Source organism: Balaenoptera ricei, chromosome 9, assembly GCF_028023285.1.
Source record: "Balaenoptera ricei isolate mBalRic1 chromosome 9, mBalRic1.hap2, whole genome shotgun sequence".
Taxonomy (NCBI): domain Eukaryota; kingdom Metazoa; phylum Chordata; class Mammalia; order Artiodactyla; family Balaenopteridae; genus Balaenoptera; species Balaenoptera ricei.
The window spans coordinates 13,869,624-13,935,634 of NC_082647.1; the positions used below are offsets into that span (position 1 = coordinate 13,869,624).

General features: G+C 43.6%; 1 protein-coding gene across 2 annotated transcripts; it reads left to right on the forward strand.

Moving 5' to 3' along the window:
* The first annotated feature begins 30,117 nt into the window (after window positions 1-30,117).
* MKRN1 (makorin ring finger protein 1) lies at window positions 30,118-59,884 on the forward strand. 2 transcript variants are annotated; one of them, XM_059933225.1, is made up of 8 exons: window positions 30,118-30,495; window positions 37,985-38,113; window positions 52,049-52,278; window positions 53,070-53,296; window positions 56,043-56,257; window positions 57,012-57,122; window positions 57,680-57,818; window positions 58,175-59,884. In XM_059933225.1, the coding sequence occupies exons 1-8, from the start codon at window positions 30,320-30,322 to the stop codon at window positions 58,385-58,387; spliced, it is 1,440 nt and encodes a 479-aa protein (XP_059789208.1). In that variant the 5' UTR covers window positions 30,118-30,319; the 3' UTR covers window positions 58,388-59,884. The 2 variants fall into 2 exon arrangements, with proteins under 2 accessions (XP_059789208.1, XP_059789209.1); XM_059933226.1 differs by lacking the exon at window positions 30,118-30,495 and adding an exon at window positions 30,712-30,799.
* The last annotated feature ends 6,127 nt before the right edge of the window (window positions 59,885-66,011 follow it).

The following is a 66,011-nucleotide window of genomic DNA, read 5'->3' on the forward strand; positions in this document are numbered from 1 at the left end:
TCGTTTTTGGGGAGAGAGGATCCATAGTTTACATCAGATTCTCAAAGGGGTCCAAGGCCCCCCAAAAGGGTAAGAATGAGACTATGCATAACAATTAACCTGGGTAGATATGTGTGGTTGGGGGTTGGGGGAAGACTGAAAGAGAATCTCTGAGTGTTTGGACTCAGGAATTTGTAACTAACAAGCTCCTCAGATTAGTTAACTCTATTAATACCAATATTCTGCCCAGAGATGATCACTTTTAATATTTTATAATCTACCTTCTTTTCTAACTTATTTCATATTATATTGTTTACACCTCCAAGTGAATAAATATACATCTTTTCAACACCTCTAATGGTCACATAATATTCTATTTTATAGATACACTAAAAGTTATTTTACCAATCCTCTCATGCATGCAATGTATTTCCAATTTTTAATATCATAAGGAGCATTGAGAAAAGCATCTTTGTAAAAGTATCTTAGTACAGGGACTTCCCTGGCAGTCCAATGGTTAGGACTCTGTGCTTCCACCGCAGGGGGCATGGGTTCAATCCCTGGTCGTGGAACTAAGATCCTACAAGCCATGCAGCGTAGCCAAAAAAAAAAGTATCTTAGTCCATTTGCCCTATTTTCATTTTCATTTTTGCTTGAAGTAAAATATACATACAGAAAAGTGCACAGATTATGAAATATACACAGCCTGACAAACTTTCACAAATGATCACATCTGTGTAACCAGCACCCATATCAAGAAGCAGAACATCATCGGACACGGTTCAACTTCCCAACATCCCTCCCATCCTACTCTAAGTTGAAACTAAATCAACTAACAAATTGTCTACATTTTGCAAAGTGGTAAATTGGGCTGGGGAGGATCAGAGACAAAAGAAAAAAGTAGGTTTGTGATCCCTGCTCACAGTCGAGGGTAGATCTGGGTGGATAATGCTATTTGGGTTCAGAAACAGAGCATGGCCATAAAGCATGGGTGTGTTAGACCAGATCACAACCACTCAACCTTTGTGTCTTGCCTCACACCATCTGTCCAAGAACCAAGTCCTCTAATTGCAGTAAAACTCATACATTTTCCATAAAGAGTATGTGTTTAGAAGCGTTCCATTACTGTGTTTCAATTCATGGTCAATTACCTGGTCATGAAAAGCAGTTGGAGCAGGCTTGTTGGGTGGATTTTATTGCTATGGAATATCGGAGACACTGGTGGGCAAGGGAAGGGCTGAGTGGGAGCAGGTGCAGCTGGCATGTCTTGGGAAGAGGCCGGAGATAGCAAATCTGAGCGAGAAGGCAGCTGTCACCGCTGCTGAGACGAGGGAGAATGAATTCTTAGAAATTATCACACAAACCTCTTCTCACTCAGACCAAGAATAACAATAAGATCTGCCATTTATTGAGCACTTCTTTTTGCCCATTACTATGCTGAGTTCATCACATGTGTTATTTGATCACTAGAATGTAAGCCCCATGAGGGCAGGGACTATGTCCATCACGTTCACTGCTGAATTCCCAGAGCCTAAAACCAGCGCCTGGCACAGAGTTGTCTCTCAGTAAATGTTTGCTGACCAAAGAAACAATTCCCACAACAGTACTAAAAGCGGTACTCGGATGCTAACGCACACATATGGAATCTAAAAAAACGGTACTGATGAACCTAGTGGCAGGGCAGGAATAAAGATGCAGACGTAGAGAATGGACTTGAGGACACGGGGAGGGGAAGGGTAAGCTGGGACGAAGTAAGAGAGTGGCATGGACATATATACGCTACCAAATGTAAAATACATAGTGGGAAGCAGCCTGTAAAATAGATAGTGGGAAGCAGCTGCATAGCACAGGGAGATCAGCTCGGTGCTTTGTGACCACCTAGAGGGGTGGGATAGGGAGCGTGGGAGGGAGATGCAAGAGGGAGGGGATATGGGGATATATGTATATGTATAGCTGACTCATTTTGTTGTACAGCAGAAACTAACACATTGTAAAGCAATTATACGCCAATAAAGATATAAAAAATAAATAAAAATAAAATATATGGATAAAAAATTTAAAAATATAAAAAGTAAAACTGGTGCTATACTGTCTCTATCGCAGGCAGCAAGCTCAGTAGAGATGGATGCATACCCCACAAAGCCAAAGGAGTACTTCATCAAGGGGAGGCAACCTGCTACTGACCGTAACAGCCATTCCTGGCATCTCAGATAGCTTGTTTTCAGCACAAGCACCAAGCTCCTAGGAGACCACATTAATAATCAGAAGGTTGCTTGGTGAGTAGGAAGTCAGAGCAAAGGGTGTTGGAGAGTCTGGAGGGACGTCTCCCCAGGAGGGGAGGGGAGCCCAACAGACTTTCCCATCTCACAGAGGGTCTGTTTCCCTGGGCAGTGCTCCATCTGCCCTGCCCTGCTGACTCCTTGATCCTTGGCACTTCCCCTGCCCCCGCCCCCTGCCCTCCATTTCTTTTTTTTTTTTTTTTTTTCCTCTTTATTTTATTGGGGGGAAATTCACATAACATAAAAGTCCATTCATCCATCGATGGACACTGGGGTTGTTTCCACCTTTTGGCTATTGTGAATAGTGCTGCAACAAATATGTGTATGCATGTATTTAAGTACCTGTTTTCAATTCCTTTGGGTATATACGTAGGAGTGGATGGCTGAGTCATATGGTAATTACTACATTTACATTTTTGAGGAGCCATCAAACTGTTTTCCACAGAGGCTGCACCATTTTATACTCCTGCCCACAATGTATGAGGGGTGCCCCCTTTCCTATGCTCCCTTCCTTTCTTCAGAGAGATTCCAGCTTTCTTAGGTATATCCATCACCTTCCAGCCGTACCTCTCAAAGAAGCCCCATGTTTCTCAGGGGTGATTGGCATCACCTGCACCAAATCTGCCTGGGATACTAGTTTAAAATAAGATGCCTGGGATCCACCTTGACTTATCTGGGGCTAAGGCCCTAGAAGCCTTGATTGGTTGGGAGTTCCCCAGATATCTGCAAATATGTACAGGTCTCTGTCTTAGGTGATTCACTTCTTCAGGTGACCCATCTCCTCCCTTTTATGCAAATTCTCCCTTGAGTTTCACTGACAGAGAGTAATCTTAGCGCCAAGTTTTGGAAGTAAGACTTTTGCACGCATGGCCTGAATTCAGCATTACATAAGAGCTTCTAAAGTGCTTTAGAGAATAAAAACATTGATGAAAGCTTGCAAGAGCCCACAGACTTGGTGAATTCAGGTTTGTTTGTTTTTTAAAAAAAGGTCCCATTACTCTAGTTATGTTGCCTAGGCTTAAAAGCCAACCCAAGGCAGTACAGATTAGGCTCCCAAAAATCCTGTGGAGAGATCGCTGTAGGAGTGAACTCAGAGGAGGGCAAGGTGGGCCGGAGCTAGAGGCTCGGCTCAGACTTCAGGGGGGCTTGGTGTGAGCTGAGTTCAGAGCCTGACTTGGGTGTTTGGGAGGGGCTGAAACAGGTAGAGGAGGAAGAGGAGATTCCTGGCTGAGCAAAGGTTAGTAAGAAAAGCAGAAGGCAGGTGAGAGGGGCCACTTAACTGCTGGCACCTGTGAAGGCCAATTAACTTCACTCCCTGGCTTGTCCAGTGACCACACCTCGCCCCTACCCAGCTCCTGCATGGGGTTCAGCTGCCAGCCTGCAACTGCCTTCGGGCTACAATAAACAGAGGCCTGGAGCCAGTTTCCCTGACAATGGGCCAAGGAGCCGTCTCACCTTTGATCAGCGCTGGGCTCCCTACCTGCGCCTCTTACTCTCCTCTGCCTACAACCGTCACCCCTCCCCATCCCAACCCTAATCCTAAGAGCCCACGGTGAAGTCCTGCTACTGAACCTCACCACAGGCTGTCCTCCTTACACAGAGCTCATCCCTTATCCCCCCAGGCAGAATGCGGCCTGAGTTGTTTTTCTGGCAGATTCATGTGGACCCACCCTTAACTCTCGCCAGGCCCCTGGACAGGTGTGAAAGGGCTTATCCAACGGCACTGTGGGTGGCAGCCGGACCTGACAAGCTGGGAGGCGGCAGGCCAAGAGGCCAGCAGAGCGGCAGGGCCTGGCTGGCGGGCAACTAGCCTAGCAGACCGGAGCCGCGCTGCCTTCCGCTAGGGTCCCGGGGCCGAGGCCGCTTTTCTCCCTTCCCCGCCCTGGTTTATCCCTGGCCTGGTTGATCTGGGAAGCTCTGGGCAGAAACTGAGGTGGCACAGCAGCCCTGCCAAGGCCAAGCCAGGGTCAGCCGTGCTAGGGTGATTCACAGGGTGAGGGGGTCAGTGCCTTCCCAGCGGCATGGGGTCCACTGGCTCCACGTCCTTGGTTCCCACCAGCCAGACGACCCCTCGAGGCTAGTCAAGCCCTGCTCTGTGCGGAGATGGGGCTGTGGAAGCAGAGAGATGCCGAAAGCTGCCCCCTATCTCGAGATGGGGGCATTTGCCCTCTAGGGGACATGTAGGGCCAGGGCCCTGCTACACCAGGGGGACAGTCACACTGTCCTGCACTTTCCAGCCACGTCAAAATATTGCTCTTTAAAAAACAAAAAACAGGTGATGGGTGCACAACAATGTGAATGTACTTAGAGCCACTGAACTGTAAACTTAAAAATGGTTAAATTGGCAAATTTTATGTCATGTGCCTAATGCCACAAAAAACAAACAAACAAAAAACCATAGGAGTAATGTTGCAATGCATTTATATTCTGTGCAATTATATCAACCTTGGGCATATATCATTCACACATGTATTTCTACAGGATAAATGCCAACTTCTTGCTCTATGCCATTGTTTTCTTCCATTCCACAGGTATTTATCCTAAGAGCACTTCCTACTAAGTCTACTTGGTAAAGTTATATATATTCCTCTTAATACTTTGGGCTCTTACTGTTGCAGGAGTGGTCCAGGAAACTGTGAAGGAGCTCTTTAATGCCTTCCTCAGAGGTTTGGGGATGACAAATGGAGCCTTAGGACAAAGCAGTGTGCGTTGTGGTTGGCCTGACAGAATTTTGCTAAAACTTGGTCTTCCCTCTCTCCTCTCCTTTCTCTAAGTCAGCCCCTCCTCCTTCCTTTCTCAGCCCCAGAGCTCAATCTTCCCTCCGGCCCCTGAGATAAGCTCCCAAAGAGAAAGGCTGTGGTGATAACCGTTTAGGGAGTCACCCCTGCAAGGCATTTCCGGTTCAACTGCTGACTCTTGAGCTGTAGCCCCAAAAGTGTGGATTGCAGCGCTAAGACCGGAGCTTAGGGGAGGTATCATTTGGGTAGGGCCTGTCCTGAATGTTACCCCTGGACTTGCCCTGTCTCCCACCCCTGTCTCCACTGTGCCTGCCCAGCCAAGCAGCTTCCCTAGCACCCAAGCCCGCCCACGTCTGAGGCAACACAACTTGCCTGGGCGCCCCCTACAGACACTGATGACCTTCAGGGGAGCACTGAAACCTTCTCACTTTCAGCCAGGTGTGGGAAAGGATCTGAGCCCTCCTGAAACCCTGCTCCTCCACTGCGACACCGCCCAAGCTGCTGCCCGCAGCAGCTGAGAAGAGGTGAGATCTTTCTGAAGTGATTAGAACATTCTGGAATTAGTGGTGATGGTTACACGACAACTTTCTGACTATACTAAAAACCACCGGATTGCACACTTTAAAAGGGTGAACTTTTGTAGTATGTGAATTATATTTCAATTAAAATAAAAGACAAGAGACTTCCCTGGTGATCCAGTGGCTAAGACTCCGTGCTCCCAATGCAGGGGACCCAGGTTCCATCCCTGGTCAGGGGACTAGATCCCACATGCCACCACTAAGAGTTCACATGCCACAACTAAGGATCCCGCATGCCACAACTAAGACCTGGCACAGCCAAATAAATAAATAAATATTTTTTAAAAATAAAATAAAAGACGAGGCGGGAGGGGACTTCCCTGGTGGCGCAGTGGTTAAGAATCCGCCTGCCAGTGCAGGGGACACGGGTTTGAGCCCTGGTCCAGGAAGATCCCACATGCCACGGAGCAACTAAGCCCGTGCGCCACAACTACTGAGCCTGCGCTCTAGAGCCCGCAAGCCTAGAGCCCGTGCTCCTCAACAAGAGAAGCCACCGCAGTGAGAAGCCCACGCACCACAACGAAGACCCAATGCAGCCAAAAATAAATAAATAAATAAATGTTCCTTTAAAAAACCAAAAAAGACAAGGGGGACTTCCCTGACCGTCCAGTGGTTAGGACTCCATATTTCCAATGCAGGGGCTGTGGGTTTGATCCCTGGTCGGGGAACTAACATCCCACATGCTGCATGGTCAAAAATAAAAATAAAAGACGGGCACAAGACCAGCCATTGGGGGACAAGGGGAGCAAGCTTGGTGTATGGGACAAGCTGAGCCTGTAGCTGCCCCAGGTCATGGGACCCAACAGGCTGCAGAGAGTAGAAGCAGCATCCACACCCCAGCATCAGGAGAGAGAAAACCCCCGTCTTGGTTTATGGCTCTGGGCGTGCGGGGGCCACTGTCACAGCAACCCCTGTGACCAATAATCTAACTACCACAGAGGTGCGCTTACAGTTTCCTCATAATTGTTAAAGACTCTGCTCATTAAAGAAGTGTATTTTGGGGATTCCCTAGCGGTCCAGTGGGGGTGACCCGGTTCAATCCCCTCGTCAGGGAACTAAGATCCTGCAAGCTGCCAAGCTGCCAATCTGGGCTACGCGGCCAAAAAAAAAAAAAAAGAAGCATATTTTCACCGCAACAGCTGTTGTCATCATCTCAACTGACCCTTCACTCCGTGCTTTACTGCGTGTTCTGTACACACAACTCCCAGCAGTATCTCCCTGGCTGTTCCTCCTCCCGGAGACTCATCAACTGGCTATAGGCAGACTTCAAATATTTCACTGATCTTAGCCTTGCGTCCAGCCCTGAAATAAAACGTGAAACAGCTCGAACATTCTGTCCCGGCCCACACCCGCCACTTCCACAGGCCCCTCGCCATCCCCACACAGGGATTTTTTTTTTTTAATAATTAATTTATTTTTATTATTTATTTATTTATTTTTGGCTGTGTTGGGTCTTCATTGCTGCGCACGGGCTTTCTCTAGTTGCGGCAAGTGGGGGCTACTCTTCGTTGCGGTGCGTGGGCTTCTCATTGTGGTGGCTTCTCTTTTTTTTTTTTTTTTTTTTAATTCTTATTTTTTTGGCTGTGTTGGGTCTTCGTTGCTGCGCACGAGCTTCCTCTAGTTGCGGCGAGCGGGAGCTACTCTTTGTTGCGGTGCGCGGGATTCTCATTGCAGTGGCTTCTCTTGTTGGGGAGCACGGGCTCTAGGTGCGCGGGCTTCAGTAGTTGTGGCACGTGGGCTTCAGTAGTTGTGGCTTGCAGGCTCTAGAGCACAGGCTCAGTAGGTGTGGCTCATAGGCTTATTTGCTCCACAGCATGTGGGATCTTCCTGGACTAGGGCTCAAACCCTTGTCCCCTGCATTGGCAGGCGGATTCTTAACCACTGTGCCTGTGGTGGCTTCTCTTGTTGTGGAGCACAGGCTCTAGGTGCACGGGCTTCAGTAGTTGTGGCACACGGGCTCAGTAGTTGTGGCTCGCAGGCTCAGTAGTTGTGGCTCGTGGGCTCTGGAGTGCAGGCTCTGGAGCTGTGGCACACGGGCTTAGTTGCTCCGCGGCATGTGGGATCTTCCCGGACCAGGGCTCGAACCCATGTCCCCTGCATTGGCAGGCAGATTCTTAACCACTGGACCACCAGGGAAGTCCCCCAACACAGGGATTTTATTGCCAGTCTCACAGCAGTGGACAGTGGACAGTGCCCTCTACAAAGGAGACCAGGGATTCTTCTGAAAGAGGAATGAGAAAGCTGTAGTGTTTTTGGCAGTTTTTCCCGGTTCAGACACATGCTAACTCATCTGTGGCTGAGGAAGGGCATTTTTTAAAAAATTTATTTTATTGAAATATAGTTGATTTACAGTGTTGTGTTAATTTCTACTGTACAGCAAAGTGATTCAGTTATACATATATATACATTCTTTTTCATATTCTTTTCCATTATGATTTATCACAGGATATTGAATACAGTTCCCTGTGCTATACAGTAGGAACTTGTGTTTATCCTTTCTATATATAATAGCTTGCACCTGCTAATCTCAAACTCCCAATCCATTCCTCCCCTCCCACCCTCCCCCTTGGCAACCACAAGTCTGTTCTCTATGTCTATGAGTCTGTTTCTGTTTTTTTAGATAGGTTCATTTGTGTCATATTTTAGATTCCACATATAAGTGATATTGTATGGTATTTGTCTTTCTTTTTCTGACTTACTTCACTTACTTAGTATGATAATCTCTAAATTCATCCATGTTGCTGCAAATGGCATTATTTCATTCTTTTTTATGGCTGAGTAATAGTCCATTATGTATATACCACATCTTCTTTATCCATTCATCTGTCAATGGACATGTAGTAGTTGTGGCTGAGCCCACGTGCCACATGTCTTGGCTATTGTAAATAGTGCTGCTGTGAACACTGGGGTGCATGTATCTTTTTGAATTGTAGTTTTGTCTGGATATATGCCCCAGGAGTGGGATTGCAGGATCATATGGCAACTCTATTTTTAGTTTTTTGAAGAACCTCCATACTGTTTTCCATAGTGGCTGCACCAATTTACATGGGAAAGGGCATGTTGGGTGCTTTTGCATTGTATTGGAAAAGGAAGATCAGGGCCCAAGACAGGAGAGAGAGGCTCCTACTGCCCTTGAAGATCTACAGGGCCGGGGGTAGGTAGGACAGCGTGCTTGAGGAGGGGGCATGTACTTGGTCTTTTTCTTTCTTTCTTTCTTTCTTTCTTTCTTTCTTTCTTTCCTTCTTTCTTTCTTTCTTTTTTTCTTTTTTTCTTTCTTTCTTTTTCTTTTCTTTCCCTTTTTTTTAGTGCTGAAAGAGCAGTGATTTGTTCTGAAGCAGCTTCAAAGTATCCCTGAATTACACTGTCCTCTGGTACTGGAAAAAGTGGTTTTCCATACGAAAGAAAGAAGAGGGACTTCCCTGGTGGTCCAGTGGTAAAGAATCTGCCTTCCAATGTAGGGGACTCAGGTTCAATCCCTGGTCGGGGAACTAAGATCCCACATGCCACGGGACAACTAAGCCCGTGTGCCACAACTCCTGAGCCCGTGCACCTCAGCTAGAGAGCCCTCGTGCCACAAACTACAGAGCCCACGTGTTCTGGAGCTCACACGCCACAACTAGAGAAAAGCCCGCGCGCCGCAAGTAAGACCTGATGCAGCCAAAAAAAAAAAAGAGAGAGAAAAAGAAGAAAATTGGGCCCCCACCTCAGGCCATGCATACAAATTAATTCCAGATATCCAGCAAAGTATGTCAGCTGTCAAAAGTGTGGATTCTGGGCATGGTGTGGGTTCAAATCCTGGCTCCCCTCTCACCAACTGAGGGGCTTGGAGCAAGTTATTTAATGTCTCTGTCTCAGTTTCCTCATCTGTAAAGTGGAAAGAATATTTTATGAGGCTTACTTTTTTTTTTTTTTTTTTTTGGCCACGCAGCATGTGGGATCTTAGTTCCCTGACCAGGGATCAAACCCATACCCCCTGCATTGGAAGCACAGAGTCAACCACTGGACCGCCAGGGAAGTACCTATGAGGTTTAAATTAGTTAATATGTTGTGAACTTGGTAACTAACTAACTGCTGGTAAAACAAATCAATGTGTAAAAAGCTAAATCCAACACTTTTATTTCTTATTTATTTTTTATTTTTTTAAAGTTTTGGTCGCACCGTGCAGCTTGTGGGATCTTAGTTCCCAGACTAGGGCTCGAACCTGGGCCCTCAGCAATGAGAGCATGGAGTCCCAAGCACTGAACCGCCAGGGAATTCCCATAAATCCAACACTTTTAGAAGACAATATGGGGGACTTCCCCTGCGGTCCAGTGGTGAAGACTCCGCCTTCCAATGCAGGGGGAGCAGGTTCTATCCCTGGTCAGAGAACTAAGATCCCACGTGCTGCACGGTGCAGCCAAAAAAAAAAAAGACAATATGGGAAAATGCCTATCTGACCTCAAGGTGAGGAAGAAGTTTTTTGACAAGACAAAAAGTGCAAATTATAAAGCAAAAGACTGTAATATAGTAAAAATAAGAACATCATAGTGGGAGAAGGATGGATAAATCATGGTGTATTCATACAATGGAACACTACTTACCAAGGAGGAGGCATGGACTGTTGACCCAGACAATGACTTGAATGAACCTCACAGTGTGTGGAGTAAAAGAAGCCAGAAAGAGAATAATACACACGGCATCATTCTCTTCATATGAAAATCCGAAAAAAGGCAAAACTCATCTGTGATAATAAAATTCAGAAAGTGATTGTGGTGCTGGGATGAGAGAATTGACTAAAAGGGAGAAAGAACGGACAATCCGGAGTGGTGGGAATCTTCTATATCTTGATTTGGGTGGTGATCACATGGGTGTACACAATTGTCAAAATTCACTGAACAACAATTAAGTTCTGTGCATGTTATTTTTTTATAAATTTATTTTAATTTATTCTGTGTATGTTTTTTTTAATATAAATTTATTTATTTTTGGCTGTGTTGGGTCTTCATTACTGCACGCGGGCTTTCTCTAGTTGCGGAGAGTGGGGGCTACTCTTCTTTGCAGTGTGCGTGCTTCTCATTGTGGTGGCTTCTCTTGTTGCAGAGCACGGGCTCTAGGTGCATGGGCTTCAGTAGTTGTGGCACACAGGCTCAGCAGTTGTGGCTCACGGGCTCTAGAGCACAGGCTCAGTAGTCGTGGCACACGGGCTTAGTTGCTCCACAGTATGTGGGATCTTCCCAGATCAGGCTTGAACCTGTGTCCCCTGCATTGGCAGGCAGATTCTTAACCACTGTGCCACCAGGGAAGTCCCTGTGCATGTTATTGTCGGTAAATTTATTTCAGTTTTTTAAATGTAATTTAAAAAAAGAAACACGGTGGAAAAATCTTTACTCCATCAAGGGATACCATTTTGTAGAGTAAAAAGATAAGCCACACCTGGGGGAAGATATTTGTAACATATAGAACCAACAAAGGATTAGGACCTAAATATATGTAAATAGCCCCTAGGCTATAAGGGGCCTTATAGCAATAAGAAAAGACAATAAGAAAAGACAAACAATCCAACAGATAAATAGGCAAAAGAAATGTATAGTGGGACTTTCCTGGTGGCACAGTGGTTAAGAATCCGCCTGCCAATGCAGGGGACAAGGGTTCGATACCTGGTACGGGAAGATCCCACATGCCGTGGAGCAACTAAGCCCGTGCGCCACAACTACTGAACCTGCGCTCTAGAGTCCGTGAGCCACAACTACTGAGCCCACGGGCTGCGATTACTGAAGCCTGGGCACTCTAGGACCTGCATGCTGCAACTACTGAAGCTCGCGCACCTAGAACCCGTGCTCCACACCAAGAGAAGCCACCGCGGTGAGAAGCCCACGCACTGCAACGAAGAGTAGCCCCCGCTCGCCACAACTAGAGAAAGCCCGAGCACAGCAACGAAGACCCAACGCAACCAAATAAACAAAAAGAAAAGATCAATTATACTTAAAAAAAAAAGAAATGTATAGTAATTTCATAGAAGAGGAAGTACAAATGATCTATAAACAGACGAAAGTATTTTCAAATACAATATTGATCAGAAAAATGCACATTGAAACCACTATGTGTTACCATTTCAAACCTCCCACATGATCAAAAATTAAAGTCAGACAATTTTTTAAATTGAAATATAACTCACTTCACATATCATAACATTTACCCTTTCCAAGTGCAGAGTTTGGTGGTTTTTAGCACAGTCACAAAGTTGTGCAACTATAACCACTGTTTAACTCCAGAACACTTTCATCACTTGAGAAAGATTACATCTTTTTTTTTTTTTTTAAACATCGGCTATGTTTTATTTATTTATTTTTGGCTGTGTTGGGTCTTCATTTCTGTGCAAGGGCTTTCTCCAGTTGCGGCAAGCGGGGGCCACTCTTCATCGCGGTGCGCGGGCCTCTCACTATTACGGCCTCTCCCGTTGCAGAGCACAGGCTCCAGACGCGCAGGCTCCGTAATTGTGGCTCACGGGCCCAGTTGCTCTGCAGCATGTGGGATCCTCCCAGACCAGGGCTTGAACCGGCGTCCCCCGCATTGGCACGCGGACTCTCAACCACTGCGCCACCAGGGAAGCCCCCGATTACATCTTTTTAAAACTGCTGTGGGCAGGGGCTTTGGCCTCGGCCTGGAGTAGGAAGAGCAGGGGCTTGGGAGCATTCGGTTCCTGCTGGGTATACAGTTTAAAATGTAGAAATCTGGAGCGACAGGATATGACAGAAGTAAATAGTATAGCCACTGGAAAACTGACATTACCAAGTAAAGCAATTGATTACCAATGACCCAGTAATTCCACTCCTAAGCATACACCCAACAAAATGCTTGCCTATGTGCATCAAAAGACATGTACAGGAATATTCAGAGCAGCATCATTTGTAATAGCCAAAAACTGGAGGTAATTAAATATTCATCAACAGTAAAATGTGTAAATCAGGTGTGGGATAACCGTACAATGGAACACTATGCAACAGTGAAAAATCTATAAACTACATCATATGCACCAATATAGGTTAATCTCACAAACATAAGCTAAAGCAGCAAGAACAGAGGATATGAGTAAGATTCCACTTAAATAGAATTTTAGAACAGGCAAACCTAATAACGTACTGTTTAGGAATCTGTGTGCAGCTAAAAACAAATGTAAAGAAAACCAAAGGAAAGATTAAAACAGAATTTAGGACAATGGTTTACTCAGGATCAGGATGTGTTATCGAAGAGGCACATGGCGGGGAAGGGGGGAGGGATAAATTGGGAGATTGGGATTGACATATACACACTACTATATATAAAATAGATAGCTAATAAGAACCTACTGTATAGCACAGGGAACTCTACTCAATACTCTGTAATGACCTATATGGGAAAAGAATCTAAACAAGAGTGGGTATATGTATATGTATAACTGATTCACTTTGCTGTACAGCAGAAACTAACACAACAGCGTAAATCAACTATACTCCAATAAAAATTAATTAAACAAAAAAAAAAAAAAAGGAAGAGGCACACAGGGCAGGACTTCTAGGATATGATAATATTTTACTTCCTGATATGGGGGATAGGTGCCTGGGTGTGTTTTGTCGGAGGAAAACTTCCTCTAAGCTCTTAGGGTCTGTGAATTAGACTAACAAAAGACAGATTGTCAGGATAAAATGTACACAATTTTTATCAATATTTATGTGCATGGGAGTTCACAAAAAATAAGTGAAAATCAAAGAAATGGTCGGACTCAGGGGCTCATATACCATTTTAGCAAAGGAAACGTGGTTTGGGTTTCAAGGGACGATAAACTGTGGAGAAGGGACTAGGAAATATATGGGGGAAACTAGTGACAGATAAGGGTTATGTTAGTAAGAGTTGGTCGTGCAGCCTCATCCCAATACTGACGCTTCCATCTCTGTAATAAGAGTTGCATTCCTCTTTCTGGTACCTTCACAAGGGAAATATATGTCCTGCTTTTAGGAGGAAAAGGGGCAGAAGGACAGAGAACCCTTCCTGCATCTGTTGATTCTCAATTGCCTTCAGCTCAAAATAATCTTTATTCCAGAATGGCACATTTTGGGGCAGCATAGACTGTTCTTCTTCAGTTCAAACTATGCACGTTGTTTTTACACACTCTTCTGTTTGCATGCATGTGCGTGCATGCATGCACACACACACACACACACACACACACACACACCAGAAAAGAAAAGCCATCGCCCCCTGAGGGTTGGGGGTTTTTTGTTTTTTTTATTTATTTGGTTGCACCAACTCTTAGTTGCGACTGGCAGTCTCCTTAGTTGCGGCATGCGTGTGGGATCTAGTTCCCTGGCCAGGGATTGAACCTGGGCCCCCTGCATCGGGAGGGTGGAGCCTTAACCACTGCGCCACCAGGGAAGTCCCACTCCCTGAGTGTTTCGTGTAGGCCCAGCAGATGGACATCTCACTGGCAAACTGATAATGTCCTAGCTTCACCTGGGGGAGAGGAAGAGATAAATTTCAGCCACCGCTCCAGATTCTTACCTGTCCCCTGGGAAGGCCCTGGCACCAAAAGGACAGTGAGGTTTGGGAGAGAGGGAGGCATGGGGCATCCTCACCCAGCTCTGCCTCCGGCTGACTGTGGAACTCGGGGCACATCTCCTCACCTCCAGCCCTTCCATTTCCCCATCTGTGAAGTAGGTGAAGAGGTCCCTTCTTAATTATTTTTTATTTTTTGGCCGCGCCATGTGGCATGTGGGATGATCTTAGTTCCTCAACCAGAGATCAAACCTGGGCCCCCTGCATTGGAAGCGCAGAGTCTTAACCACTGGACCACCAGGGAGGTCCCTGAAGAGGTCCCTTCTGACCCCAGACTTGACTATCTGCTGGAGCACCTGTGGCCACAACCAGGAAGTGTGGTCTATAAGCCCGGTCAGGGCGGGATCCCAGGGCCTTCAGCTGATGGGGCCACTGGGCAGATGCAAGAGGGAGGGAGGAGCTGGAGGCCTTGGCAGGACAGGTGGGGTGTGAGGAGGGGAGGAAACACACTGAGCTAGAGCCCAGTGTATCCCACGCAGCTAACAGCTGAGCTGATCTTAAAGTCAGGGCATGCCTCAGCCAGTCTTAGCAGCTATTTATAGCTCATACACCTCCTTATTTGGTAGCTGCCTGCAGTGCCCGGTGCTGGATCCCCTTTCCAGTGATGTCTGCCTTCCTGATGAGCACACCGGGCTCCTGGTGCAGCTCTGACTCACGCAGGGCTTCACACAGAACAGGCACTCGACTGTGTGTGTGTTGTCTGTTCTAAATACTCCTAAACCCATTCATATTTTTGAAACTTCTAATTGTGTTAAATTACACATAATATAAAATCGGCCACCTTAAGCATTCCTGAGTGTAGAGTTCGCAGTGGTGAGCACGTTCATGTTGTTGTGCGGCCAGAATGACATCCTTCATCTCCACAAACTTTTCACCATCGCCAACTGAAAATTGGTACCCATTCTCGCAGTTCCCCGCTTCTCCCCTCCCCTGGCCCCGACAACCTCTCTTCTACTTTCTGTCTCTATGAATTTGACTAGTTTAGGTACCTCATATAAGCAGAATCATGCAGTATTTGTCCTTTTGTGACTGGCTCATTTCACTTAGCATAATGTCCTCAAGGTTCATCCATGTTGGAGATGTGTCAGAATTTCATTCTGTTTTAAGGCTGAATCATATTCATTCCATCGTATTAGTTCCCAGACCAGGGATCGAACCCATGCCCCCTGCAGTGGACATGCGGAGCCTTAACCACTGGACCACCAGGGAATGTAAAACACGTTTTGTTTTATCCATTCATCTGTCGATGGACACTTGGATCACACCACACATTTTTACGTTTCAAATGCAGTGTTGGAACCAGAATCCCCATTGCCAGAGTATAATCAAATGGAATTGGCCAGCTTTCTATTTATTTTTTATTTTTAAATTTTATTTATTTATTTATTTTTGGATGCATTGGGTCTTCATTGCTGCTCGCGGGCTTTCTCTAGCAGCAGCAAGCAGGGGCTGCTCTTCATTGCGGTGTTCAGGCTTCTCACTGCAGTGGCTTCTCTTGCTGTGGAGCAAGGGCTCTAGGTGCGCGGGCTTCAGTAGTTCTGGCACGCAGGCTCAGGACTCACGGCTCGCGGGCTCTAGAGCGCAGGCTCAGTAGTTGTGGCGCACAGGCTTAGTTGATCCTTAGTTGTGGGATCTTCCCGGACCAGGGCTCAAACCCATGTCCCCTGCATTGGCAGGTGGATTCTTAACCACTGCACCAACAGGGAAGTCTCAGCTGTCTATTTAAAGCCTGAAGCCTTTCATTGATTTAGGGCAGGATCTGATGACCAAGAAAGATTTTATGACAAATGGTATTTTCTTGGGGGGTCCTGGACTCACAGGATGATTGTCCCTGAAACCCTTACTGGACTGAGAATTCCAAAGAGGAGATATAGGCTGTGGTCAGAGAATGGGCTATAAGAGCAGTGGCTGGAGGTAGAGCAGTTAGGGGGGCTGAAAAGGCCTGGGTATAAACAGTAGAGAAGGTATCTGGGATTTTTTTTTTAAGTTGGAGATATATATATATATATACACACACACATATATATTTATTTATTGAAGTCTAGTTGATTTACAATGTTGTGTTAGTTTCAGGTGTACAGCAAAGTGATTCAGTTATACATACATGTATATCTAGTTTTTCTTCAGATTCTTTTCCCTTATAGGTTATCACAAAATAATGAATACAGTTCCCTGTGCTATATAGTAGGTCCTTGTTGGTTATCTATTTTATATATAGTAGGGATTTTTTTTTTTTAAGGTAAGAAATGGCCCCTGAGGGTGAGTGCATGGAAAACTGGAGTCAGGGTGGTCCCCGTGGATTTGATTTGATTTGCTTTGTTTATTTATTTATTTGGCCATGATGCGTGGCATGTGGGATCTTAGTTCCCCGACCAGGGATCGAACCCACGCTCGGAGTCTTAACCACTGGACCACCAGGGAAGTCTCCCCGTGGATTTTAAAGACACCCGGCCTCCTGGTCTGACCTGGGGTGGAGAAACTGCAGGGCAGGTGCCAGAGTCCTTGAGGAATGGTCAGGACCTATTTCCTTGACTCAGTTAACAGGGTTAATTTGTTTTTCGGAACAGCTTGTGTGGAGAAACCTTGCCTGGGACTCGGAATCATCCCAGTTAGAAGGGTAGGTAACCACGGTGAAGCTGGCAGCTCAGGACTCAGAGCTACCTTTCTTCTGCTGCTAGATTGTGATCTGACCACCTGCACCGGCGCCAGGCTTCTGCCCAAGACCTTCCCAGGGCTCCCCACTGCCTGCAGGCCAAGTCCAACCCCTCCCAGTCCTCCCCACCTCCCCCAGAGCTGGCTGCAGCCTGCCCTTTCCTGCAGAGGATTTTATGCTTCCACAGTGAGTGTATAACTGCTTCCAGCTTCCCTCCTCCACCATCCGGTCCCTGAGCTCCACGCCTGTGCGTCTGCAGTCTGCAGCAAGGGCACACGGCTGGCTCAGCTCATGTGGCACCTTCCCTGCTACCCTCAGCCTCAATCAGTCTGGCATAATGGCTGCTTCTCTGACCTCTGACAGCACCTTGCAGATGCCTCTACCACTGCATATTCCCAGTAAAATGTTCTGCTTTGGGGTCTGCTTCCCCTCTTAGCTTCTAAATTCCTTGAGGACAGGTGCTGCTACTTTTCACCTTTGTTTCCCCCATTCATTCACTCATTAGACATATATTTATTGAACTGCAATGATGCACCAGACACTGCTCTAGTTTGAATGAATGCATGTCCTGGGATTGGGCCTTTTTGACATTCATTCATTCATTCATTCTACACATACTGAGTGTGATAGATACTGGAGGTACAACAGTGAACAAATATAAATACAGTCCCCGCTCTCAAGAGATTTTGGGGGGAAGACCGACATTCAAATAATCGTACACAAACAAACGTAATGTTTCCATCATGACAGGTGTTATGAAGGATGGGGAACTGGAGTGTGAGAGTGGATCAGAGGGGTTGGACTTGGTCAGGAGCCGAGAGAACACTTCCCCAAGAAAGTGATACTTGAGCTGAGGTCTGAAGGTTGGGGAGAGGAGGGAACAGCATTCCAGAGAGGAGGGAACAGCATTCCAGAGAGGAGGGAACAGCATTCCAGAGAAGGGAACAGCATGTGCAAAGCCTTACATTGGTTAGAAATGCTTTTGGCTTCAAGAAACAAAATCTGACTGCCAGTGGCTAAAACAATTGGGTGTTTGTTTTTTGTTTTTTCTCATACGACAAAAAATATGGAGGTGGTGGCTGCTGGCACTGGGCCAGTTCTTGCCCTCTGTCTTTGAGGCTCCTTCTGTTCTCTGCTCTACCATCTTCTGAACGTTACTTCTTGTGCTCAGGCTTGTCCTCTTATCAGCCCAGCTCCAGACGTCAGGATGCTTTTCAAAGGCAGGAGGTAGGGAGGACCAAGCAGAAGCCTGACTTACCCAGAAAACCCAGGACATCTTTCCCAGAGGCCTCCCTACAGCCTTCCCCTCATAGCTCCTTGGTCTATGATCATATGACCATCCCTTGGTGCAAGGGATGCTGGGAAAGCTAGTATTTCACTTCTGTGGTGGGAACGGGCAAGGCAAAGAAGGTTGGGAATAGCTTGGTACCGATACATAGTGGGAGGGAGCAAGGCAAGTTCTAGAAACTTAGTAAAGGGAGCTTTGTAGAGACATTAAAGCTGGATGGGTACGTAGGGGCATTCGTTTGCCAGGGCTGCCATAACAGAGTACCACAGACTAGGCAGCTTAAGCAATGGAAATGTATTGTGTGACAGCTGGGGAGGCTGGAAATCCCAGGGCTGCTTTCTTCTGAGGCCTCTCTCCTTGACTTGCAGATGAACTGTATCTTCACATCGTCTTTCCTCTTTGCTTATCTGTGTCCTAAGTGCCTCTTCTTATAAGGACACCAGTCACATTAGATTAGGGGCAACCCCAATGACCTTATATAACCTCAGTTACCTCTTTAAAGGCTCTGTCTCCAAATACAGTCACATTCTGAGGTGCTGGGAATTGGGGCTTCAACACAGGAATTTGGGGGAGAGGGGGCCACAGTTCAGTCCATAACAGGGCCAAAATTTGTAAGGCTCTGTAGATCATACCAAGGATTTAATTCTCATTCTAAAAGTAACCAGAGGGACTTCCCTGGTGGTGCAGTGGATAGGACTCCGTGCTTCCAATGCAGGGGCCCCCGGTTCGATCCCGCATGAACGCCGCAACTAAGAGTTCACGTGCCACACTGGGGAGCCCACAGGCCGCGACTAAGGAGCCCGCCCGCCGCAGCTAAGGCCTAGTGCAACCAGGTAAGTAACTAAATATATATATATATATAAATGATGTTTAAAAAATAAATTAAGGGCTTCCCTGGTGGCGCAGTGGTTGAGAATCTGCCTGCCAATGCAGGGGACACGGGTTCGAGCCCTGGTCTGGGAAGATCCCACATGCCGCGGAGCAGCTGGGCCCGTGAGCCACAATTACTGAGCCTGCGCGTCTGGAGCCTGTGCTCCGCAACAAGAGAGGCCGTGACAGTGAGAGGCCCGCGCACCGCGATGAAGAGTGGCCCCCACTTGCCGCAACCAGAGAAAGCCCTCGCACAGAAACGAAGACCCAACACAGCCAAAAATAAATAAATAAATAAATAAATTAATTAAAAAAAAAAAAGACAAGGATTTAAAAAAAAAAATTAAAAAATAATAAAAGTAACCAGAAACTATGAAAAAGTTTTAAGCAAGAGAATGACACAGCATCTTCAGATTTAGATCACTGGCTACAATGCAGAGGATGGAATGGGAAGAGCCAGAGTAGATGCCCACAGACCAATTACCAGGCCACTGAAATAGCCCAGCAAGAAATGATGATATCTTAGCTTAGAGTAGTGGCAGTGGAGATGCAAGAGGGCAAATTTGAGGTAGATTTCAGAAGTGAAAAGGCCAGGACTTGGGCACAGGGGGGCTTTGGGAAGAGGGAGAGGAAGGCATCCGTAGCCTCTGGGCCTGGCTGGTGGTCCTGCATGCGAATCAGTGCTCAAGAAGCTGGGCCGCTGCTGTGAGAGGCAGCAAGGAGCTGCAGGCACCGAGCTGAGGTGGGGTCAGCGAGGTGAAGGCTTCCCTGTGGGTTGGGGGGCTGGTGGTCTTGTACTGCTCTTCAAGGGTGAGTCCTAGGAGCTCAGATCCCCGTCCTATGAGGACATACAAAGCGAGTATTCTCTGCGCAGCTCTCTGATCAAAGGGCATTAGTTTCATCTGTCAATTACATGTGCATTTTTATATTTTGGAAGATAGGCACAAGATGCTATGAGATATATATTTGATAATGTGGGGACCCACTCAGGACCCCAGAGTTGATATCAAGATGATTTTAAGCTGAAGACATTTAAGATTCAACAGATGCAGAAAAAAAGCTTTTCTGAGTTTTCTTTACCTAACTAAAATCAGCAACTGCTAGGAAATGAGGATACCATAAATCCCCTGACTGGCCCTCAAGAAGGCAGAAATACCATGCATACCTGTGTAGACAATCATTATCACAAACCTTCTTATCTCTCACCTGTTCTAAAAACCCACTGGGCTTCCCTAAAGAAACCTATTGGGTTTTTCCCATAGAAGCCTTCTCTCTCCCTCCCTTTTCCCTACTAAGTTAGGTGTATAAGCCTTTAATTTTAACCATTTAAGAAGCCAGCTACTTCTTTCACTGGCTATTCTTATGCATATGAAACAAACTTTTTTCTCCTGTTAATCTGTCTTTATCAGTTTAATTTGCATGTCCTAGATACTGAACCTAAGAGAGTAGAGAACGTTTTTTTTTCTCCCATATAATTACCAAATCCAGAATGCATTGCTGTAATCCTTCAGATCAAAGCTCCCTGCTAAGTGCGAAGCCAGAAGGATAAACAGACAGAAAGCTAGAAGACACTCTGTACCTGTGATTATTTGAGAATGAAAAAGGGGTCTGTGTTGTCCCTACCCTCCACTCACAACATCCCTTTGTCTCCTCCCTTCAGGTAGCCACACCTGGATGTGCGCTGCTTCGGTGCAGTTTCACTAGGTTTGATAACTTCTGCTTGGCTGGTAGACTCACACCCAAAGCATGCTGTGAACTGGCGTTAGGAGGAATGTGCTCCTTGGGACCCTGTCTCTCGCTCTCTCTTCCCATTTCTCCCCAGCCAGCCTGCCCCATCTCTGGCCACACTCAGCCTGGCTCAATGGGCTCCAGCCACACTGGCATTGGCAGTTCTTGGATTATACCAAGCATGACCCTGTCTCAGCGCTTCTGTACTCGCTGTTCCCTCTGTCCTGCACACTATTCCCTTAGATTTTCAACTGGCTTATTCTTGCCAATCCTTTAGGTGTCTGTTCAAATATCATCTTAGAAAAGCCTTTCCTGGACTTCGCTGGTGGCGCAGTGGTTAAGAATCCGCCTGCCAATGGAGGAGACATGGATTCGAGCCCTGGTCGGGGAAGATCCCACACGCCGCGGAGCAACTAAGCCCATGGGCCACAACTACTGAGCCTGCGCCCCTAGAGCCCATGCTCTGCAACAAAAGAAACCACCGCAATGAGAAGCCCGCATAACGCAACGAAGTGTAGCCCCCCGCTCGCCACAACTAGAGAAAGCCCGCGCAGCAGCGAAGGCCCAACGCAGCCAAAAATAAATAAATAAATTTATTAAAAAAAAAAAAAGAGAAAAGAAAAGCCTTCCCTGATGACCCTATCTAAATGAATGAATAAGTGAATACATTCACTGATGCCATCATCCTAAGACTGTGGCCCATTTAGACTGTACCCGGAAGAGGCTTTTTCTTAAAAAGACAAACAGACAAAAAAAATTCTGTTTTTTAACCAAATAAGGCTAAGGAATTCTTTTTTTTTTAATTGATTTACAATATCGTGTGAGTTTCAGGTGTACAGCACAGCTATTTACATATATATATACACACACATATATATATATTCTCTTTCAGATTCTTTTCCTTTATAGATTATTATGTAATATTGAGTATAGTTCCCTGTGCTATACAGTAGGCCCTTGTTGGTTATCTATTTTATACATAGTAGTGTGTATCTGTTAATCCCAGCCTAGGGAATTCTTAAATTCATTCTCAGCACCCATTTCTTAGTCTGGACTCAAGAAGTCTTTTGAAATAGATAATTCCTATGGAGATTAGGCTGCCCTCTCCAGCCTCTCTTTTCTAGAAAGCTTGGTTTCACTAGGGCAGAAGAGGGAGTAGCATTTACTCTAATGGCTAAAACACATACACATACACACACACACACCCTAGAAAGTAAAGGTTAAAGCAGATAAGATTTTTCTAATTTCTTGGTACTTTAAATGCTTACTTTTCTCAAATCTAGTTGATCTTTTTCCCACCCACCCCTAGGGCTGTCCCCAGGCCTTTTTGTACTTTTGGAGATTACAGCTCACACTCCTAGCAAGGGCAAGAATGGAAACTGGAAACAATATTAGCATTTTTTGCTCCCTGCTTAAAAGAAAGCCCTCAAACTGCAAAAGCTATCTGGCCTGCACAAAGGCTTGGGGGTGTGGGAGTTCGCGAAGGGCTGAGACACCAGGCCATTTAAAGAGGAGGCACTGAGTTTGCTACAAGTTTTCCTAATTTTTTTCCTAAGACCTTAGCTCCTGTCGTTTAGAGTGGGGGAGGGGAGCTTCTCGCTGGGGTAAGCCAGCACAAACCTAAATTTGCATTCATTCCTACATCTGTCCATTGGTTTATCTATTCATTTGTTTACTCAACAAAGATTTTGGGCCAGGCACTGAGCTAAAGCTGAGAACAAAGGGCTCCAAGCATTCTGTGCAGATTGTGGGAGGGGTAGGGCAAAATGTTTAATGTTAAAAATAAAAATAACAGGATTTTAAAAATTAGACAATCAGATTCTAAATTTCATATGTAAAAGATAAAGTGAGAACTTTTCTGGAAACAAAAAGTAAGATGGCTCTAGCAGATATTATATACCTTCAATAATATACAGCACTGGGATTTAAATAAAGAGAACAGAAAGTTCACAAACAGACTTGAGTATAAGAATTTAATATGGAACTTCCCTGGTGCATAAGCCAAAAAAAATTACAAATTGGACTCCATCAAAGTTAAAAACTTATGCTTTTCAAAAGATACTGTCAAGAGAATAGAAAGACGGGCTTCCCTGGTGGCGCAGTGGTTAAAAATCCTCCTGCCAATGCAGGGGACATGGGTTCGATCCCTGGTCCGGGAAGATCCCACATGCTGCGGAGCAACTAAGCCCGTGAGCCACAACTACTGAAGCCCGCGCGCCCAGAGCCAGTGCTCCGCAACAAGAGAAACCAGCGCAATGAGAAGCCCGCGCACCGCTCTCTGTAACTGAAGAAAGCCCGTGCGCAGCAATGAAGACCCAATGCAACCAAAAATAAATAAATTTCTTAAGAAAAATAAGAAGAAATGAACACTATTAAAATTTTTAAAAAAAGAATTTAATATGCCATAAAGATGGCATCTCAAGTCAGTGGAGAAAAGATGAACTATTCAATAAATGGTGTTGAGACAACTGGGTAACTATCTGGGAAAAATCAAAGCTCACACCTCACACCTTGTGCCCGGACAAATTACAAAAGGATCATAAATTTAAATGTAGTAAATCAAACCATAAAATTACTAGGAAAAAAACCACACGGGTGAATACTTGAATAACCTTGGGGTTGGGAAGACTTTTATAACTATGATACAAAACCCAGAAAACATAGACTGCATTTAAAAAAAGAAATCCACATGGCAAAAATCACAAGGAAAATCAGAACACCAACAACAAACTGAGAAACATATTTGCAGTCCATGAGAAACAAAATGCTAATTTCCCTAATTCCACTTACAAATGATCTACGAGAAAAATGGGCAAAGGTTATGAATAGACAGAAAAGGAAATAAAGTATCTCTTAAACTTATGAGGATTAAGAGGAATGGCAAATAATTGTAAATGACTCTACTTCCATTTAAAAAGAGAGAGAGAGACAGAGAGGAATTCCTGGTGGTCCAGTGCTTAGTGAAACGGGGGTGGGGTTATGGGATCCTGGGCACGGAAGCCTTTTTTTGTCCCCCGTTTCTTGTAGGCAAGACTCCAGCCTCCGTGACCTTTCCTGAGTTCCAGAGGGCGGATTCGAACAGTTGCTAATCAAGGGAGGAGCTGCCGAGAAACCACCTGAGGCAAGATTAAAGGGACCAGAGAAGCTCATCAAGATTAGGAGAGCCTGAGGCCCTGCCCACACCCTCATCTTGTCAGTCACCCCACCGTTGAAGTATTGTTAGAAAACTCCTCCTCAAATCCTCTTGGGTTGGGACACACATTTTTTTGAGGCAGGAGCCTTGTGTGTTCCCATTTGCCTGGCAAAGCAATACTGTCCTTTTTCTACTTCACCTAAAACTCCGTCTCCCATATTCGACCCGGCACCGGTGCGATGGAGGATTCTGGCTAAAGCAATTTAACAGGATTCTTGCTAAAACTGGATGATGCAGAGATGAACACGGAAGTCCAAAAATTGAGGCCTCATTGTAAAGTTCAGGGGAGCCTGAGTAGAGTTTAGTCAAAGAATCTTTGTCATGCCCCCCACCCCCCCACCTTTTTTTTTGGCTGCACTGCGCGACTTGTGGGATCTTAGTTCCCTGATCAGGGATCGAACTCCGGCCCTGGGCAGTGAGAGGCTGGAGTCCTAACCCCTGGAACACCAGGGAAGTCCCTGTCAGGCCCTTTTCTACTTTTAAAAATGTTTAGTCACATGACTGTATTATTATAAAAAAAATTTATACAAAGCAAAAATTAACACAGTGTCTAATACAAAATAATTCATAAATTGTCGGAGACGATACTTAGCCCGAAGAAGGCAGGGAACCACTGACCTATGTGAAAATACGAAGTGTTTTTACAGGGACCAAATCATTATTTGAAGCCCCTTTGGAAAGAAAATAACAGGAAGATTAATACTGGTGCTTATTGTGTGGACTAGAATTCACACACTAAGGTTTTCAAGGTTGTTCCACAGATTGCAAAGTAGATCTGCTCACAGCAATATAATCCGCAGCGGCTTGGCACGATGCTAGCCTTATCTCTTATACTTTCTTTAATTTTGTAGCACTCAGCACAGACCGACGAGTGGGATTGCGTCTTGTCTGTAGTCTTCCCTTTTACATCAAAAGCTTCCCCTAGGGGAGAGCCTGACTTCCAGTACCGGCTGGGGAAGAAACACTAGCCCCACAGCTACAATTCCTCAAGCTTCAAGCTCTGCTCTGTCACTCATGGGTTGTGTGAACCTGCACACCATCTCTGCCTGTCTCTTCAACTTCATCTGCTCAGATTTATAGGGGCAAAATAATCTGTGCTTGCTCAACTTCAAAAGCCCGTTGTGAGACTAGAACTAGACAAGGAGTGACAGGCCTTTGAAAAGCATCAAGTATGGTTCTGATGTAGGGTTGCCAGATAAAATATAGGATGCCTAGTTATATTTGAAGTTCAGACAGACAACGAATGTTTTAAGTATAAGTGTATCCCATGCAATATTTGGGATATACTTACACTAAAACTCGATTTGTTATTTATCTGAAGTTCAAATTTAACTGGGCATGCTGTATTTTCATATGCTAAATCTGGCAACCCTGTTTTAATATCATATAACAACATCAATGGAAACAATAATAAATACTTACCTAGCAGTTACTACACCTAGGGACTGTTCCTTGAGCCTTATATATATTAACTCATTTAATACTTATAAGGAAGGTGTACCACTGGTCTTATTTCACCAGTGAGGAGACGTAGGCAGGAACTTGCCCAATGTCACCTGGCTACTACGTTCAGGCACTAAAGTCTGCTCATGATTCCTATGTAACCTGGCTGTTTGGGTAGCACGGGTCCAGCAAAATCAAAATCACTAATAAATATTTTGTGAGGGAAGAGATAAATGGATTGCCCTGTGCTGAACTTTTCTCCCAGAGAAAGAGATGACTCTTCATTTATTTTGTTTCCCTATAATACAAAACATCATTATTCCTATTGGTATGGATAGTGAGACAAGGCATAGTAATTTTTCTAACAACAGAGAATTCTTTCATCCATTGCCCAAATATTATTGAGCACCTACTATATGCCGGACACTGTACTAGGGACTTGGGATACATCTGAACAAAATAGGTAAAGATCCATGCCCTCAGAGAACTTATATTCTAGCTAGGAGAGACAGACAATTAAAAAATAAATAACAAGAAATTCTATAGTAAATTAGAAGGTAAATACTATGCAATAAAGAAAAATAGAGCAGGGACTTCCCTGGTGATCCAGTGGTTAAGACTCCAGCTTCCACCGCAGGGACATGGGTTCGATCCCTGGTCGGGGAACTAAGATCCTGCATGCCAAAAAAAAAAGAAAGAAAGAAAGAAAAAGAAAAATGGAGCAAAGTAAGGGGATTAGGAGTGTAGGAGGGTGGGGTGAGGTGGTGAGGAAACATGTTGCAATATTTTAAAAGGCAGTCAGAGGAGAAATTGAGATTTGAGAATTTCCTTTCTTTAAATTGTTTTAATTTTTTAAAAATTTATTTATTTAATTTATTTATTTTTGGCTGCGTTGAGTCTTCGTTGCTGCGCGTGGGCTTTCTCTAGTTGCGGTGAGCTGGGGCTACTCTTCGTTGTGGTGCATGGGCTTCTCATTGCGGTGGCTTCTCTTTGTTGTGGAGCATGGGCTCTAGGCACGCGGGCTCAGTAGTTGTGACTTGCAGGCTCAGTAGTTGTGGTGCACGGGCTTAGTTGCTCCGCAGCATGTGGGAATCTTCCCGGACCAGGGCTCGAACCCATGTCCCCTGCACTGGCAGGCAGATTCTTAACCGCTGCGCCACCAGGGAAGCCCTTAATTAACTTGTATTGGAGTATAGTTGATTTGCAATGTTGTGCTAGTTTCTGCTGTACAGCAAAGTGAATCAGTTATACACATGCATATGATAAATGGAATATTGCCTGCCATTATCAGTAAACAAAGGATGTCACAGTCATCAGCAATTGCAGCTGCACCTAGGCTGCGCTGGTAAGCCCTGAGGGGACTCAGGAAGGAAAAGCATACCTGCCATCTAGCAGCCATCAGACTGCAGCCACTCCCTGTGGTGAGCCCTGAGGAAACTCAGGACGTGAAAACACAGGATACTGGCCCCAGACAGCTGAAGTGCATATCAAAGGAATGATTTCAGTGAGCCCAACTCTTGCATCTTCCCGTACAGAGAAAAATGTTAAATTCCTTAACTAGAGCTATCTGGTTTTCTTTTATTAACATTAATCTTTTGTTCCTACTACCTGCCCTTTGTTACAAAACTCCTATATGTCCTAGCTCCCCTCTCCTCTCCTCGGAGCAATTTTCTCAGGGTTACTTGAGACGCTGACTCCCGGGCTTGAAGTCCTAAAAACTCCAGCTGAATAAAACATAACTCTCAACTTTTAGGTTGTGAATAGTTTTTTAGTTGACACATATATCTACTCTTTTTAGGAGTCTTTTCTCATATAGGTCATTACAGAGTATTGAGTAGAGTTCCCTGTGCTGTACAGTAGGTCCTTATTAGTTACCTATTTTATATATAGTAGTGTGTATATGTCAATCCCAGTCTCCCAATTTATCACCCCCAGCCCCGAGATTTGAGAATTTCTGGTTGAGTTTTGGCAAAGGCTTGGAGGAGGTAGCCAAGGAAGTGCCTAGATGATGAGGTTGTAAGAGTGTGACTTGCCTGTTTGGGTCAGCATGAAACCAAGTACAAATCCTTTCCCGGCCCCTAGTTTCTTGTTTATAAGCTTCATTCAGCCTCCTTGATATTCCAAAGGGTGGATTCAAACAGTTGCTAATCAGGGAAGGGAGGGAATACAGAAACAAAGAAGGAGCAGTCAAGAAACAATAGTGAAGCCTCGGGGCAGGGTCCTGGTTCTTCCTGAAGGAATGTACATAACAATATCTTTGAGTTCTTCTGCAGGAACTAAGGTCCCCACCCAGGTGGAGGATGGTAACTTCGGGCTGAACGCCAGATTCCTGGAGCACCATCCAGTTACCTCACCACCAACCGGTCAGAGGAAAGTCACACACCTTGCAGCCCTCACCCCAAATTTTGCCTATAAAAACTTCTCCTTGAAAACCATCGAGGAGTTGGTGTTTTTTTAGCATGAGCCACCCGTTCCCCTTGCTTGGCCCTGCAATAAACCTTTCTCTGCACCAAACTCTGATGTTCAGGTCTGTTTGGCCTCACTGTGCCTCGGGCACACAAACTTGCATTTGGTAACAAGCTTGAGGTCAGAGTTCCTGGAGAAGGGAAAAAGGGGCAGAAGAGAGATGAGGTCTGTAGATGGGGCCTAGTAAAGCCTTACCCTGATTGAAACCCTCCTTGGAGGACTTGGAGCAGAGAAAGTCACTTTGGCTGCAGGGTTGAACAGGAAGATCTAAAATTCAGAGCTCAGCTTGGCTGGGCACAGGGGGTCTCGGGGACAGCTCTGGGTCCCATCCTCAATCCATCTTAAAGTTGAGGCCCAGGGCCTTTCCAGGTGTATCTCTGAGACTCAGATCTTTTACCATCTCATATGACTGCACTGAGGGCCCTGAGCTGAGCATCACTGCTTCCAGGTGAGGGCAGCAGTGAGGAGACAAAAAGAATCCATACTTTACAAGAGGATTTTTCTAAAATAGAAGAATTGTTTTAAATGACCGTTTTTCTTAACATAAAAAAGTTTCAGTACTTCCTTCCCTACTCCCACGTTTTAAAAACACAATTTATCACTTGACTGTGTTAAAAAGGAGACAGAAGGCCCCAAATGGAGTCACTTGTGCTAAACCCACATCACCAAACCAAGACTTAATACCTAACCTAATTGTTGTCTCAACCCCCCAGGAATGTAACCTTTAACCAGTCAACCTAGAATTACCCGGTCAGCACTAGGTGAGGTGATCTGACCAGTAGGCCCCTTCTGTTCCTTTTGGGAGAACAATGCTTTCTTTGCTAATAAGTTCCTTTTTCTGCCCCCTTTCAGCCTTTAAAAAACTTTCCTTTTCTACAGCTCAGTGCAACTCCTTTCTAGATGCCCAATTCATGAATTGTTCAATAAAGCCAATTAGATCATAAAATTGACTTGGTTGAAATTTTGTTATTTAACAACAACAGATAAACCCTAACAGAAAAAGACTACCAGGAACACACCTGTGGTCCAACAAAGATTTATTAACTTGCCGCAGCAGGGGAGGCCACCCAGGAGTGGAATGTGGGCATCTTGGAAAGGGGAATAGGGAGGGGCTTCTCACAGGGTTGAAGCTCTTTTTGGGTAACAACACAGCAGAAGACCAGCTCTGGTTTGGGGTGCTGTCGTGAGGTGGGGCAGTTTAGAAACTGGGTGTCTCATAAATCTTCTTTGGGAGGTCAGAGGGAGAAATGAAGTGGGGCTGGGGAAGTCATAGCAAAAAGCTGTAATTACTCAAAAGGGGATTGTTAGTCATTTCGCAGCCATGGTGTGGCCTTGGGTGAAACATTGTTTTCTGTTGGCTTTGCCACTGTCCTTGTTTGTGTCTGTTGGGTACATTGTGGTCTGATTATCAGTGGGGTGGATTTTCACTTTCTCAAGGTAGAGAGACTATAGAAAAGCAAATTTAAGGGCTCATGAAAAACTGCTCAGGATTTAATATGCAGCATCTGTGTGGACCATGGGCTTTAATCAGAAAGTAGGATTAAATACTTTTTAATGTTCCTAGTTTTAGAAATAAATCTTAGAAACAACTCTTAGAAACTGGGATATTTCAGACAGCTTTTGTTATTCAATATCTATTAAGTTAAAACTGTAGTGTGAATCACAGTGGACTCTCATTTAATTTTCATAATCGTCTCTGGGGTAGGGACAATTATTATTTTTAAATTATTATTATTTATTATTTTACAGATGGAAAGCAGGAGCACTAAGAGGTAAGTTAACTTACTCAAAAACACATTGCTAGGAATGGGAGAGGCCTGGAGGTAACAAGAGACAAGCTGACTGCAGAGCATTTGCTTAGCCACAATGCTGTTCTCTTGGGTTGAGAGATCCCACCTCTGATGGGAAGAATAAGAGAACATTTATTAAGTGTTTCGTCTGGCCAGGCACTAAGCTCAGTGATTGCCACACATATATAATCCTCACCACAACCCTATGTGGTAGGGCCTACTCTCACCCCCATTTGAGAGATCAGGAGACTGAGGCTAAATAGAATGGGTAACCAGCTCAAGTTCGTACAGCTAGTAATTGGTAGAGCCAGGAAAGTCTGGATTCAAACCCAGGACCCCAATCGCACTCCGCCTCTCCACTGCATCAGCCTATGCTGGGACGCATTCCTCTAAGTCAGTGCCCTTGAAATGAGGACTTTGGTTCCCAGGATGTGGAGCCTGGGGGCAGTAGGGGGGGGGGGCCCTCACCTGGGGTAGCCCGCCCTCGCCCCGCCCCTCCCAGGCGGAGCTGCCTCGCCCACCAATCAGAGGGCGCTGGGGGCGGGCTGGGGGCGCTCGGGCTCCGGCCCGCGGTTCGAGCGGCGAGAGCGCTCAGAGACGCGACGCGGGGCAGAGGGGAGCGAGCGGGCGCCTTAGTGTCCTTACGCACCCCACCCCTCGCCTCGCCGCCTTCTCCTCCCGGCAGCCGGACCGGAATTATGTGATCCCGGAAGTTCCGGCGCCATTGCTGTGTGGGATAAACAGTAATGGCGGAGGCTGCAGCTCCCGGAACAACAGCCACAACATCAGGAGCAGGAGCGGCAGCGGCAGCGGTGGCAGCGGCCTCCCCCACCCCTACCCCCACAGTCACCTCCCCGTCCCTGGGGGCGGGGGGCGGGGGAGGCGGCAGCGGCGGCGGCTGGACTAAACAGGTCACCTGCAGGTGAGACGCAGCGCGGCCGGCGCCGGGCGCGGGGAGGGGACCGAGACCCCGGAGGAAGGGGCGGGCGACCGGCCGGAGGTGGGAGGGGAGCCGGCGTTTCGCAGCCGCCGCCGACGGTGCTGCTGCTGCTGCCGCCGCCGCCGCCGGCGTTGCTGTCCCCGCGGCGGCCGCGGCCTCCCCGCCCGCGCTGCGTCAACCCCCGCCGGCCGCTGAGGCTCGGGCGCGCGCGGCCTCGTTGCGGAGCCGCCGCACCGCCCGCCGTCTCCCCGCACCCGGCGGAGCGGCGCAGCGCGCACGGGGAGAGGTAGGATGACTCCTCCCTCCTTTTTATTGTCGCCGGATCCACCAGCCCCTGCCTCCAGCTCGCCGGTTCGAGAAGGCGGTTGGCGGTGTCGCCTGGAGCCCGCCGCCTCCACGCGGCCCTGCCTGGCCGGGGAGCGCCGCCGCGGGCCCCGGCGAGGGGGCTTGGCTGCCGGGCCCCGCCGCCGTGTCATCCGTTTGTAAAGTCTTCTCGTGTCTCTCGGCCCCCGCCCTGCCCCACCCGGAGCAGGAGCTTTGGTTATTTCTTCTTTGTATGTTTATCGAGGTTGGCGGTTCTGAGCTTTGTCTTAGAACCGAGTGCCGGACCGGGGTCGTCTCCTCCGCCCTAAATTTGACGAGCTGCCGTTCCCGTTTCCCGGCAAAAGGTTTCTCTTTTGAAATCCACGCATCTTACTTAAGGGAGTCGAGGAGCTCGTCGCTCCCAAAGGAGAGAAATTTTGTTTTGGTTTGGGATGTCGGATGAAAATATTTGGAAAAAAAATAAGTGATTAGTGGAGGACGGTTATACTGACGTGTGCACGCCTGTAAAAAATTATCGAGCTGCACGTTTAAGATTAGGGCATTTAATTGGATGTTGTACTTGGATTTTTAAAAAGTGATCAGTAAGCGCCTAGAAGCTTTTGTTTTTCAATCGGTTGAAAAAATCAGTTGAAACGCCGGTTTTCACTTAGGTGGGGTAATTTATATGTAAATGTTTGAAAATCTTAATGTACAGAATTCACTGCCTTGGTATTAACAGCGAGAGTGAAGCGTTCTCAGTGCTTAACATGATACGTTTAAGGCATGAATGATAAGTTTAATTAAGTTTATTTTCAATAACGGGATGTAGAAAGCATAAAAGCCGTTTTAGGTGGCTTCTTCTATCAGTCATCTGTAGAGCCTTAGAATACTTGTGCAGTATCCCAAAGAATGAGAATTTTAAAATTCCTATTCATGGAACCAATTATTTGAGCCTGTTACTTCTCTTTTCTCTACAATGTTACAGTTGATTTATATGTGCTAGTTGACTCTTAAAAATAAAGGGACTAGTGTAACCTTTACATTCCTGAATTTTCTAGCCATTCATCTTGCAGTTCCAATCTATCTATACACTGAGACTAATCTTCCTTTAATATGTGGGTTCTTTAAGAACTCTATTCAGTGCCTTGATTTTACACACTGACTCTGATCTCAATATAGTTTAGCCTTGAATACCCATCACTAACTTGACATTACTATATATTACTTGTCTCATTATTTTCCTGTTGTGTCTGTATCTGAGCTCAACTCATTTCTGTCCAGAATGCGTGGTCACATCTACACTTTACTTTCTCCTCTGTTAGGCACTTTTCCCTGATCTGCTTCCCCTTTTCTATTTCCTCACCAGTGTCATCAGAATTCAGAACAGCTCGCCAGACTAATCATTCCTTTTTGCCTACCTTTAGGCTCTTTGAGTTTCTGAAATATCCCAGATCGATTCTGGACCAGTGGGAGTTCCTTGCCCATGAACAAATAGATTTATATATTTAAGAAATTTACATAGCTGAGTAATATTTCTAAGAAGCATTATGTATCAGATACAGGCTTAGATGTGCTAATTGTTTTTGTTTTTCATATAAAGCTGTCTGTAGCTTTTGCTTGAGACAGTTATCCAAAAAAGCACAGGCTAGTTGATAAGTCTTGGGTTTTAATATTTGATATTGTTTTCAGTTGTTCTAAGTACTAACATGATCGCCTGTTAAAAAAAAAAAATCTTTCTTCCTTGAATAGGGGAATACCAAATACGATATCTTCATTTATTTATTGTAAGCTTTGAGCTTTCTGAGAGCAGGGGCCCTGTTTTATCATTGTATCTGTAGGGCTTTACTCAGTGCCTGGTATACTCAGTAAATGCTTAAATTGATCTTGATAAATCCACACCTAAAATTACCCACTTTGATATGTGCTTGTAAGATTCCTCTGCTTTCGTTAAGAAGAAGATGACCCTTTTAAATCAGCAAAGACAAAGGACTTAATAGAACATGTGTATATCTTTCTGGGACTATCTCATTCAGTTATTCAGTAAATAAACATTAGTGCTTACAACGAGAGACGTAGAGCTAGAAGTTGAAGGAAATGCAGCAATGCACTGTATTATAAATATTTTCATTGTGTTTGATAGCAAAATCTCCTTTGAAGAGAATTCAAGATAGTGTTCTAGTTTGTGCCTCTTCCCCCCTTTATATCTAGGAATTTGACTAAGGCTGTTTTCTTCACCAAGGGTATAATCCTCTTAGCTGTTTGGATGTTGGAAATTTGTTTCTGGTTGCTCAGAATCATCTGTATTTTCTTGTTGGTTAGTATTGTCTAAATATTTCTCTTGAAATTCTATGTCATTGTGTTTATCTTCGCGGCTTTTAAGAAAAACCTAGGTATACTTTTCCCAAGGAACTGTGTTATGCTGCCCCCACCAGGCCATTTTGATATCTTTTATTAGAATTTAGTGCTGTGAACTAGAAATGCTGTTGCTTTTTCTAGTTTTCTTGAGTGTTGGGGGTTAAAACAACAAAGTTGTAACTTGCAAGTTGTAATTTTGAATTTAGACACTGTTTTATCGGAGTGCTTCTGCAATGGTAGACGAGTGTATTGAAATAATACACAAAAACCAAGTGTTTTTTCATTTTGATTTTTCAAAAACTTTAAGTGTAGCTTAAAAATGAAGGGAATTTTTCCAGAAAGTCTTTATCCAAGTGCTGTGATATCCATAGTAAAATTTATTGCTTGCAGACTTCAGTGTTTTTTGAAGGGATGGCGTTGAAAAAGTTATTCAGCCCAGGGAAAAGAGAAATTAATTTGCTACTGGCACTATGATTCCGCATGACACCTAGCTGTCTTCTACAGTTTTTACTGAACAAATATCTAAGTATTATGTGTACAGGTACTATAGAAGATAAAAAGCAGAATAAACTGTGGTTCTTAAACACCAGGAATTTACAATCTAGTTTGAGAAATAGGGTACATGTACTTACCAAGAATTAAGTAACAGAGTAAGCAATGTCACAGCAGATTAAGTGATTAAGTGCCAAATTAATTAATATTCTGTAATTTCTGTAAATCCCCAGACAGGTTGTTATGATGCCTAGAAGTACTTTAAGGGTATTGTGTAGCTCTCTTACGCCCTCACAAGCTACTGTTGGGGTTTCTTATATATATCTTGGTAACCATGCTTACGTTTCCAAGAGGTACAACAGTCGGGGATTCTAGTCAATTGTATTTGTCTTTATTACTGGACAATATCTGATTGGAGTCATAGAATCTTCAAGGTGGAAGGAACCATAGTCATATGGCCCAGCCTTTAACTGAAGGCAAGCTCAGCCTGGACACTGGCATTAAGGTGAATTTGGATGATGGCTTTTTGGTGGTGGCATTTAAAAAAGAAAAAAAAATGGGGAGAAATTCTTGGGAGAGGTGCCTTTTTTCCTCTTTAGGTTATAACTTACACTATCATGTCGTAATCTCTTAGACTTAGACATGGGTTGGCAAGAAGGGATTTCACTGTGAGGACTGTTTATAATTATACCAACAGTGTTAATATCACTGAGAGACAAAAGGCAAGTAAAACAAACCAGAAGCCCAGACCATATGTAACCCAGACCATATGTACCAAACAACCATGTAAAATAATGCTTAGTATTTGGCAGTAACTAATTAGGGCTTGTATTCTAGTGTTTCTGTTGATTCTGCAGTATCAGGTGATTTTTGTGTCTGTTTGAATTCCTTTGGTGATGCTAGTTCTGGACCTCAGGAACTTATTTCATTGCTGGGTAGTTCTAGTTCTCAGTCCTTACGCTGAGCCAGGTTTATGATGTAGCTTCCCACATGTATTGACTTTGCCAGGAATAGTGCTGGAAAAGGCTATTCCTTTATCTTCTGGCCAAACTACTCCAGTTACTTAAAATCTTCTTATGGCATGACATCTAGGTCTCTTGCTTTTCTTACCGGATTTGTTAGTGTGTACCTCTTTACAGTGTGTGGTCGGAAACAAATGTAGTCAAGGCAGAGAAGAGATGTGGAAGGGGAGATGAGGAAATGAACTCGAGTGCCAGCAAAGACACTACGCAGCTGCTACTGCATGCATGGTTTGTTTGTTTGTTTGTTTGTTTTTAAGTTCTTAAATCTGAAAGAGTGGTGAAACTAAGACTAGCTTTACTGAGGGTCACAAAGCTGGAATTTAAACAGTCTTTCTAATCCTGAAACTGTGTGCTTTTTATTACTACTTGGATCCAAACAGTTGACTACTGATGCAGCCTGATTGTATTAACTGTTCTGGTAGCTGCATCCACTGCTGGCTCTTGAAACTTGGACTCAACTGAAGTCCCTAGACATAAATGTAATCAGCTGGCCCAGACACATCACCTGGAAGAAGGCAGTTTAATGTAGTGCTTTAAAATTTAAATTTAATTCTGACATGTCCTTGTTTAAAATCTCTCAGTGGCTTCTTACTGCTTTAAGATAACTTGACTTAAAAGGCCCTGCAGAATCTGTTCCCTAGCTCTCCAGCCTGTCCTCCCCTCTGTTCTCTCCATTCTTGGTCACTGCTGTATTATGCTCTTGGTCAAAAGGTGCTAACAGGCCATGCTACACTGTCTTAGGCCAGTGACTCTGAGTTTTACTCTTTCATTTTGGATTCTCGGGAACAGTTTTTACTATCGTGGATGTCAAAAAGTAATAGTGGTGTGAGGTGTTGCAAAAGTGTTAAGGAAGAGCATCCTGCTGAACATTTAAATGCAGGTGTTAGGGAGCTGAACTCCTTGGAGCAACTGGTTTGAGATCTCTAGGGGTAGGTGTTTTATCAAGCCTTAAAACTGTATCAGTATGTGCATCTCTGACTTCAAGCTGACCCCAGAGAATATTGAAGGTATAGACAGCTTTGTCTTGTGTTGAGAATTGTGAAAGTTCCCACTGGGGATGGGACAGTAAGCAACTGTATTCGAACAGTGAGACTGTTTCAAATGAATAACCAATTACCAACTGTGGATACTTTTATAGATACTTTGAAGCATGATTATACTAGTGGTGATTACAATGAAATTATTGATTTGTTGGGTTGTTGGCTTTTTTTAAGTGTTAATCTCTTCATTTATGCAGTCAAAAAGTACCTATTGGCACAAGTGGTTTAACTCAAATTTGTCTTATGTGGTGCTCAGACAGCTTCAGAGCTTGCAGAAAGTTGCCCTGTAGTTGAGCAAAAGTTCAGACCTAGTTAGATTAAGTTAAACCTGATAACAGTTGAAGTTAGGTTAATTATAGTTAGAATTTGACTTCCTACTACTATATTCTTATGTTTTGTTACGGACTGAAACCCTAGGGCAGTTTAGGATCTTCTTGATGATTATAGCTGTTCCACCAAGATGTTACATTTTTTCTTTCTATGTCACATAGAAGGTATAAATGCCAGTAATTTTTTTTTTAAATTTTTATTATTTATTATTTATTTTTGGCTGTGTTGGGTCTTCGTTTCTGTGCGAGGGCTTTCTCTAGTTGCGGAGAGCAGGGGCCACTCTTTATCTATCGCGGTGCGCGGGCCTTTCACTGTCGCGGCCTCTCTTGTTGTGGAGCACAGGCTCCAGACGCGCAGGCTCAGTAGCTGTCGCTCACGGGCTTAGTTGCTCCGCGGCATGTGGGATCCTCCCAGACCAGGGCTCGAACCCGTGTCCCCTGCATTGGCAGGCAGATTCTCAACCACTGCGCCACCAGGGAAGCCCCCAGTAATTTTTTAAAAATTAATTAATTAATTTTTGGCTGCGTTGGGTCCTCCTTGCTGTTCGAGGGCTCTCGGGCCACTCCCCGTTGCAGTGTGCCGTCCTCTCATTGTGGTGGCTTCTCTTGTTGCGGAGCACGGGCTCCAGGAGCATGGGCTTCAGTAGTTGTGGCACGCAGGCTCAGCAGCTGTGGCTTGCAGGGCTCCAGAGCGCAGGCTCAGCAGTTGTGGCGCACGGGCCTAGTTGCTTCGTGGCATGTGGGATCCTCCGGGACCAGGGCTCGAACCCGTGTCCCCCACATTGGCAGGCGGATTCCCAACCACTGTGCCACCAGGGAAGTCCTGTGCCAGTAATTTGAATAGAACCTTTCACATTTCAATTTGGGGCAGCCGCCTTCAGGGCTCCTTTAGGTAAATATGAGTCTCTTTTCTATATATCCTTCAATCCAGTGGACAAGTGGAGTGCACTTACTGCTATTCTACCTTTCACCTCTAGATAATTGACACACCCAGGAGATAGGCACTTTTTCCTTACTCTGGATCAGCTGTACATAGATGCATATTTGGGGCAGTTATGGTCTGCCAACATGAAATCTTCTTAACTCTGCTCAAGAGAAAGAGACCAAAGTCAGTGATGGGAGGGAGGATGCAAGGGGGTGGTGGTGGTTCTACCCACTTTACAAGATCAGGATTATCTACAAAAAATAAAGACCTTTATCACTTCCCTGATTCACCTAGTTACTTACAGATTGCTGCTTGGCCCCCCGCCCTATTTCCAGTTTAGTTGGTCTGAGGTGAGGTCTCAAAAGTTGCACTTGTAGCAAATTCCCAGATCCTCTTAGAAACTGAGTCATTCTCTGATACTTGGTTTTTGGAAACTGCTAGTTAGGTACACATGTTCTTCAGAACAAGAGTCTGCTAAATGAAGGACAGAAAGTGATTTCACTTTGCCTCTACCTTTGCAACAACTTTTACTTGTATTTTCACATGTGGCTTTTAAAGAATTAAAATGGTTTCTCCAAGAATTGAAACATATACAGTAGTCTGACCCGTTCAGGTTTACGTTGTTTCTTGCTTATCTTTGATTTTTTTTCAGATATGGCTGCCGTTATGGCTGAAGTTAGTGGAAAACAAGAAGCTACCTCTGTAGGACTGTAAAATGAGAGCAGTAGTCAGACTTAACCCGCAGAGACTAGATTAATGATGACCTCAAAGTTTAAATTGGTGTCTGTATCTATAGGCAACCTTCCTGTGGTACCATCATGGATAATTTTATGGTCATATGGTCTAGTTCTACTTTCTTTGTGTTCATGACTCATACTTGTGTAAATAGACTATAACAGTAGAATATAGTATTAGTATATAGTGCTCCTGTGTTATTAGAATATATTGGTCATGAATTCTTTGAGTACTGACTTGTAAACCAACTTGTGGTTCTTTGTCTCACAGGTATTTCATGCATGGGGTTTGTAAGGAAGGAGATAACTGTCGATACTCACATGACCTCTCTGACAGTCCATATGGTGTAGTGTGCAAGTATTTTCAGCGAGGGTACTGTATTTACGGAGACCGCTGCAGGTAAGAATTTGTTTCCAATTCAGTTTTGTTCAGGGGTGGATGGAGAGGTTGGCAGAAAAAAATGAGAGTAAAATACGTAATTCCAACAACTTTGTAAATAATAGATTTAAAATAGTCCTTTTTTTTTTTTTTTTGGCCACGCCTCGCAGCTTGCAGGATCTTAGTTCCCCGACCAGGGATTGAACCCCGGGCCATGGCAGTGAAAGCACCAAGTCCTAACCACTGGATCGCCAGGGAATTCCCTAAAGTAGTACTTTAAAAAGTGCTCATTAGAAATGTTAGCACACTGACAGATCTTTCTCTTGGACGGAATGTATTACATTTAAAAAATGAGTTTATAATACAGTCCTAAGTTTAAATAGTGCCTGAGGAGCAACTTCCAGCAAACCTATGGATAGGGTATGGTGAAGGCGTGTTTGTTAATGGCATTTCCTCCTTTTTTTAAAAAATTATTTATTTATTTATTTTTGGCTGTGTTGGCTCTTCGTTGCTGTGCGAGGGCTTTCTCTAGTTGCGGCGAGCGGGGGCCACTCTTCATCGCTGTGCGCGGGCCTCTCACTGTCACGGTCTCTCTTGTTGCAGAGCACAGGCTCCAGATGCGCAGGCTCGGTAGCTGTGGCTCACGGGCCTAGTTGCTCCGTGGCACGTGGGATCCTCCCAGACCAGGGCTCAAACCTGTGTCCCCTGCATTGGCAGGCAGATTCTCAACCACTGTGCCACCAGGGAAGCCCAATGGCATTTCCTCTTAAAGACCAAGAATAAGGTTAATATTTGACCAGTTGAGACTAGTTCCAGTTGTTCTCTATTAGTATGAATTATGGGGAGAAAATGGGATCATAGGCATTTGGAACAGTGTATTAGGTTACTAGTTAAGAGGGCTTGTCATTCCAACTAAACTTTCATAAACCACTTGAGCTCGCAAGACTAAATTTTAAGCCAAGATTTACAGAAAATGCTTCAGAACAGTCTCTAGTATCTATCTCAGAACTGTGGAAAACCAAGAGGGATTAGTTATTAAGTAACCTCTATCATTATTCATTGAATTGGTACCATAATCCTGTTAAATTGCAATTCAGCAGTAGTAGGTTCTGTGGGTTCTGCTAGCAATTGGGTAGAGCTTTTCTTCTCTTTTTCTTTTTGGCCGTACTGCGCAGCACATGGGATCTTAGTTCCCTGACCAGGGAACCAAACCCGCACCCCCTGCAGTGGAAGCGCCAAGTCCTAACCACTGGACCACCAGGGAAGTCCCAGTTAGAGCTTTTCTTTATCTTCTCAGTTTAGAAAATATCTAAGTGTATTATCTATTGATGTTAAACAAGTTACCCTGAAAATCAGCAGTTTGAAAACAGCGAACATTTATCATCTCATATTCTGGAGTCTGGAATCTTGGAGTGGCTTAGCTGGGTGGGTGGTTCTAGCTTAGAGACTCTCAAGAGATTGCGGCCAAGATTTCAGCCAGGTCTGCCATCATCTGAAGTCTCAGTGGGGGCCTGAGGACCACTTTGAAGGTGGCTCACTCACACATCTGTTGGTGGGAGGCCTTAGTTCCTCGCCTTGTGGACATTTCCCTAGGGCTGCTTTAGTGTCCTCACACTAACTTGTCCCCAGAGTAAGTGATTCAAGAGAGACAGCAAGGACGAAACCACAATACCTTTTTATGACCTAGTCTCAGAAGTCACACACTGTCACTTCCACTATATTCTGTTTATGACAAGCGAGTCACTAAGTCCAGCCCACTTTCAAGGGGAAAGAAATTGGCCTCCACCTGTTGAGGGGGGGGGGGACTGTCAAAGAATTTCAGGCATATTTTATTTTATATTTTTTAAGGTTTTTTTAAAAAATTTATTTAAAATTTTTTTTTTTGACTGTGTTGGGTCTTCATTGCTGTGTGGGCTTTCTCTAGTTGCAGTGAGCGGGGACTACTCTTTGTTGCGGTGCGCGGGCTTCTCATTGCGGTGGCTTCTCTTGTGGAGCACGGGCTCTAGGCACGTGGGCTTAAGTAGTTGTGGCATGAAGGCTCAGTAGTTGTGGCACACGGGCTTAGTTGCTCTGCGGCATGTGGGATCTTCCCGGACCAGGGCTCTAACCTGTGTCCCCTGCATTGTCAGGCGTATTCTTAACCACTGCGCCACCAGGGAAGTCCCAGGCATATTTTAAATGATCACACTAGGTAAGATATTTTGACAGTGTCATAGCCAATTTTAGCATCCTATTATCAGAAAAGAATTGTGTCAACTATTGGGTTCAAAAGCTTAGAGTTGAAAAGACTAAGAAATTATTGACGGGTGGAATATTGATGTTAGGTTATCTCACATCTGTTTTACTTAGGAAATCTAGTAAGGGTAGAGAAGAAGGAAGATTCTTTCCATGTAACTGTAGGAAGGATCCCAGAAATGGAACCCCTGGTATCTGAGTTTAGTGGTCATTTTGCCCTCTGCTGATTATTTTCATTGCAATATTGCTAGAAGGAAAAAACTGATACAATGACACTCAAAAAAAAAAAGCCAAAAACTAAAAAACCCAGATATGTCTTTTGTAGTCAGTCACAATATTAAAAAGGGCAATAGGTGTTAGAAATCCATCCTACTGTGAATGAGCGATTCTTTGTAGTAGGATGGTCTCTGCAAGATTTTTAAAAAAAAATCTTTATTGGAGTATAATTGCTTCACAATACTGTGTTAGTTTCTGTTGCACAACAAAGAGAATCAGCCATATGTATACACATGTCCCCATATCCCCTCCGTCTTGAGCCTCCCTCCCACCCTCCCTATCCCACCCCTCTAGGTCATCACAGAGCACCAAGCAGATCTCCCTGTGCTATGCTGCTGCTTCCCACCAGCCAGCTGTTTTACATTTGGTAGTGTATATATGTTGATGCTACTCTCACTTCGCCCCAACTTTGCCCTCCCACGCCATCCATGTCCTCAAGTCCATTTTCTATGTCTACCTCTTTATTTCTGCCCTGCAACTAGGTTCATCAGTACCTTTTTTTTTTTTTTTTTTTTTTTTTTAGATTCCATATATATGCGTTAGCATACGGTATTTGTGTTTCTTTTTCTGACTTACTTCACTCTGTATGACACACTCTAGGTCGATCCACCTCACTACAAATAACTCAATTTTGTTTCTTTTTATGGCTGAGTAATATTCCATTGTATATATGTGCCACATCTTCTTTATCCATTTTCTGTAGGTGAACAGTTAGGTTGGTTCCATGTCCTGGCTATTGTAAATAGTGCTGCAGTGAACACTGTGGTACATGTCTCTTTTTGAATTATGGTTTTCTCAGGGTATAAGCCCAGTAGTGGGCTTGCTGGGTCATATGGTAGTTCCAGTTTTAGTTTTTAAAGGAACCTCCATACTGTTCTCCTTAGTGGTTGTATCAATTTACATTCCCACCAGTAGTGCAGGAGGGTTCCCTTTTCACCACACCCTTTCCAGCATTTATTGTTTCTAAATTTTTTGATAATGGCCATTCTGACTGTTGTGAGGTGATACCTCATTGTAGTTTTGATTTGCATTTCTCTAATAATTAGTGATGTTGAGCATCTTTTCATGTGCCTCTTGGCCATCTGTATGTCTTCCTTGGTGAAATGTCTATTTAGGTCTTCCACCCATTTTTTAACTGGATTTTTTTTTTTGATATTGAGCTGTTTGTATATTTTGGAGATTCATCCTTTGTCTGTTGTTTCATTTGCAAGTATTTTCTCCCATTCTGAGGGTTGTCTTTTTGTCTTGTTTATGGTTTACTTTGCTGTGCAAAGTTTTTAAGTTTAATTAAGTCCCATTTGTTTATTTTTGGTTTTATTTCCGGTACTCTAGGAGGTGGGTCAAAAAAGATCTTGCTGTGGTTTATGTCAAAGAGTGTTTTTCCTATGTTTTCCTCTAAGAGTTTTATAGTGTCTGGTCTTACATTTAAGTCTTTAATCCATTTGGAGTTTATTTTTGTGTATGGTGTTAGGTAGTGTTCTAATTTCATTCTTTCACATGTAGCTGTCCACTTTTCCCAGCACCACTTATTTAAGAGGCCGTCTTTTCTCCATTGTATGTTCTTGCCTCCTTTGTTGTAAATTAGGTGTCCATGTGTGCATGGGTTTATCTCTGGGCATTCTATCTTGTACCATTGATCTATATTTCTCTTTGTGTGCCAGTACCATACTGTCTTGATTACTGTAGCTTTGTGGTATAGTTTGAAGTTGGGGAGCCTTATTCCTCCAGCTCCATTTTTCTTTCTCAAGACTGCTTTGGCTATTTGGAGTCCTTTGTGTTTCCATATGAATTGTAAAATTTTTTGTTCTAATTCTGTGAAGAATGCCATTGGTAGTTTGATAGGGATTGCATTGAATCTGTAGATTGCTTTGGCTAGTATAGTCATTTTCACAATATTGATTCTTCCAATCCAAGAACATGGTATATCTCTCCATCTCTTTATGTCATCTTTGATTTCTTTCATCAGTATTTTATAGTTTTCTGAGTACAGGTCTTTCGCCTCCTTAGGCAGGTTTATTCCTAGGTATTTTATTCTTTTCGTTGCAGTGGTAAATGGGAGTGTTTCCTTAATTTCTCTTTCTGATTTTTCGTTGTTGGTGTATAGGAATGCCAGAGATTTCTGTGCATTAATTTTGTATCCTGCAACCTTACCAAATTCATTGATTAGTTCTAGTAGTTTTCTGGTGGCATCTTTAGGATTCTCTATGTATAGTATCATGTCATCAGCAAACAGTGACAGTTTTATTTCTTCTTTTCCAATTTGTATTCCTTTTATTTCTTTTTCTTCTCTGATTGCCATGGCTAGGACTTCCAAAACTATGTTGAATAAGAATGGCGAGGGTGGACATCCTTGTTTTGTTCCTGATCTTAGAGGAAATGCTTTCAGTTTTTCACCATTGAGTATGATGCTTGCTGTGGGTTTGTCATATGTGTCTTTTATTATGTTGAGGTAGGTTCCCTCTTTGCCCATTTTTTGGAGAGTTTTTATCATAAATGGGTGTTGAATTTTGTCAAAAGCTTTTTCTGCATCTATTGAGATGATCATATGGTTTTTCTTCTTCAATTTGTTAATATGGTGTATCACATTGATTTGCATATATTGAAGAATCCTTGCATCCCTGGGATAAATCCCACTTGATCATGGTGTATGATCCTTTTAATGTGTTGTTGGATTCAGTTTTCTAGTATTTTCTTCAGGATTTTTGCATCTATGTTCATCAGTGATATTGGTCTATAATTTTCTTTTTTTGTGATATCTTTTTCTGGTTTTGGTATCAGGGTAATGGTGGCTTCGTAGAAGAAATTTGGGAGTGTTTCTCCCTCTGCAGCTTTTTGGAAGAGTTTGAGAAGGATCGGTGTTAGCTCTTCTACAAGTTTGATAGAATTCGCCTGTGAAGCCATCTGGTCCTGGACTTTTGTTTGTTAGAAGATTTTAAATTATGGTTTCAATTTCATTACGTGTGATAGATCTGTTTATATTTTCTGATTCTTCCTGGTTCAGTCTTGGAAAATTGTACCTTTCCAAGAATTTGTCCATTTCTTTGTGGTTGTCCATTTTATTGGCATATAGTTGTTTGTAGTAGTCTCTTATAATCCTTTATATTTCTGCAGTGTCAGTTGTGATTTCTCCTTTTTCATTTCTAATTTTATTGATTTGTGTCCTCTCCCTTTTTTTTCTTGATGAGTCTGGCTAAGGGTTTATCAATTTTGTTTATCCTCTCAAAGAACCAGCTTTTAGTTTCATTGATCTTTGCCATTGTTTTCTTCATTTGTTTCATTTATTTCTGCTCTGATCTTTATGATTTCTTTCCTTTTACTGACTTTGGGTTTTCTTTGTTCTTCTTTCTCTAGTTGTTTTAAGTGTAGGGTTAGATTGTGTATTTGAGATTTTTCTTGTTTTTTGAGGTGAGATTGAATTGCTATAAATTTCCCTCTTAGAACTGCTTCTGCTGCGTCCCATAGGTTTTGGGTCGTGGTGTTTTTGTTGTCATTTGTTCCTATGTGTTTTTTTATTTCTTCTTTGATTTCTTCAGTGATGTCTTTAGCCTCCATGTATTTTTGTTTTTTACAGTTTTTTTCCCGTAATTTACTTCCAATCTCATAGCGTTGTGGTCAGAAAAGATGCTTGATATGATTTCAGTTTTCTTAAATTTTCCGAGGCTTGATTTGTGACCCAAGATGTGATCTATCCTGGAGAATGTTCCATGTGCACTTGAGAAGAAAGTATATTCTGCCACTTTTGGGTGGATAAATATCAATTAGATCTGCCTGGTCTGTTGTGTCATTTAAAGCTTGTGTTTCCTTATTTATTTTCTGTTTGGATAATCTGTCCATTGGTGTAAGTGGGGTGCTAAAGTCCCCTACTATTATTGTGTTACTGTCGATTTCTTCTTTCATCGTTGTTCGCAGTTGCCTTACATATTGAGGTGCTCCTATGTTGGATGCATAAACATTTATCACTGTTACATCTTCTTGGATTGATCCCTTGATCATTATGTGGTGTCCCTCCTTATGTCTTGTAACAGTCTTTATTTTAAAGTCTATTTTATCTGATACAAGTATTGCTACTCCAGCTTTCTTTTGATTTGCATTTGCATGGAATATCTTTTTCCATCCCTTCACTTTCAGTCTGTATGTGTCCCTAGGTCTGAAGTGGGTCTCTTGTAGACAGCATATATGTGGGTCTTGTTTTTGTATCCATTCAGCCAGTCTGTGTTTTTTGGTTGGGGCATTTGATCCATTCACATTCAAGGTTATTATCAATATGTATGTTCCTATTACCATTTTCTTAATCATTTTGGGTTTGTTTTTGTGGGTCTTTTTCTTCTCTTGTGTTTCCTGCTTAGAGAAGTTTCTTTAGCATTTGTTGTAAAGCTGGTTAGGTGGTGCTGAATTCTTTTAGCTTTTGCTTGTCTGAACAGCTTTTGACTTCTCCATCAAATCTGAATGAGATCCTTGCTGGTTAGAGTTATCTTGGTTGTAGGTTTTTCTCTTTCATCACTTTAAGTATATCCTGCCACTCCCTTTTGGCCTGAAGAGTTTCCGCTGAAAAATCAGCTGATAACCTTATGGGGATTCCTTTGTATGTTTTTTGTTTTCCCTTGCTGCTTTTAATATTTTTCTTTGAATTTAATTTTTGTTAGTTTGATTAATATGTGTCTTGGTGTGTTCTTCCTAGGATTTATCCTGTATGGGACTCTCTGTGCTTCCTGGACTTGGGTGATATTTCCTTTCCCATGTTAGGGAAGTTTTCAACTATAATCTCTTCAAATATTTTCTCAGACCCTTTCTCTTTCTCTTCTTCTTTTGGGACCCCTATAATTCGAATGTTGGTGCTTTTAGTGTTGTCCCAGAGGTCTCTGAAATTGTCTTAAATTCTTTTCATTCTTTTTTTCTTTATTCTGCTCCTCGGAAGTTATTTCCACCATTTTGTCTTCCAGCTCACTTATTCGTTTTTCTGCCTCAGTTATCTGTTATTGATTCCTTCTAGTGTATTTTTCATTTCAGTTATTGTGTTGTTCATTTCTGTTTGTTCTTTAGTTCTTCTAGATCTTTGTTAAACATTTCTTATATTTTCTCACCCATGCCTCCATTCTACTTCCAAGATTCTGGATCATCTTTACTGTCATTACTGTGAATTCTTTTTCAGGTAGATTGCCTATTTCCTCTTCATTTATTTGGTCTTGTAGGTTTTTACCTTGCTCCTTCATCTGTGATATATTTTTTTTGCCGTCTCTCTCTCCCCCTTTTTTTTTTTGAGTGGGATTATGTTCCTGTCTTACTGGTTGTTTGGCCTGAGGCTTCCAACACTGGGGTTTGTAGGCTATTGAGTAGAGCTGGGTTTTGTTGCTGAGATGAGAGATTCCGTGAGGCCTCACTCTGATGAATATTCCCTGGAGTTTGAGGTTCTCTGTTAGTACAGTGGTTCAGACTCGGAACTTCCACCAGCGGAGCTTCGGCCCAACTCCAGGCTTGTGAACCAAGATGCTGCAAGCTGCCTGGGGTGACAAAAAAAAGAAAAATAACCAATAATATAGTAAAAAATAAAATTAGCTTAGGAAACTAACAGATATTTTAGGAAGAATATAAAAATAAAAATATAGATGAGTCAACAACCAGAATGTGCATCAGTACCACAATAGTGGGAAAAAAAAGAGGAGGAGGAAAATGCAAAAGGACGGAGGCGGGGAGAAAGGCCTTGGCTGTGGAGAGTGGGGCCTAAGCAAGGGCAAGGTTTGGGCAGTGGGCAGGGCCAGTGCTCAGGACCCACAGGGCTGGAAAAGGCCTTGGGGACTGTGGGGGGTGGGGCTTAGGCTCAAGGAGCAGAGGTTGGTCTCAGAGGGTGGGGGACCTCACCTGGGAGCCCAGCAGGCTTCCTGGGCTCGAGTGGGCGGGGCAAACGCCCTCCTCTCCTCTCCAGCTCCTCCTGGAGGGCTCCTCCCATCTGCCTCTCGTGATCTCCCCGGCCTCCCTCCTGTGCCCCCAAGGACCCACGCGGCCTGGAGGGGGGTTTGGAGGACAGGGGGGCCTCACCTGGGAGCTCAGCAGGCTCCCTGTGCCCCAGTGGGTGGGGCAGTCGCCCTCCGCTCCTCTCCCGCTCCTCCTGGATGGCTCTTTCCGCCTGCCTCTCCTGACCTCCCCGCCCTCAGGGGCACCGATCCTGTCTGGCCTCCACATCTCCCACTGTCAGTCTCCCTACGTCCTACCGGTTCACCTTGGGGTTCCTCCTGTCTCCTTGGGTGTCAGAGTCCACCACCCGCGGCCAGCAGGTGCCCTAGCTGTGGGGAGACGCTAACTCCGCGTCTTCCCGCACCGCCATCTTGACTCCACCTCCTCTGCAGGGTTTTTAAACCAACTTAATTCCTTGACTAGGCAGTCAGTTGAAAATCCTTGTAAACTGTAGGGAGAGAGGAATTGAATGTAGGCGAGAGTGGACACAGGGCTGTAAGGTGCGCAGCAGAGAGATGTGGAGAATAATATATTGTGTGATAGATTGTGGAAAAGTATGGTTGTTAACAGATGAGCCTCTTATTTCAGAAGAGAGTCTCATATGATTGGACCATAGAGGTGAAATGACTGGGAAGTAAGGGGGTAAATTGAAGAAATCCGAGCTAAGGCCTAGGCTCCATGTGTTAATCAGCTTAGTTTTCAGGTAGCTTTGCCAGCCCCAAATGGCATTCCATGTTCTCCTTGGGAGTATGTACAGAGCCCATCTTCCGCATTACCCTGTATTCAGAGTGGGTTTCCTTGTGGGAGACCAAGGTTGAAGGCCAGGGAGTAAGGTAGGTGCCCTGTTTCAGTGAGGCTCTGATACTTAGGTGGATGCAAGTCACCTAACAAACTGCTTTTTTCTTTTTAGTTTTCTCTTTAGTAAGGGTACACAGCTCCCTTTTTGGGGAATGATCCTGATTTGAGCTGAGTTTAGTGCTCTTAGGGTAAAGTGAAAGGAGTTAGGGAAACCTACATCCCAATAGTCTACCTGAAAGGAAAGTTTGATGATAATTGTTTGGGACAGGCTGATATAGGTGATTATTAAGAGCTTGATTATAGACTAGCTAAGGAAGGAATCTCATGGAGTGGCTTGTTCCAAGATTGTTTGTCTCCTCATTAAAATTGTACTTGGGGGCTTAAGCCTACTTGTCACTCTTACTATGTAGAGATCTTTTTATACAACTTGGCCAATGCCCAGGGATTTTGAGTAATTTAACTCCTCATGAAGGGAATAGTTTATAATGAAAGATGATATCCTAGTTCCAACAGGTCAGAAGTGTTGCTGCATCTGTGTTGCAGAAGTGTTGCTGTATCCGTGTTGCAGAAGTATTGCTGCATCCGTGTTGCATAACGGGGCTGCTGTTATTTAGTGATGCCAGTTCTTTGTTGCTCAGGACTGTTGCAGGCGATCTAGCATCCTTTGCCCCCACTGCATAAGTGCCATTAGAACTCCTAGTCATTGTTTCTGAACAGCCACTGGGGAAAGGGACAGGACTGCCTTGGTTGACAACCATTGTTATGGTAGATCTTGTTTCCTTTGGCGTGACCGTGAGGTGTGTGGGATCTTAGTTTCCTGACCAGGGATTGAACCCATGCTCCCTGCAGTGGAAGCTCGGAGTCCTGACCACTGGACTACCAGGGAATTCCCCTTTGGAGGGATTTTTTTGCCCTATAGACCTACCAAATCCCATAAGTTAAAATCTTTAAAGGCAGATATCAAATCTCAGAATGATTGGGGGTGGGGAGTTGCAAGCCAACCACAGGGAGAAATGTCTGTCTTTTGTGTAGCGGTAGAAGAAAAATGGATTAAACTTCCTTAGACAGAAACTGATACTGTATGAAAGTATTTTTTGCAAGATGTGAAAGAAAAACTCAATATTAGTTTCAGTGTTGCCTCAGTATTAACTTACCTCTTAACACTGTGGCTTAAAGGATCAGCAATTCTGTGTTAATTTCTTAAAGAATTAATAACTTTACAAAGCCACTGTCATGGACTGTGAATCCAGTAGATGTGAGAATTCTCTTTAATGCGGCCTGGCAGACTTTCAGTATGGGGCCAGAGAATTAATATTTGTGGCTGGGCAGGCCATACGGTTTCTTGTAGCACTAAAACAGCCCTAGATAAATACATAAGCTAATAGATGTGGCTGTGTTCCAATGAAACTTCATTTTGGGACACTGAAATTTTGTTTAATTAATTAGTTAATTAATTTAAACATTTCTGAGAGAGAGTTTATTTTATTTATTTTTTAAAATTTTATTTTTGGCCGTGCTGTGTGGCATGCGGGATCTTAGTTCCCCGACCAGGGATCAAACCCATGCCCCCTGCATTGGGAGTGCAGAGTCTTAACCACTGGACCCCCCCAAGGAAGTCCTTGAAATTTTAACTTCAGTTACTTTAAGTGTCATAAAATGATCTTTTTTCCAACTATTTAAAAATGCCAAAACCATTCCTAGCTCCCGTTGGGTTTGGCTTGAGGGCCGTAGGTGGCCGGTCCCTGTTCTATGAAGAGCTCCATGCTTCACTGAACCATTAGTTTTTAGTAAACTCCTTTCAAAGTGGGAGTGTTGCTTTTGCCTTTGTCTTTTTCTTTCTTGCTTTATTCTTTCTTATTTGTACTCTACCTTTCCTAGTGCTTACTCACAAATTTTTACTTTAGAAGCGTATTTTATATAGATATATTCTGCACTATTTACAGATGTGAACTTTCTTGCTAATATTCTGTGCTTTCAAAAATTTTATTTATACCTTATTGATTCCTTGATAAATTTTCCTTAAAACCAAAATGCACTCCTTTCAAAAACTTTGTAGTATTTGTAATTTGATAGATGGTGATAAGCATTTGAGTCCTATCTTTTAAGTAGTTTTTTGAGTCATTTACCCTGAAATTCTTTTTTTTTTTTTAAAGATGGCTCTTAGCTTTTTTTTTTTTTTAAATAATTATTTTATTTATGGCTGTGTTGTGTCTTCGTTTCTGTGCGAGGGCTTTCTCTAGTTGTGGCAAGGGGGGGCCACTCTTCATCGCGGTGCGCGGGCCTCTCACTATTGTGGCCTCTCTTGCAGAGCACAGGCTCCAGACACGCAGGCTCAGTAATTGTGGCTCACGGGCCTAGTTGCTCTGCGGCATGTGGGATCTTCCCAGACCAGCGCTCGAACCTGTGTCCCCTGCATTGGCAGGCAGATTCCTAACCACTGCGCCACCAGGGAAGCCCCTACCCTGAAATTCTTGAGATCAATATGGCAAAGGAGAAAGAAAGAGAACTAAAATATGGGTGTCATATCTATTTCTTAGACCCTTTATGTATCTTGACATTTAGTTTTATTTAATCCTTTAATACTTTCCCAAAGTCCTGAAGGCTTTCTCTATTGGTGAAGCTGGCATTTTAAATTCAAGCCTGTCTTAATTCTGAAACCCGGGTTCTTTTCTAACTTAAAGGCTGTGAAAGCAGTTAAAATGTGAGGATCTGGGGATAGATTTCTAAGGTTCCTTAAGGCTCTGAAACAAACTTCAGAGCGGTGCTGTTTAATAGAACTTTGTGCGATAGTGTGAATGCCCAAAAAGGTGACCCCTAGCTACGTGTGACTACTTATGGAACACTTGAAAACGTAGCTAGTGCCAGGACCAAGGAACTGAGTTTTAAATGTTATTTAAGTATAAATAGCTAGATATGGCTAATGGCTGCTCTCTTGTACAGGGTGGCTTTGGAGTCACATTACACCTAGAGCACTACTTACACGTCATCTATAAAATGAAATAATACCTTCTCATAGTTTTTTGATGATGAAGTGAGGTGGTACAAGTAAAAGAGCATATTTCTGATCTTCAGCTGGCATAATTCCAGTCTGTGGGATAAATGCACTGGGTTTTGTAGCTGATATCAGGATACTCAAATTACTTGTACTGCAAAGCAGAGTAGGTTACCTACTGCTTAGGAGTAGGAATAGGAAGATTTGAGATAATATAAGGATAAAGACCAGCTCAGCAAATGTTTGCCATAAGCTAAAGGACAGTCTTTAGTTAAAGTTTTACCTCTTCGTTAGATGTAAACACAGACACTTATAACGATGGTCAGTACTGCCCGGTTAACTAATCAGTTACAACAACTGCTAGATACATACTATATGTTATAACACAGTTCATGTACTGCATTCATAATTTATTGTGTCTGGGTGAATCTCTCAGCATAAAATACTCAAAGAATTGTGAGGATTTTCTCAGGCAGCAAGGTGCTTCTTAAAGGAAATAAACAGTTTTTTTCTGTATTTGGGGATAAGGTTCAATGATAACTTTACAGATGGAAAGCAATCAGGAGAGGTGTAGGGTAAGAATTTAGAAAAGAAAATTAGGTGAATGGATGGATGTGGGAAAAGAAAATACATACTGCATATTTTGTAAATACTATCTCTGCATTTTAATATTGGGAGAATTTTATGTGTTGGTAAAATGTTTCACATATTTACTTGTTGAATTTGAGTGTCAGCCTTGCTTTCTTAATCAGTGTTAATTTTGACTGCACAATCTCTTTAGCAGACTTGCCATGGGAACGGTAGTCAACTGTCTGAAACTCCTAATTAGAGTGGAATTTGAAGGGTAATAGATGTTCTTACAGCATGGGTGGGTGAACTATATGGCCTGTAGGGCAAACCTGACCAAAGGCTGTTTTTGTAAAGTTTTACTGGAACACAGCACGCATCATCATTTAGATAATGCCTATGGCTGCTTTTTTTTTTAAATTTTATTTATTTAATTTATTTATTTGTGGCTGCGTTGGGTCTTCGTTGCTGCGCGCGGGCTTTCTCTAGTTGCGGCGAGCGGGGGCTACTCTTTGTTGCGGTGCACGAGCTTCTCACTGCGGTGGCTTCTCTTGTTGCAGAGCACGGGCTCTAGGCGCGTGGGCTTCAGTAGTTGTGGCACGCAGGCTCAGTAGTTGTGACTCACGGGCTCTAGAGCGCAGGCTCGGTAGTTGTGGCGCATGGGCTTAGTTGCTCCACGGCATGTGGGATCTTCCCGGACCAGGGCTTGAACCCATGTCCCCTGCATTGGCAGGTGGATTCTTAACCACTGCGCCACCAGGGAAGCCCCCTATGGCTGCTTTTGAACCACAGCTGCAGAGTTGAATAGTTGTGACATGGGCAGTATGACCTGCAGAGCCCCGAATCTGTGTGTATTTGACTCTTTAAGTTTGCTGACCCCTGGTTTGTGGCCTTGCTGCTCACACTGGTCCCTGGAGCAGCACACTGGCATGTGTGAGGGCTGGTTAGACTCGCAAAACTCTGGGCTGCACCCAGACTTAGAAATTAGGTATCTGCCTTTTAACAGTTTTCCACGTGATTCATAGGCATAGTAGTTTGAAAAGAACCCAAGGACAGGATGGGGAATATATTCCATCTAGAGGCTCCTGGTTAGACAGTGACTGTCGACTTTTTAAATTTTATTTTATTTTATTTTTAAGATATGAACACAGCAAGCCATTGAAACAGGAAGAAGCAACTGCTACAGATCTAGCTGCAAAGTCACCCCTTGCTGCTTCCTCAAGTCTCTCATCAGTAGTTGGACCGATTGTTGAAATGAATATGGGCGAAGCTGAGTCAAGAAATTCAAACTTTTCAACTGTAGGAGCGGGTTCAGAAGACTGGGTGAACGCCATTGAGTTTGTTCCTGGGCAGCCCTACTGTGGCCGTAGTGAGTATTTTGAAGAATAAAAACAAGTTAGAGGGATAGAGAGTAGTTCATCAATTAGCTGAGTTTTCACAAGCTTCCTGCTTCCAATCTTCATATTTAGTCTAATCTTAATACTCTTAAATTAGGTTACCTAAGACTTAACAGATGGAGTCAAAGAAACTTTTTGAATCCCAATAGTAATGAATTTAGAATGTTTTGAAAAACTGAAGCGCCTCTCTCTCTCTTTTTTTTTCTTTTTTAAAATTTTTCATTTTTGGCTGCATTGGGTCTTCGTTGCTGCGCACGGACTTTCTCTATTTGCGGCGAGTGGGGGCTAATCTTCATTGTGGTGTGCGGGCCTCTCATTGCCGTGGCTTGTCTTGTTGCGGAGCACGGGCTCTAGAGCACAGGCTCAGTAGTTGTGGCACACACGCTTAGTTGCTCCGCGATATGTGGGATCTTCCCGGACCAGGGCTCGAACCTGTGTCCCCTGCATTGGCAGGCGGATTCTTAACCACTGCGCCACCAGGGAAGTCCCAAGCCTCTCTCCTTTAATAAGTACAGTTGCACAAGAAATACGTAAAAAGGTTTTTTAAAAAAATTTTAGAACAAGGCTAATCTTGGAAATGTCAGTATCAGAAGAAATTCATTTCTTTCAAGAGTAAGGGAATTAGTTCCATAGACTGCTTTGGAGTTTAATTGAAGTTCTTTTCATTTTTTTCTTTTCAGTTAGTTTCTCAGTTACCTTAGTTATAGTTGATGTATCTGCCTTATCCGTTTTGGACCTTTACCACACTCTTAAACGTTTTCAGCTGCCCCTTCCTCCACTGAAGCACCCCTGCAGGGCTCAGTGACCAAGGAAGAATCAGAGAAGGAGCAAACTGCAGTGGAAACAAAGAAGCAGCTCTGCCCCTATGCTGCAGTGGGAGAGTGCCGATATGGGGAGAACTGTGTGTATCTCCACGGAGACTCGTGTGATATGTGTGGGCTGCAGGTCCTCCATCCAATGGATGCTGCCCAAAGATCACAACATATAAAAGTAAGTCTTAAGGAAGATATTCTGTTAATAGGTGTGAGAACTATATTTTCCCTTTCACAACATTGTCAGTTCATTTCAGAGAAACGTTTGGTGAATTGAATGGTGATTATCATTAAGTTAGGGATGTTTTCCTTCCTAGGCTTCTTGACTGCTTTATCAAGTAAACTGTGCTTTAGAACCTCAGACTTTGGGCTTTTTTTCCTTTTTCTTTCTTTTTTAAAATAACAGCTTCTCTGAGATTCACATTCTATACAATTTAGTCTTCTAAAATGCACATTTCATTGGTTTTTAATATATTTGCAGAGTTGTGCAACCACTGTTCTCTCTAATTTTAGGACATTTTCATTATCCCAGAAAAGAAACCTCTGGCTCATTAGCTCCACTGCTCTCCATTCTTCCCTTCCTCCAGCTCCTGGCAACAACTGATTTACTTTCTGTCTCTGTGGATTTCCCTGTTCTGGACATTTCGTATATGTGGCCTTTTGTGACTGGCTAAAAGATTAGCATGATGTTCTTAGGATTCGTTTGTGTTATAGTGTGTATCAGTACTTCATTCCTTTTCATGGCTGAGTAATAATCCTCTGTATGGCTGTACAACATTTTGTTTTTCCATTTGGGTTGTTTCACCTTTCGGCTATCATGAATAATGCCATGAACATTCGTGTGTAAATTTTTGTGGACATATGTCTTGATTACCTTGGAATAGAGTTGCTGGGTCACATGGTAACTCTGTGCTTCATATTTTGAGCAACTGCCAAACTTTCTCCACAGTGACTGCACTGTTTTACATTCTCATCAGCGATGGATGAAGGTTTCAAACTATGGTTTCCTAAGCCCATTTGCTGCATGAATTTTTTTTTGTTGGGAAGACCCTGTATTACAAACCTTATATTTATTGGAGCAGATTTTGCTTCTAATCATAATCATCTCTTTTAATAAACTTACTTTGGCTGTGGGTGGTGGTGAAGCAGTGGAGTGTGGTTTGACCTCTGCCTCCTCAGCATATTGGCTGTGTGATGTAGCAGGTTGAACCCCTGCATATATTCGGTAGAGCAGTGCCTACTTCAGGGGATTTTTTTTTTTAAAAAAAAGGTTTAGCCTAAGTGTCCATCGACAGATGAATGGATAAAGAAGATGTGGCACATATATACAATGGAATATTACTCAGCTGTAAAAAGAAACGAAATTGAGTTATCTGTAGTGAGGTGGATGGACCTAGAGTCTGTCATACAGAGTGAAGTAAGTCAGAAAGAGAAAACGAATACCATATGTGAACACATGTATATGGAATGTAAAAAAAAAAAGGTCATGAAGAACCTAGGGGCAGGACAGGAATAAAGACGCAGACCTACTAGAGAATCGAGGACACGGGGAGGGGGAAGGGGAAGCTGGGATGAAGTGAGAGAGTGGCATGGACATATATACGCTACCAAATATAAAATAGATGGCTAGTGGGAAGCAGCCACATAGCACAGGGAGATTAGCTCGGTGCTTTGTGACCACCTAGAAGGGTGGGATAGGGAGGGTGGGAGGGAGACGAAAGAGGGAGGGGATATGGGGATATATGTATAAGTAGAGCTGATTAACTTTGTTGTACAGCAGAAACTAACATACCACTATAAAGCAATTATACTCCAATAAAGATGTTAAAAGGTTTAGGAAAAAGATAAAAATATATACTAATATAACTGGTTATATGGGACTATGGGTGACTTTTCTATTGCTTTTTTGTATTTCCTATAATTAGCATGTTTATTAGAGATTAAAATATGTGTAATATAATGTTATGTAAATTATACCTCATTTAAAATAAAAAGTATGTGATGTCCACACAAAAACTTGTACATGAGTGTTCATAGCATTATTCATAATAGCCCCAAAGCAGAAACAACCAAAATGTCCATCACCTGAAAATGGAAAAACAAACTGTGGTCTCTCCATACGATGGAATATCACTCAGCAATAAAAAGAAAATGAAATAATCATATATTGTACCACCATAGATACCTTGAAAATGTGCGAAGTGAACAAAGGCAGTCACAGAGGGCCACATATTTATACGAAATGTCCTGAATAAGCATGTCCACAGATTTGTCGTTGCCTAGGGCTGCGGGTGTTGAGCGGGGGGGAAGTAAGTGACCGCTGTGGGTTTGGGGTTTCCCTTTGGGGTAATGAAAATGTCCTAGTATTGATTGTGGTGATGGTTGTATAGCTCTATGCATATACCAAAAACCATTTCATTGTACACTTTGAATGAATGCATTATATGGGATGTAAATTATATCTCAATAAAGCTGTTTTATTTTGAATGTGAATTATATGCCTGGCACGTAATTGTCACCTAATAAATGTTAGTTTCCTTCACCCTTATTTTCTGACAGGTTGTAAATTAGAGCCTTAATCCTAATTACATTTTCCAGCTAGAAAACAGTAAAATCAACAAACGTAGTGTGAAAAACTGTCTGTAGTGTGAATAGCAGCAGGGGTTGAGTTGCAGGATAGAGAAAATTAGGTAATTTTTTAGTTCCTGAAGTTGAGTCCTCAGAGTTTGACTTTATAGTATCGTGAAGTCCCCAGATGTCAGTGCACCTATACTCACTGGTGAACAAAGCTGTTTTCAGTGTCGTATTGGGAACATTATCTTTTCAACTGACTGTTTGATTCTCTGCACAGGAGTCTTTAGCTGTCAGGTTGAAGTCTGGTCATGATTCCGTGACTTGATTGCACCTCTCTCCACTTTTTCTAGTCTTGCATCGAGGCGCATGAGAAGGACATGGAGCTCTCGTTTGCTGTGCAGCGCAGCAAGGACATGGTGTGTGGGATCTGCATGGAGGTGGTCTATGAGAAAGCCAACCCCAGTGAGCGCCGCTTCGGGATCCTCTCCAACTGCAACCACACCTACTGTCTCAAGTGTATTCGCAAGTGGAGGAGTGCTAAGCAATTTGAGAGCAAGATCATAAAGTGAGACTCCTCCCCAATCTCCATTTGTGCTTTCTATTTTGGGGAAGAATTTAGTATCTTGTGCCAACTTTCAACCAGATGGACCGCATTTAAATGCATGCATTTTATCTTGAAACTGGGGGTTCTTCTAATTGGGATTTCTTCTTTGTATTTCAGCTAGCTTCTAGATTAGTTGGTATATCTACTTTTATTTGAATGAGGAAACCGTATGTATCAGTTAGTAGAATCTTCGTGCTTTTTTCTGAGGAGATTGTGTTTAATGGATTAGCCAGTTTAGGTTCAGAGAACAAACTTATCTAGCTCTGAATGTATGTTTCCTGACATTTTACATTTTCCACTTTCCTATTCCATCCATTAAGCTAGCCAATAATCCACCATCCTTTAAAGATTGTTCTCATAACTGAACAAAAACTACATAATCTAAACAGAGCAAAGTTACAAGAAATAAATTTATTTAAACGAAAGAAAAAGGAGTCTGTGTGAAATGTCTTCTTTTGTTGTTGTTTTTTTTTTAACCTAAGTTATTCTTTTTTTAATGCACTGGCTAGCCATTGAGTTGAATTTATAAAGGGGTTTGTCTTGCCTCAAAAGAAATGGTCAGTTGTGTGACCAGTGTGTGGAACCCTTTCAGGAAAAGCCCATTTGCCTTTCAGTTAAGTCTTTAAATCTGGAGGTGACACACCGGGGTGTGTCCTTGAAGGAGAGTGGGCCTGTAAAGGGGAATTTGCATTGCAGCCTGTTCATTGTTTCCCAGGTCCTGCCCAGAATGCCGGATCACATCTAACTTTGTCATTCCAAGTGAGTACTGGGTGGAGGAGAAAGAAGAGAAGCAGAAACTCATTCAGAAATACAAGGAGGCAATGAGGTATGAGCACTGCAGCCTTTTCTCAACCTAAGATCCCAACGTCGCTTGGGTTCACTTTGAAAAGAACAGTGCTGCATTATATACTCCTACCTCCTTCCTACCCTTTCTTTTACTTCCCAGTACAGTTTATATTGTCACCGCTGATAACACTTACCTGTTCTGTATCTTGCCTATAACACAGTTCTTGGGGTGCACGCCAAGGGCTGCGTTACGATGGAGTCTGCACTGCTGATAGAGCTAAAGCCCCAGGAATGGGGTCTGCCTTGTCCTGATTCCATGTTACGGTTGTCCTATGTTCTTGTGTGTGGGCTTTCTCGAAGGTTTTCTCTCTGCTGGATCTGCGGTAGTAGGGCTGTTAAACAGCTAGACTTGACCAGTTTCTGTTTCTAGTCAGTGTTTCATGCAATAGCACACACGTGTTTAAGAACACACCTTGGGGAGGGCTGTAAACAGACGTTACCAGTTCTATCCCTCCCTGTTTAAAGAAACCCTGGATGATAGTCAAATACAGACCTGAAATCCACTGTGAATAAGGGTTGCGATATTTTCCTTTCCAGCAACAAGGCGTGCAGGTATTTTGATGAAGGACGTGGGAGCTGCCCATTTGGAGGGAACTGTTTTTACAAGCATGCGTACCCTGATGGCCGTAGAGAGGAGCCACAGAGACAGAAAGTGGGAACATCAAGCAGATACCGGGTAACTCTCACTGTTTTTTTAAAGGAGGGGAAATACCACACTCTCAGTTGAGTCCCACACAGATTGGGGTAGGGGAAGGAGAAGATTAACAGTGGGAGCGAGACTAGAGCGTTACAGGAGGAAACCAACTTCAGCAAACTGGGAGGGCTATGAGAGGAGAAACTAGAATGCTTAACGCTCTAGACTAAACTGTTGGCCTCAAGTAACCAGAGGGGAGGAGTTGGTAAAGTCGAAACCCTAAATGAGAAGTCTGGTTCGTCATGCCCTCTGGTGTGCTGGACGTTTTGCCTTAGAAACAACAGAATAGAAGATGCTACTCGGCAGTGCCATCCCTATCACGGCCCTGTTTTTTACAGGCCCAACGAAGGAACCACTTCTGGGAGCTCATTGAGGAAAGAGAGAACGGCAACCCCTTTGACAACGACGAAGAAGAGGTTGTCACCTTTGAGCTGGGCGAGATGTTGCTTATGCTTTTGGCTGCAGGTGGGGACGACGACCTGACAGACTCTGAAGACGAGTGGGACTTGTTTCACGATGAGCTGGAAGATTTTTATGACTTGGATCTATAGCAGCTTTGCGGGGCGTGTGAACTGGTCTGCTGAGCCTCAGACGGCAGCCGTCCCCGCTGGTGGCAGCAGCGCCCGTGGTTCTCTTCTAGGCAGGCCTCTCAACTCCAGGTGCTGTCGTAATAATTTTTACCCAGGGCCTGTCTTCTCAATCCCTCACCTTTCCCCAAGGAATATGTTGTTTTCTCTGTTTAAAAAAGTTACAAAAATAAATCTTAAAGTTAGTTTTTTTGTAACATGAATTTAACTGTCAGACAGAGTGTAGGTTTGTTGCGTCATCTGTTTTCAGCCAGATTCACACAGTTCAAGGGTAGCGTTTCTGGATCTCCAGTACTCATTTTTGAGGACCCCAGGTTCAAAACTAACAGCTTTGGCCCTGCTTTGGGGTCCAGGAATTGGGGTGATAGGTGAAGGATCTGAACTGTGGCACGTAGCCTTCTGCTATAGACTTAGGCGGATGCTTGAGGTTTCTGGTGAATTCTGCACATCTGTGTTTTTATATCTGTTCCCTGCCCTGTAATCCCCACCCTGTGCACTTGTTCTGTGGTTTTGGTCTCTTGTTTAATTGCACACAAGTACTACTGCTGGGTAACCAGAACCAGGTGTGACTGTGTTGAGATTTTTACTGTGTTTAGCCTGATAGGAAAATTGTGAAAGAACACATATAAAGATATAGTGGGATAAAATAAATGCAGAGTTGGAAGTTGACTCCCAAGGGCTGATAGACTTGGTACGTGTGCGTGTGTAACAAGCTTCTCATCCCTGCATAGATGCAGTGTCTGTAGCCTTAGTGGAAAAACTCAAGTTTAGTGGTTTCAGCCTCCTGTGGCAAATAGATCTTAAAAAAGGACAAAGCAGTATATTGGTAGCTGTTAATAGAGCAGGGCTAGCTCTGTCTGTATAAATAGGGAAACGGGCTTAGCCATAGAAGTTCAAACTATCTGGTTATCTCATGTATTAACACAAACTGGGTCTCAGTTACATGGTTGTATTTAATGTTTTATGATCTCCTAGACTTTCTAGTCCAGGCACTTTTTGACAAACCTTTGTCCTCATTTGAGGGGTTTTTGTTGTCGGGTTTTTGTGTTCGTTTTTGTGGGTATTTGCCTCATTCCATCCCTGAGCTTTGCAGCTAGACAGGTGTGATTCAAAACTATGTTCTAAGGTGTTTCCTGTAGTGGAGTAATTGGTTTGCAGTAGTAAGTCATGCTTTTCCACTGAAAGGGGACGGAGGGGTGGTAATCCACAAGATAAGCTAAAGTTAAATTGTTAGAAGAATTCCTTGATCAGAAATTATAAATTTGCGTTTTGTTGCTCTATTTCCTGAAAATAACTTGGAGATGCCCCTGATTTGTCCATCTACTGCTTTGATTCCTTGGATACCACTCATTCTTTCACGTTAAGCAAAAACAAGTAATTGTTGCAGAGGTCTCTGTATTTTGCAGCTGCCCTTTTGTAAGACGCACTTTTCCCAAATAAAACAATTTTAAAAACCCGTAACTTGGCTTTCTGTTTTGTGTAATGAGCCATTTTGAAATGTGCAGATGTCAAAGCATATTTGTTTCTTTCGCCTCTTGGATCAGTTCATCAGTTAGTCAAATTTCTGTGGATATAGGTTCATTGAGAAAAGTTGACACCTTTCCTAAAACATCTAGCCTGCTGAGAAATGTTTGAGAGAGAAAGAGATAAAGAGGAAAATCTTACCAGCTGGGATCATCAAATTATATATTTCTTTTTAGGATTTTTAAGACTAACCCTTAGGCCTTCTTTATTGGCCAGTGGCACTGACAGTTTCTGTTGCCATGTGCTGGTTGAACCTGCTTCAGACCCGCAAATAACGGTGTTTTTGTTCCTAATTCTACTACATGGGTTTTTTTTGGTTTTTTTTTTTTGGCCGTGCTGCGTCGCTTGTGGGATCTTAGTTCCCTGACCAGGGGATCCAACCTGGGCCCTCAGCAGTGAAAGTGTGGAGTCCTAACCACTGGACCACCAGGGAATTCCCTATATAAATTTTTTATTATTAAAATAAAAACCCTTCCACCACTCCAATGGAAGACCTTAGATAACCTTTTTACAGTGCCTATTTGTAAAATAATTTAGTATCTATAATTAAGAATTAATAGTTGTAATATCTGTATTAAGAATTAATGCTATTGAAAATGTCTCCACATCTAGGACTGTGTGTATTGCAACTTATTGCAGTCATGGTCATAGCTGAAGGTCCACTGAGGTGTGTGTTTCTGCAAGCTCCCTTCTGGTGGATCTTTAGCTGAAGCTGCTCCCTTCCGGAAGTGCCCAAAGTTCACCTGCAGCTGCTGCTGCTGAGGCCTTGCTGGGGACCACGTGTACTCCCAGAGGGATGCCAGGGATGCCTAAGGCGAGGCGGAAGTGCTGGGCATCTGAGCCGGGGGAGAGACTTAAGCCTCTGTTTTTTTGGTGTCCAGAAAGTAGGAAGAGGCTCATCAGTAGCTGCCCCGTTGGCAGCGTGTCTGAGTCTGTGGTGGGGAGAATGGTCTAGGCATGACCCAGGTGGTGATAATAGCTTACTGCTGGAGTTTCAGTGGGTTGGTGTTTGGAGCAGCTCTCTTTGTGTCTCAGAAAAGGCAGTGGAAGCTTACGTATAAGCCTGTCCTTACTGCATGTTGCTGCCTGGTCACTGCCTGCATTGAAAGTGAGCTCTTTCTGTGTGCTTGCCGATTGCAGACAGTTGGGGGACCACCGGTGATGAGTGACACTTCTTTCCCATTTGCACAAAACTACCATCTCAACGTCTTTCCTGCCACCACACACAATAAGTGATGTTTACATCTGTGACTGTAACTCCTGTGGACATTCACAGATTGTTTTTTTTTAAAGGTTGGAGGAAAAGTGAAGCAAATACTGCCAAAGATTTGGGGGAGGGAGGAGGTATGCTGTTGATAAAAGTATCTGTAGTCGTCGTTATTCACGCTTTTCAAATGTCCAAGTCGGCTTTCTGGGTGCGCGGTACAGTGGCAAAGCCCATCTAACTTTCGTGAGCTGATGAAATGTGAGCGGAAGTGACAAATATCATTTCCAGATGAAAGTTAAGAGCCAGTCAGCCCATGGTTTTCCTCATTCTCCACTTTCCTATGGCCATGCGTAATTTCTGAGGAGGTGGAGTTTCCACCGGCCTGGGTCACACTGCAGGGAGAGGTGGGGCGGACACTCAGCTGACCTCTGAGGGGCATGGGACGCCAGCTGGGGGGCGAAAGGCCTCTGAAATTTTGGGTCTTCATGTTGTCACAGCATAACAACCAGTCCTATGTTGAAATCATCTGTTTAAAGAAATGAGCTGTCATTTTTTACAGAAATCTAAGTAAAAGACTTTCAGTATTTAAAATATTCATTTATGTTTACAATACTTTTTAGGCACCTCTATTCAAGATAATCCAGTAGAAAATAAATTGTAAGGTGATCAAGTAAATTGTACCGATGAACAAACATAAATAAACTTTATCTTTTAAAATTGATACATTGTATACAGACAATGATTAGTAGGAAAAGCATTATTACAAACTTTACTTGCTTTTTTGCCTAATCTTTGATGATAAATATTACTAATGAAAATATGTAATTTTTTTTAGAAGAATGAGATTTTGTACTACAGTTTTTAAATATGTCGGAAGGACTTTAGTTGAATTGCTGTAAGTTGGTTAGCTAGATGATAAGTTTTTAAGTAGCCCTCAAACACTAGAAGACATTTCTGAGGGTAGCATAGGCTTGTGCAGGAAAGGGATTTCCCTCGAAGTGGGAAAAGAATCTTTAAAATTTTAAGCAGCCAGTGCTTATTTTGTATTGAATGACAGGAAGAGATCCATTGCTGGTAATAGAAAATAACCTAAGATCTTACTTTCACCAGAACTAACCAGGTCTTAGTGCAGCTCCCTTATCAGTACATAGAAGAAATACGCCTTGTAGTACCTAAACAAATACGTGTTTTTAGGTTCAAGTGATGTGCTTTACTTCCCTTTTAATTAAAAACTTGTTCCCCTCAACAAATACTTAGAAATTGACTTCCAGAAAGTTTGTACCTCCTCTGTCTTTGCCAACAGTGATCATAATCTAAAATGCAAAATTATGAATTTCTAAGAAAAAAAGATTTGTTTAAAGGAAGACTGATGATATATTTGCCCTCTTGTAAAGGGCTTATTTCGTTTTTACTTATATAGATGCAGGTGCACGAACTCACTTTCTTCCCCTGCCCTTGCCTTCTTCGTTAAAATTGTTAACGGATAACGTTTTTAATAAGATGAAGGTAACCATTTGTTACAGAGCCAGCACTGTGCTAGCACTGAGGTGCTGTGAGCACAGATGTGGCGGAAACAGTGCTCATCAAAATAGTCCATGTGATCCCTTCCATTTCCAAACTTCTTTGCCGTTAAATTGGTGCCATGTGACTGACTTGGACCATGTGCTGCATGCCTCCTCCATCCCTCCTCCTGCCAAGGAGATGTTGGAAGCCCCCCGCTGAATCGGCAGTTACAAGGTGGAGGGATCCCGAGTCCCCAGGTCACTGGAGAAGAGAACCCCTCCACCCCAAATCAGATTTTGCATGAACAAGAGATTCACTGAGATTTGCGAGTCTATTTTGTTTTGTTTTTTTTTGCCGATGTAGCCTAGCATGAAATATCCTAATAACGATAGCTGTAGTCCTTTTCTTAATGGAGTTAGAGATATTTGTGTTATTTATTTGTTTGTTTGTTTGCCACGACACGCGGCATGCAGCATCTTAGTTCCCCAACCAGGGATGGAACCTGTGCCCCCTGCAGTGGAAGTGTGGAGTCTTAACCACCGGACTGCCAGGGAAGTCCCATTGTGTGATTATTTTTGATAATTATAAATTATGATAACTACTATAAAGGTGTAAAATGAGAACTTTCAGTGGGAGGCCTGGCTCGTCTCTGGCCAGGGAAAGCTCATCTGAGCTGAGATCTGAAAGGGGGGAAAAGGGCACCACCCCTCAGACCAAAGACGTGTGCTGAAGCCGTGAAGCCGGCAAAGGCAGAACATATGACACCTTGTACTGAACCCTACCATCAGTGGCGTTCGATACCCTGCAGGATATGCCCAGTTTACTATCTTAGCTATAACACTTCCTTTCCTTTTAGAAAAGAATATCAGTGCAAGTGTGTCTGTAACATTTATAGGGATAATATTGGGTTGCCCTAATATATCAAGATGATCTTCCTAAGTTTTAGTACTTTAGTAAAATGTGACACCCCCAACTGGTCCTCTTCTTAGCCTAACCAGAACTTAGCCCTCCCCTGAAGTCACTGCACCCCCAGAATCCTGTCCCACAGGGACCTCAGCTGTCACTCTTCTAAAGCCACTTGCACGTTGTTGGGCCACCTGTGCCATAATTCGAAGTCTTTGCCACCTAGCCATAACACTGTCATCATAGGAGAACTTGCACGCTGCTTTATAAAGCACTTCCTGAGCTTTCTTAACTGATCCTCACAAGCCTGTAAAGTAGTTAAGGCCAGTTTTTGTCTCATTTTGCAAATGAGAACACCAAGGTGCAGGAGTTAACTAGCCCAGTGTCAAACAGGCAGTGTGTCCGTGGAAACCTTATAGCTTTGGACTCCACGTCTGGGTCTCTACACAGATCTGCTGCCATTTGCTTCCTTTCTGGATATAGCTCACTTTTCTGGGTGACTTGAGTAACAGATTTACACTCTTCCTCACCACCATCCCCTCAGTTGGCCTTTGTGACTTGAACATCTGTTCTCTCCTGACGCTGTGGAGTCCTAAGCCTCAGGGTTTGGGGGGAGTGATTTTTTTTGTCGTTATTCTAGTTCTGTTTACTTGCATCAGGAGATTCAAATGTAAGAAATTTAGTTTCTTACAGAGGGTATGCTTTGTTTAAATCCTGCAGACTTCAAAGACAGGCAAAACACAACTCTTACCCTCTAGCTTATAATCTAGTCTTAAGTGTCTGAGATGATCAGTGCATTTAAGTGGCTTGCTTGCTAATCATACTGCTGGTATAAAGGAGTAGCAGAGACATGGAAGCTCCGCTCCAGAGCAGTGTTATTCACTGCAGGTTGTGACCCATTCATGGATGGGGAGAACAATTTATGGGCCACAAGCAACATTTTAAGCAAATGAATGGTATATTTATGTCAGAGTGCACCTCATGTGATAAGGACACGTTTTACCGGGTAGAAATGTAAATTGTGTTTCTTAATATGGATTATAGTCAAAGTTCCGAAAACACTGCTGTCGTAACCTACAGTCTTAGGGACTCTAAAGGTCATTTCCAGAGACATAGTAGTCTGTGGACTGCAGCTTGGGACACAGGTGCATTACAAGTTTTGGTACCAACACAATTATAAAAGGAAAGGCAAACTTGAGCACTGAAATTAAGGGACAGTGCTCATTTACATGGTAACTATTCACAGGTTTCTATTAATAACATTTTTTATTATACAAATGTAACAAAATCATAAAGAGTAAAGTTTTAAACCCAAAGAATCCAATGTGATAGGTAAAACTCTAGAATGACCCTTGCTCAGATATCATACCATCCCCTTTGAGTGGATGGAACTTGTGAATATGATGGGAGATATCACTCCTGTGATTATGTGTCATAATGCAAAAGAGACCTTATCCTGGGTAGGTCTGACCTAATAAGGTGAATCCTTTCAAAGTAGAGTTTTCACTGGCTGGTTGCCAAAGAGAAAGTGGAGAGATATGCTCCAGCTGGCCTGGCTGAAAGCAAACACCCATGTCGTGATTGCCTATGGGGACCGTGTGGCAAGGAACTGCAGGCAGCCTTTAAGAGCTGGCAGGAAGGGGCTTCCCTGGTGGCGCAGTGGTTAAGAAACTGCCTGCCAACGCAGGGGACACGGGCTCGAGCCCTGGTCCAGGAAGATCCCACATGCCGCGGAGCAACTAAGCCTGTGCACCACAACTACTGAGCCTGTGCTCTAGAGCCCGTGCTCCGCAACAAGAGAAGCCACCGCAATGCGAAGCCCACGCACTGGAACAAAGTGTAGCCCCCGCTCGCCGCAACTAGAGAAAGCCCATGTGCAGCAACGAAGACCCAGCGCAGCCGAAACAAACAAAAGAACTGACAGGAAAACAAGGACCTCAGTCCTACAACCACGGAAAATGAATTCTGCCAATAACCAGTGAGTTTGGAAGAAGAACCTGAGACCCAGATGAAAACCACAGCCCTGCCTGACACCTTGCTTTCAGCCTGGTGAGACTCTGAGCAGAGAATCCACCTAAGCTGTGCCTGCACATCTACAGAAACGTACAGAAACTCTGAGATAATAAACGTGTTGTTTTAAACCACTAAGTTTGTAGCAATTTGTTATGCAGTAATAGAAAACTAATATACCCAGGAATAACACTTTGGTTTATATCTTTCTAGTTATATCATTTGTAGTTTTCTTTCTGTGTACATCTATACTTTTTTGCTTGTAATGGAATCATACTTTTTCTTTAATCTTTTTTTAAGATTTAATTTTATTTATTTTTGGCTGCGTTGGGTCTTCATTGCTGCGTGCATGCTTTCTCTAGTTGCGGCGAGCGGGGGCTACTCTTCGTTGCGGTGCGCGGGCTTCTCAATGCGGTGGCTTCTCTTGTTACAGAGCACGGG

Excerpts from the sequence above, each read along its gene's own strand:
- MKRN1 (XM_059933225.1), top strand. The coding sequence starts at position 30,320 with ATGGCGGAGGCTGCAGCTCCCGGAACAACAGCCACAACATCAGGAGCA. Across the intron at positions 52,279-53,069 it reads GCAGCCCTACTGTGGCCGTA|CTGCCCCTTCCTCCACTGAA; the intron begins GTGAGTATTTTG and ends AAACGTTTTCAG. Across the intron at positions 56,258-57,011 it reads TTTGAGAGCAAGATCATAAA|GTCCTGCCCAGAATGCCGGA; the intron begins GTGAGACTCCTC and ends ATTGTTTCCCAG.